Raw genomic sequence first — 72,089 nt, 5'->3', positions numbered from 1 at the left:
AAGCCCACATTTTAGGCTCAAAACTCTTGACTTCCCGGTGTATTCCACTAGCTTCCAAGGCCCATAAATAGTACTTGTAAGTGCCTCATCGCCCACACCCCTCTGCTTGAGTTCAGGCCCCCAGTACCTCTACCTGGGAGTGTTGCAATCACTTCTTAATTCATCTTCTCAAGTCTTCACTCTCGTCCCTCTAATCCATCATACACACTGCTATTACCAGTTTCATCATTTGGTATTGCATCTTCTGACTCACCCAGCCCTCTTAAAACCCGCACACAACTTCAATTTGCTGACAGCCGTGGTTTCCTACGTGGCCCCTCGAATGAAATCTTGTCCAGAAACTCCAGTATGTCAACTAGATAGAAGCAGGCTGTTCTCGTCACACCAGGAGCGTATCCTGGATCATTGCCCATCTGTCTTCACAACACCCAGAAGTCAGCAGAAGAGATTTTGAATAAACGCCAATTTCCTGGGCCGCATATCAGGGACTTCTGAAATTTTCTCCCAACTTACTATTTCTAGTTTAATTCCCATTTGTGCCAATAAGGTCCCCTCCAGCTGAGTCAAAGGGAACTGTTATTTTCATACATTCGCTCTGCTTCCCCACTTTGTGTCCTTTGTTTATTTGACTAGCATTCTCTTCTGTTCAGATGCCCTCCCTTCGTCTGCAGGCATCCACATCCTGTCTTTTAAGACCCACCTTGAAAGCTTCCTCAGTGGAGAGTTCCCTCCTCAATTCATTCTCCCTTATTGCTAAGTAATTTTCTTCTTCCTTATTCCCTCATGGTTCATTAGCTGGGTCTCTTGTAGGCACGTATCCTTTCTGTTTTGTACTAGAATTATTAATTTTTAAATTTATTGATTTTAGAGAGAGAACGAGGAATGTAGAGAGTGAAAGAGCAAGAAAGAGAGAGTTGTTCCATTCATTTATGATCCATTGGTTGGTTTTTGTATGTGCCCTGACTGGGGATTGAACCCACAACCTTGGCATATCTGGATGAGGCTCTAACCAATTGAGCTACCTGGCCAGGGCCTAGACTTATTTAATGTTAGTTTTCTCTCCCTTTGTAAAGTGCAAAGTCCTTGAAATTAGGATAGTGATGGATTTGCCCTTGTATTCTTTCTCAGGGTATGGGACACACCTTGAGCTTGTTGCTCACATTCATTTGTTGGATGAATAACGACTTTGGGGGCATCCAGAAGGAAGGGATGAAGGCTTTCCCATCATGCATCGGGCCTTCCCATCATGCATCGGGCAGGCGACTTTGGGGGCATCCAGAAGGAAGGGATGAAGGCTTCATTATTACTGTGCCTTCCCATCATGCATCGGGCAGCGCTGGGCTTACAGCAGACCTTGTATTGAGTCCATAAAACTGGCAGACATTTCATTTTACATTGTAGCTGTAATATGTATTTTTACATTTTTTGCTGCCTTCTGGAATCCACTGATGGGGGATCCTCTGGAGAGCTATAAAATAACAATTTGCTCATTCGGTGTGGAGGTGAGGGAAATAGTATTAGCACCGCCATTTTGTTCATGGTGTTCACAGGCTAATAGAGGTTAAATGCATTTCAGGCAATTAGAGGCAGAATCTTAAAACGCCTTTCTTTGCTATGGCTCTTCTGTCCTAGGTCATCTTTCCAAAAAGTATTCTGTGGCATGTTCCCTTTGAGGTCATCCACTGCATGTCACTGTCTTTAGGGCAGCACCTCTGAAGGGATCTGGAAAGAATCTAAACTAATGGTTTGGAACTTTTATAGTTATGCATCTCTAGCGAGGTGGATAAATGGTTTGAGTTGAAAGAGCCGTGAGGACTGTGGCAGTGAGCTTCTGGAAAGGGCAGTGGGAAGTCTGAAGGAATAAATTAAAGTACCAGATGCCCTTTATACTGCTCAACTGCTCAGCGTGAGTCAGTCCCAACTTCCCAGCTTGGGTCACAAGTTTATCTTCTCTAAGGGCTGTGAAAGCAGCCACAGGGGCAGGGGATGATGGATGGAGTTGTACTGAGGAAGGGTGTGCGTGGAAGTTCTGTTGGGGTCTTGAAATTCCCCAGGAAGTTTCAAAAATTTCTTGTAGTCTATTCAGTAAGTTAAAAACACACACACACACAAAAAAAACAGGGAGGGGAGGTGTCACATAAATCATTTGGCATAATTGTATATATTTCAGTATCATATAGGAAAAGCTTGAGCATAAGTGTGTAATAACAAGGGGAAAGATTTTTGTGATCATCACTTTGGAAAATTAAAAAGAAAGCATATAATTACTTAATTTGAAAGTTTTATTAAATGCAAGTTACAGTTCCTTGTTTATATACCTTTCACTTACAGGTTGAAATCCCTTAAAGCACACAGGCTTAGAGATATGCCTGTTGTAACCTGTTCCTCATTTCTCTTGCAGTTACAGAGCTGCCTGGAGTTTCTCATTGATAAGAAAATCAGGTATTTTTCAATAATAACTCACTCTTTTATGAGAATGAAAATAATGTGCATATTTCCTGAATCAATGATTGGACATTGAAGTGTCATTTCTTTGGTTAAAATATTCACAGTAGTTACGTATGAAATGCCAACTTACTCATTGATATTACCATCTAAGACTGCAAAAGTAGACCTAGAATATAAAATAACTGAAGCATAATTGGAGGTAGAATTCAAAACTCTCTTAATATTTCACATAAAATCAATTCACAGTGTTTACCTTAAACATTGACTATACAATACAAAGCAGAAATTGAGGACACCCTTTTAGAATTTCATTGCTTGATTTAAATTTCAGCTTCTTCACTAATTTAATTGTGTGATCTTGGTCAAGTCACTTAACTTTCCTATACCTAAATTTCCTCATCTGAAAATGGGAATAATTATAGAACATATCTGTATTAGTCAGCTTTTACTACAATAATGCTGTGTAACAAACAGCCCCCCCTACCCCCCCCCCCCCCCCCCCCGTATCTCAGTGGCTTACAAACATAAAGGTTTTTTCTCCCTTAGGTCAACTGTGGCAGCTCTGTTCAAGGCTGAACATTGGGCTTAGATTTACTCTACAGGTACCAGGCTGAAAGAGAAGTGGTTCTCTGAAGGGAATGAAGCAAACCATTTATCAGTCCCAGTCAGAGCCTCTGCTTGCATACATTCACATTTCAAAGGTCAAATAAGTCATATGGTCAAGCTCAACATTGAGGATAATTATACTTTTCCCATTAAAAGAGGAAGGCAGATGAGCAGTTGCTGAACAATAATATCTACCTCATTATCCTAGGGTTGTGGTGAGTGTTAATTGATATAATATGCATAAACTCTTAGCACATTTGCTTGTCACATTGTAAAATATCAATACGCAGTCATTATTTTTCTTATATAAAACAGTGCCACAAATTGAAGACAGCAAAAAACAAAGAAACTTCTGGAAATTCAGTCAGTTGACCTTACTGAGATTTATGTTCCAACTCATCTTAAGTCTCTCCTTTATTGCCTATGTTTTCCATTCTTGTGGTAGAACCTGAAAGTCTGTCAGCAGTGTGGAAACAGAGAGGAGAAGACTGATTGCTACTTCTGTAATGGTCCAAAAGTGTCCCAAATTCCATTTTCTTGGGGCTATGGCAGTGAGTTATGAATCTTGGGAAGTACATAATTTCTATTAATTTCTTCTTTCCCTCCCTCTCCCTCCCTCCCTCCCTTCCTTCCTTCCTTTTTCTATCTTTTCTTTCATTTCTTCTTTTTAAAAATAAAATAGGACTTTTGTCAGATGAATGGATTGGGTCTCAGTACTTACTATAACCATTGACTCTTACAGTGAATTTGTCTTAGGGTCTTGGAAGTGAAACAGAGTTTGGGATTTAACATATTTATTAAAGATTGAGAAAAAGAAGCCAACTTGTGGTACAGATCTGATGAAGCCTGAGCTCTGGAGCTAGACTAGCTTTCCTGAACTCTCCAGTTTTGGGTCAAGATGACTAATTCTTTAACTTTCTGGCTAGCCTGCCTGGTGTGGATCAGTAGTTGAGCACTGACCCATGAACCAAGAGGTAACCGGTTCGATTTCTGGTTAGGGCACATGCCCAGGTTGTGGGCTCAATCTCTAGTAGAGGGCATACAGAAGGCAGCCAGCAATCAATGTTTCTCTCTCATCAATGTTTCTATATCACTATCCCTCTCGCTTGCCCTTTCTTTAAAATCAATAAAAAAATATTTAAAAATTTCTACCTAGATTAGTCATTTGATGTGGGCTGCCCAAGAAAGGGTATTCTTGGGCTTGGAGACTCTGTGGGTGAGGCAGACCCTGAAGGAGCTGGTGGCTAGAGGCTGTGTGCAGAATGCACACCTTGCAGCTGGACAGCAAGGCCTATCTGAAGAGGGATCTGTGTGGTGCATCTCCATGTCAACCACAAGAACCTAACGCATTGGGCACATTTAGTAAATGTTGATTATTAGTATTGTTGCTCACTACCATTGATGTTTATGTTTATGTATAGTTTTGCTATTTCAGCTCTCTTCTGGCCCCCCTGCCACTCCCAAATGGACTGTTTCCCACCTTTGCTTGGCATAGTCTCTAAGAGAGCTGTTTTCTATTCTGAGAGCCATGATGGTAGCAAAACCCATTAGGTTCCTTTGGCTTTTAGACTTTAAGAACACTCTGGCCCCTGTGTTCACTCATGAGTTTCCAAATCAGCTAGCCTAACTTCAGTCAGGATATAGAGAAGGTTTTCACAGAATCCCGATATGCATTAAAATTGGGCCTGTGTCCAAAGTCTATTAGGAATGATACCATGAAATCTCTAAGATATGCCTCTATCATTCCTGGAAGGAGTCTAGACATTTAGAGAAGTGGACTCACAGTCTTATAGAATAACAGACAGTTGGAATAGGAGAAAAACACAAATTAACAGGTTCCTCTTCCTCCTATTATAGTTGAGGAAACAAAGGCATAGAGAGCCACGAGTTGTTCAAGTTCACACAACTCTTTACTAGCAGAACTGGGGTAGAAGCCAGACTCTCAGGCCAGTCGTTATTGATGCCATTATACAGTGTTAGACAGCATTGAGGTGTAAAAATTTGGGTCAGCATTGGAGTTGGACAACCTGGTTCAAATCCTGTCTCAAACACTTACTAGTACAAGCAGTGCTGAAAATGATCTATACCTACCTGTCCAGTATACTACATAAAACAGGGCTGGTACAGCTGAGAAAGAAATTTTCAATTTTATTTAATTTTAATGAATTAAATGTGGTTAGTGGTAAACGTTTTAGGCAGTGCAGATCTAAAGAACAGGATCATGTCCTATTTAGCTCTGAATTCCTAGGCTATAGCCCAGGACATGGTGTTTCTCAGTACTTGTTCATTGTCATGTTCAAAGGAGCATATTGGTGAGGTAGGGGGCTGAGGGTAGCATAGAAGACAGAGTTCAAGTCTGTTCTACTTGACTTTACCTAAGACCTATATTTTGGTAGTATAGCATAGTGGATAAGACCACAGAGTGTAAAGCTCACACGCCTGGATTTAAATATGGAGTCTGCCATTTATTAACCTTGATCCTCTGTGCCTTGGTTTCCTTATCTGTAAACTGGGAATAAAATAGTGTTTCTTATATAGTATTGTGTGTGTGCTTGCATTGATTTAATATCCGTAAAGTTCTTAGAATAGCTCCTGGAACATACCAAGTTCCCTCATGCACACATGGTTTTACTAAAACGAAATCCCACCTGGATTAAGCCTTTATGTATCTTTGCATTCTTTCCACCTCTCAGAAAAGCTGAGGAACTACTTGAGCTCTAAGTTCGTAGGCAGAAGGGTTTCTTTCATGTTGCTGATGCTACTTGGGACAACGTGACCTTGTTGTGTTGTTGGGTTAAGTCCAGAAACATTTAACCCAAACCCTCATCCCTAAATGGAGCCAATTCACCAACGTGTCTGGTGTGAGGAGGAGAAGTGAACTGCTAAAAACAATGAGGTCAACCTTCTGAACTAAACAGGGTAATGATAGCTGGCCCCTCAGAAGATACGACTGCTAGGAAATTCTGCACCCATGTTTATACAAAACCAAGTAGGAAATGTTTGCCAATGGAATAAATAAAGGATCCTTCTGGTTACATAATGTTTCGTTGTGCCCCAGTTTGAGGCTGTTTTGGAATCGTTGCTTAGTCTAGGTTTGAATTTTGCAGCTCAGGCTGCCATCTCCTCTTTTGTTTGCTTGCTCTTGATACTTGAAGTGTCATTCTTTTCAGTTCCCTAATGGCCCGAGTTAAAGCGGGACCAGAATGTGACTTCATTGCTTTGGCTTAAGACAGCCCTTATGATCTACTTCGCTTCTGAACCTCTGACCCAGGGATAGATTTGGATCGGGGCAGGGTGATGGGCTGGAGGTGATGGGTCTAATTGTCCCATGTACCTGGAGAAAAAGGAAGCGTTATTTTTACTAAAAACACATCTGTTTGTTGAGATCCTACTATGTGCCAAGCATTATGCTGAGCACAGCCTCGGGCTTTCACAATAACCTTGCAATGTACGCAGTTATGATCCACAGATATGAAGTGGTTTTAAGTATCATGTTCCAGCTCAGAAGTTAGGGTGACTTAGCCCCCAAGTCTCTGATTTTTCCCTTCTGTTACATGCCTTTCCTGGAGTAGAAATTAAAGCAGCTGTTTTAATTCAGTTGCTTTAGTTTCCCTGTGTAACCTGGAAAAAAAATCTACTTGTAAAAAAATCAAAGTAAATCCTCACAATTCAACGCATTTTCATTTGTATAGGTGAGCAAATTTATTACATTACATTTTGAACTTGTCACTACCCTGAAAAGGAGCCACCTTCTCCCCACCCAGTACACACTTCATAAAAGCATTTATTGAGCACCTACTGCATGTGATGGCTGCATGTAAGTTCCAGGCGGCAGGGGCTGCAAGTTACAAAGTCCCCAATGCTTCTCAAAGATTATGGGTCTTGGTGAAGTCAATTTTACTATCTTGGGCATCAGTTTGTTTATTTATAAAACATTGGTGTTCAAGAGCCCTCTGAAATTCTAGGGTATGGCAAACTTGAGTGAGGATTTAGACCCTCATAGAGAAAAACTCAACTCTCTGGTCTCTTATCTCCAAGGAGGCTCCTATGGCTCATTTGGAAATTCTAGAAAAATCAAGAAAACATATCCATGACCCTGTTCCCCAAGTGCCCTTTAGAATCCAGTGGGATTGAAAGATAACTAAAGGGAAAGGCAGAAATGAAAGTTGTAGTGGTATTTGACCTTTCCTGGGCATTCCTTACTTCTCCAGCATTGCAGTATATGTTTTACTTGGATTGTATTTAGTCATTTAGTCAAGTAGTCCAATGATTTAGAGCAGTGCATGGGACATTTGAGTGAATCCAGGAAATCGAAAGAATGAACAAGGGTGCAAATGGATGGGGAAAGGTACCTTAAGTCTGGGTGGCTGGCTGCCCAAGTGATGTGAGGTTCACATTGATGGCCCCTGAATTTCTGATTAGGAGGACCAGAACCTGCAATTCAGCTGGAAAAGGGTATATGGAATTTATTTTGAAGCTTTGTTTGTTTGACACACATAGTTTTTGTTTAGTTTGTATGTTTATTTGTTGGGGGGTGTCTGTTGGTAGAGATTGTGATGCCCGACTCCAACATACAAAGCTGTTCCTAGGTGCTGTCACTTGGTCCCCAGCAGATCTTTGTACCAGGGATCCAAGTGTCTGAAATTGCATCATTGAAGACTCATTCATTCCTGCTCTGCCTTTTCCCTGCTGGCTTGCTTTTTATAAATTTTCTAGAGGCCCAGTGCACAAAATTCATGCACAGGTAGGTTCCCTAGGCTTGGCCAGGAATCAGGGCCAATCAGGTTCCCTGCCTCCTGGCCTCCCCGCCTCCTCCTTTCCTCGATCCCTCAGCACTCGGCCACCACCTCCGGTTGCCCGCCATTTTCCACGCCGCCACCTGGTGGTCAGCACACGTCATAGCGAGCAGTCGAACTCCTGGTCTCCTGGTGGAACTCCTGGTTGAACTCCCGGGGGGACAATTTGCATATTAGCTTTTTATTATATAGAATTTTTTCTTGAGGATTAACTAATATTCAGTGAGGTGTGCAGATCCTAAATATACAGTTTGAGCTTTGACAAATATATACTCCCATGGATCCACCACTACTGTCAATCTTTACATTTTGTCTCCCCCAAAAAGTCCCCTTATGGCCCTTTCTAGTCAATCCCTGCCCCTTTGCTCACCCCACATGACAACTATTCTGATTTGTTAGATTAGTTTGACCTGTTCTAGAACTTCACATACATGGAACCCAACAGTATGTACTCTTTTGAGTCTGGCTTCTATAAAAACATTATTACTCACAAAAGCTTCATTTTTTAATTTAACTTTCTGACTCTGTGTTTGCGCCTTCACTACTTTCACAACACTTTTTTGCTCCTCAATAAGGAAAGCACGCTTGATCCTGGACATATGTAGCACACATGGGTCCATGATAGGCCCTACTGACATGTTTTTCATTTTAGACAAACTCAGAACTTTAGGTCTCACAGCACGAACTCTGCAAAGTCGGCCTGGGCTCATGCCACATGCAGATTTTGGTGCTTTCCCCACCTTCTTGGTATAAAGGCAAACAATTCTATCGCCTAGTTTTGTTAGAGGCTGTATTTGTAGGACAGCCTCCAATAGTATGTCAAACACTGGACCATTGTGAATGCCTAAAGTCACAGTGCCTGAAGAGCTACCATAAGTTTTAAAATTCATTCTTGCAGATGGACATTTAAGTTGTATGTAATTTTTGGCATTATAAATAAAGCTGGTATAAAAGTTCATGTACAGGTCTTTTGTTGGCACATGCACTTATTTCTTTTATGTAGATGCACAGAGGAGATATGTTGGGTCAGAGGGCAGGTGTATGTTTAACTTCATAAGAAACCACCAGAAGAAAGAAGTTTTGCAAAGTAGTTGTGCTATTTTTCACTCTTACTCAATATTTTCTCTTAAAAGATCAACAGTGCTGGTAGGGCATCTTTCTTCTATCCCCTCTTCTCCCCCATCTCTCTCTTTCTCTGTCAAAAAGGCCAAGTAACCAAGACAGGACTTAATTAGTAAATATTCCCATCTCTGATTACTTAGGCTTTTTATTCATCAATTCAGTCAGTCAAAAAATCATTTGGTTGAAAGGTACAAAGAAATGAAAAGGTGAAGGACTTGAAAATTCAAGGAGAAAGCACAGCATCCTTCATGGTGACTAGTGATTGCTTTCCCCTTAAGATCACGAAAAAGACAAGAATATTCACTCTTGCGACTTCCATTGACATTGTACTGTAGGTCACACCAGTGCAATAAGGCAAGAAAAAGAAAAATAGGCATAAAGAAGGAAAGGGACAATACAATTCTTTATTCACAGATGACATTTTTATCTATGTGGACAAACCTAAGGAATCTACAGAAAAGCTGTTAGAACTAATCTGTAAGTTTAGCAAAGTTTCAGTATTCAAGGCTGACATACAAAAGCAATTGCATTTGTATATCAAACAGCAATCAAGGGAAAAATAAAATTAAAAATACCTTTTAGAATAATATCAAAGACCATAACATGCTCACATTTATTTCTAACAAAAATGTGTAAGACTTATACACCAAAAAACACAAACATTGCAGGGACAAAATATTCAAATAAATGGAGAATTATATCATATTAATGTATTAAAAAACTCAATTTTATTAAGATATCAATTCTTCTCAAATTGATTTCTAGTAATGTTGGCAAGCCTTTTTGTGTAAAGAGCCAGATAGTATGTATTTTAGGTTTTGCAGGCCATATGATCTTAATTACAACTACTCAACTCTGCCTTTGTAATGTAAAAGGGTACACAATATATAAATGAACATTTGTGGTCATGTTTCAATAAATCTTTATTTACAAAAACACAACCTGTTCTATTCTATTACCCATCAGCTGAAAAACGAGAGGTGAGACCAGGTTCTCTCTAGGGTTCCTTCCAATGTTCTCTTGGTAAAAGGGAAAGGGTTCTTGTCTCTAATCGTGCCAGATGAAGAGAGCTCATGAGTTATAGTACTGTTTATTTGGCTGCTAATTCTCTTGCCAGCCCCATCTTCATTTATAAAAGGATGAAAATAAATTTTGCATGGTAACGAGATCAAGAGAACTGATGTAAAGGTGTGGAGATCTGGAACAATGCCAGGTTCATTCAAACACAAGCCTATCCCCCATGCTCCCTTCCCATTACAATATTTTCCCATTTGTTTTCAGAATTTACCTTCAGAAGTTTAAAATATTGTTTTCTGTTACCCACGGAGGCTTCAGATGACAAGCCTGGCCTCAGGATGTTTACATTTGCGGTGGCCCAGCTGCTAGGCCCCATTTTGCAGTGTGAGCTTCTGAAGTTTGATCTCTAATAATCTCTACCCTCGACCTTCAGGTGCCTGTCTCTGAAGGACTTGGCTTTATTTCAGGGGTCACAGTGAAGAAAGTTCAGGAAGCCCTGGGGTGGCAACCCAGAAACATCAGGCGCCTCGCTCCCATTGTCTTTTTAAGAAGACATGTTTCTTATTGTAAATATTATACTCCACCCTCCCAGTGTAATCCCAAATAATGCTAGCTCTGGGGAAAGTCGATAAGTGGTGAGAACTTAAGGCCTTCCCTGTGTTAGGAATAAAGGCTGGTAACGTACAGGAATTTTCTTCCACCTTATACCTTGGACCCTCCCTTCAATTACTTCCCTTGTGCTTTCTGGTCTTGAGCTGCCTAAAGATGAGGGTTTGTAAGCTGCTTCCTTCGGGCCCTGCCCTGTGTGGCATTTGTCTTGCAACTTTCCCATGCTTGTTTCAACAGGAGAAAAAAAAGCAAATAGATTGACATATGGCTGCCCTGAGGCTAGATTGTCACTGAAATAGATTTCTCCAAATAAAAATAAGGGACATTTTTGCTTGCAAGGCCTTGCAATGAAACAGAGTTAATAAAAACTGCATGGGAAACTCACATTGCAGCTATAAAAAAATTAAAAAATAAAATTCTTAGCTAAAGTCAGCAGTGATTGTTGGCTCAGGGTAGGAATTAGGGAGGAAAACATTCTGAAACTCATTGAAAGTGAAGAGGGAAGATTTATTACCCTTTATCCATTTGTTTAACCCTTCAGAAGTAAAGCTGGGAGTCACACTTGCTTAGAAAGTGATTAAGCCCTGGGTTTTAAGAGAAGGACAGATAATTTTCTCTTGGTGGGTAAGCCATTAAGCAGAATATAGGGCTACTTAATTTAAAAACAAAAATAAACAAAACCCATTGAACTGCTTCAAAATAAAGACTTGATAAAATCATTGATGAAAATGTTCCCAACTTCCTCCTTCCTTCTCCATTAGTCTCCATCTCTGGGTGGGTGTATCCGACATCTTTGAGGTTGGAGATTGAAGGGCAGGGAAACCTCTCATCACTCTCCAATCCTCAAACCCCAGGGCCATCCCCTGGAATATCTCCTGGAGCCCTGGAGAGATGGCTGGTTTCTAGAGCACCTGGCAGGGGTCTTCCCTCCAAGAATGCAGCATCCAGGGTTTTTCTAGCCCCGGAATGAGATGCCACTAGGCCATTAGGAAATGGAGATTGATTATCTGAGAAATTCACCGTCTTTCTACATTTGGGATTCACCAAAGTCACTACTCTAATGGGAACCAGAGGCCTTGATTGATTCCCACTTAGGACTACAAATGGAAAAAAAATCACAGCATCTAAGACAAGTGGGCTTTTAGCCCCTGCTTGCTAAGCGGGGTGGAGGGTTATACGAATATTTAGCAGTGTTTCAGGGTTCTTTCTTTCTCTCCCCTTAAAACCAATAAACTCTGGTCATTTTCACAAGTTTTTGCTAATTAATGCCACCACTGTGGCAATGGGGGCTGTTCTGCCAACAAGCTGCAACAAATGGGGTTTTTATTGCCGGTGGAAAAGTCTGGGGAATAATTAGCAGATCCAGGGAGATCCCTTGACTCTGGGCATCTGCATGGAAATGGCCAGCCCTGGAAATCACTCAGGGAAATGGGGCCGGACTTTCCACCTTAGGGCACATTTATATTGTCAGTTTCAGCCTTCAAGCTGCAGTTGGACAAATGTGGGAAAATATTTTGTGAAATGCTAGACAAATGAACCTGATGTTGACCAATCTCAACTAGGAAAACTGGCTCTGCTTTGCTAAGCGCTGTACAGCAGCCAAGACTTGCAAATGAAATATTTTGATATCTCGTTAAACTTGTGTCCCCAGAGAGAAACACACGCACATACACATGGTTGACTAGTGTCCCCCTCAAGGTGCCTGGCTGGAGAAGATACAGAAATGACAGACTCACTGGGTTGGAAGGGAACCTGGAGGTCGTGCAGTTCAGAAGTTTGAAACCAAGGGACCTTTGGAGGGAATCCAGGGGGTCCGTGAATATGGATGGGAAAAGAATTACATTTTTGTTTTCATTAACCTCTAATTAAAATTTTCTGTTGCTTTCCATTTCAAGTGTGGGCAACAAACTGAGGCCTTTGAAATAGCCTGGTTGTTATTAAACAGCAAAGGAGGAAAGGGAAGACTAGATAGAGGCATGCCATTTATACAGCTTTGCTAAAAAGCTGTATTTACCACTCTCCAAGTCTATTCCCCACTGATTAATGGGGGAAGGGACTGGACAAAGGCAGTTTAGAGGCATGCCCAGTAAAGGTCTGAATGACATGGGAAGGTGCCTGCCTGTCAATTACACCTGAAAACATAATTGGCCATGATGGGCATGGCCACTGCAAATGTGAGAAACAAATGGAATCTATATATATAAAAGCCCAAGTGACCATTTGACCGGTAGCTATGATGCACATGACCACCAGGGGGCAGACGCTCAACCCACAAGCATGGAAACATGGCACAGACTGATGAATCTCATAGGGAAAGGGGCAAGGGGGAGGGTGGGAAGAGATTCCAAAGATCTTATATGCATACTAGAGGCCTGGTGCACAGATTCGTGCACCAGTGGGGTCCCTTGGCCTGGCCTGCACCCTCTCGCAATCCAGGACCCCTCAGGGGAATGTAAGACTGCCAGTTTTGGCCCGATCCCTGCAGGCCAGGTCGAGGGACCCCACCAGTGCATGAATCCGTGCACTGGGCCTCTAGTAGGAATATATAAACAAAGGAGCCACCCTCTCTTGGCTCAACGGCATCTGGCTCCTGTGACTCCTGGGGTAGGGTGATGCACTCCGTGTGTCCACATAGCTCATGACAAGTTGGATTCCACACGTTAGCTAATAAACTTTAATTAGCTGGGATGCTGAACCACACCTGATGGGAACATGGAATGGAAGCTCTGGGCACTGCCCTGTTCTGGCTCTGCTATAACCCCAGCTGTGCCTTTTCCAGGACTGGCTTAAGGGACAGGGAACTTTGGAACCTGAGAAATGTAACTCCATACTAATAAAGCCTTCTTCAACATCCCATCCTCCCCTGGGGGCTTCTGAAAATGCTTATTTCAGTGGCGCCCCAAGAACCTCCACCTTGTTCCCTCAAACCACAGAGAGTTTCATTCTCCTTCATCAAAACCACCGGGACATCACCTGTACCTGTGATTTTCCACACAGTAGAAATAAAAAAATGTCTTCATATCACATAGTGGTTTAGGCTATCTCAAGATATCATTTATGCTCATCACTTCTTCGAAATTCTGGTAGTTATTAGATCTACTGCTGGGTAGTATTATTTAGTGTGTTACTAAAAATATACATATCACACATTTAAAATTATTTTGAGCACTGTATCTTATGTAATGATATGTATTTTTTTTCACTCCATTTAAAAACATTCTGAGAGGAGGTCACAGAATATGAGGTTTAAAAACACTTCCTTGCCCAACTTCTTCTATTCGCAGCTGAGGAAACTGAGGCAATTTGGTGAGTGACAGAGAGAAAGCCAGAAGCCCGTGGTGCTGTCTGCAGTCCATTCCTGCCATTCCAGGAGTACTGTGAGTACCCGTGGCGAAGACAGCACAGAACACTTCCTTAACACAACGTGTTGAAGCATAGGGATCAGTGATGATAAATAATTCCTGAGGCTAATCTTAGCCAGGAGAATTGTTTTCAAATTCAAATACACTTCTCTACCTTCATTGTAGAGTGTGGATATTGCCAAGTTAAGTACAGATTGTTATTTTAAAAGATTAACACAGAGGCCCAATGATGCATTTTACATTTAAATGTGCCCACAGAATAAATTATATGTTATTTTCTGTACCCCAACAGCGAAGTTATCTCCTGAGTACTTGAGGGGGATTGAAATGAAAACTTTAATCTGTGAACATTCCAACTGTGAGAAAGGAGAAGCTGGTGTCAAGACGATCTAAGTTGGAATGACTATGGATAATTTGTATTATCAACTTCATGTATTAATTAGAATGAACTGCATTAATGATGCATATATGTCCATAGTAGTGGAGAAAACAAGAACACATTCGTTTCAAACAAACAGTGCCTCTCATGAAAGTGTTAGCTGACCCTACAGCTCTGGTGTGAACGTAAAGATGTAAGAAATTCAAATAAATTCTCACTTTCTCTCACTGTTCAATAACAGGCAGATCTTTTTTTAAAGCAATTGATCCTGACACATTCTGGTTTGCTAAATTTCACGATTCATGGAGTTATAAAACTTTAGCATGGAAAGAAACCTTATATATTATCTAATTCAGTAGTTTTCCAACCTTTATATTTTTCAACCATTAATTTTTTTTTCTTTAGCAAGCTATTAGATGTGACATACATGTGAATATATTTATTCATCATTTTTGGTTTTATTTTTATTTTATTTTTATTTTTTGGTTTTATTTTTAAAATGATAGGTTAGTAATGCTTATTTTTTTATTTTATTTTTTTATATTTTATTGATTTTTTCAGAGAGGAAGGGAGAGGGATAGAGAGTTAGAAACATCGATGAGAGGGAAACATCGATCAGCTGCCTCCTGCACACTCCCCACTGGGTATGTGCCCGCAACCAAGGTACATGCCCTTGACCGGAATTGAACCTGGGATCCTTGAGTCTGCAGGCCAACGTTCTATCCACTAAGCCAAACCAGCCAGGGCAATAATGCTTATTTTTTATGTTTTCACTTTTCATTTTGAAATAATTTTAGACATAAAAAGATACAAATATAATATAAATAATTTCAGTATGTCCTCATCCAGACTCCCCAAATGTTAATATTTCTCATAACCACAGTACAATTATCAAAATCACTAAATTAACATTTACACTAACCTGTTGTCTAAACTATAGTCCTCATTTAAATTTCATCAATTATCCCACTAATGCCTTTTTTTCTGGTCCAGAACCCAATCTAGGATTACATGTTGCATTTAGTTTTCATTGTCACTTATTCTCCTCTAATAGGAAATATTTTCCCAGACTTTCTTTGGTTTCATGTAACCTTGAACCTTGAAGAGTTTTGAGCAGTTATTTTGTAAAAGGTTTCTCAATTTGAGTTTGATGTTTCCTTGTGATTCTTTTCAGTTTATGCACTTTTATTTTTTTAAATTTATTTTTATTTTATTTTTTATTATTTTTTAAAATATATTTTATTGATTTTTTACAGAGAGGAAGGGAGAGGAATAGAGAGTTAGAAACATCGATGAGAGAGAAACATCAATCAGCTGCCTCCTGCACATCTCCCACTGGGGATGTGTCCGCAACCCAGGTACATGTCCTTGACCGGAATCGAACCTGGGACCTTTCAGTCCACAGGCCGACGCTCTATCCACTGAGCCAAACCGGTTTCAGCTATTTTTATTTTTGAAAGTATTACAGATATCCCTTTTTTTCCTCCCAATTGTCCCCCCTCCTCACTACACCCTTTCCCTCCTCCCCAGGCCTTTATTATTGTCTGTGTCCATGGGCTATGCATATATGCATAAATTCTTTGGTTAATCTCTCCCCAATCCCCACCCCCAGCCTTCCCTCTGAGATTCATTAGTCTCTTCCATGCTTCTGTCTCTATTTTGTTCATCAGTTTATTTTGTTCATTAGATTCCACATATGGGTGCGATCATGTGATTCTTGTCTTTCTCTGATTGGCTTATTTTGTTTAGCATAATGCTCTCCATGTCCCTCCATGCTGTTTCAAAGGGGGAGTGATCCTTCTTTTTTTACTGCTGCATAGTATTCCATGGGGGTAAATGTTCCACAGCTTTTTTATCCACTACAGAAATGATACTGTCTTTCTCAGGAGAGCATATCAGAAGGCACATGATGCTGATATCTCCTTACTGATGTTAATTTTGATCACTTGTTTAAGGTGGTGTCTGCTAGGTTTCTTTATTATAAAGTTATAAATTTTCTTATTCTAATATGTATTCTGTGGGGAGGTACTTTGAGACTAATTGGTAATTCTTGCCTGAAACAACTATTAGGTTTGTATAAGGAAAAACCAAGTTTATTCTAGAGACAATTCAGTATTTAACATGAAATCCAAAATTTCCTTTCCTTGAGATTTAGGTTGTTTTCAACGATTACTCATTTATTGCCTCACTAAATTTCTTTCTCTCACTATTTACCCAAAGTTTTAAATGCCATGAGAATGTGGCAGTTACGAATGTACCTACAATGTAAAAGCACTTGAAAAACAGGTGTGGCGATTCCTGAAGGTTCTTAGTGGATTTCAAGTATTTAAAATCACAGAAAAAGGTGCAAAGTACATTCTTTTGCCCCCGAATGTAATTTGATCACATCCCATGAGTACATCAGAGCATAATAATTTATGCCTCAAAGCCACAGACACCTAATGAGCACCCACAATATTGAAGTAAACTTTTCATGTTATACAAGTGTCAACAACGTAAGCTTCACGCTGCACTCCGACATGCGTCAAGGTGAGCTGGAGACTCAAGGAGACAGAGGGAGGGTTTTTGTATCAGGAATTTCTTGCATTAACCTTTGGCTATCTTCTTCAATTATTTTTGTAGTGCGAATCTAGGTTTATATAAATAAGCAGATAAATAAAACTGCCTCAGAATTTCACTCACTTATTTTGGAATGGGCTATAGACGCAACTCAGATGTATGTGGGCCTCCACCAAAGAAAGGCTGGTCTTGCCTATTTGTTCTTAGAATGTGTGGAGCCAGATGGTGAAAAACCCCCACTATAGGGCAATTCCAAAAATGTGAATGAGAATCAGTTTCCCACAAGACTGTGTCTTCCTCCGAACCCCTACCCCCTACCCCCCTTAGGCTGACTCTTTTGAAAGTATGGATACATAACATAGACATGTTGGTATAGGAGGGATAATTTTCTTTTCTAAGATACCAAACAAAACAATTTCACAAATCCAGGTAAGACCTAAAGAGATTAGTTAATTTCACCTTCAATACCTCAGAAACCACCTTATTTGTAATACTGCCCATTCTTAGAAAACTCAAGTGATGGAAATGTAACACCTCTGTCATCTTCACCAGTTTTTACTGTCAAATCTTCTTCCTGATGCCTATCTGAGGACCTGCATCAAGAAAAACCCAGTCTTTTAAAAATCCAGCCGTAAGTAGTGGGCATCAAAGCTTGTTTCATAAACTGCTTTTGCTAACAGAGCTTTGGATGAAGATTTGAAAGTATGGCTAGCAAGTGAGTTATGGACACAATGCTGAAGGAGAACACAATTTTTAGATAATAGACTTAAGTTGACTTTAAGATTGACTTAAAATCTGAAAGGTCATGATGGTGGAGTTTGGGCCAGATCTAAAAGTTGAAATTAACAAGTCAGATTGTTCACTTGGATCAGAAATGAATAGTGCTGATCAAAGAGGAAGCAAATGGACAAAAACAAAATCAAATCAAAGCAAACCTTGGTTGGGAGTTTTTCCTATAAACAAACCCACGCTAGAAATGTGAAGTGACTAGAAATCTAACTGTTTTCAATCATTTATTGTGGCATCCTTGAGTACAGAATCTAGTGGCTTGGAAGTAAAGTCATTGATGAAAATGTTGGGAGGCCTTGGGCCCAGTAGGTAGTGGTCTGGCGAGGAGGCTGTCAGCTTCTGAATTCTTGAGCAAACCTACTGGGCAGATGTTTTCTGGTCAGTGGAGGTGTGTGACTTTATATTAAGTATAACTTTATACCAAGCTTCAAAACTGGTTGCCTATCTTTTGATGTTGACAATCTTTCAATAGCAAATGGAGTTTAAAATAAAATGACAACAAACACAAGTAGAAAAAGAGAGGGAGAAAAAAACAACTGACCAATTTGGCCTAAAGAGCTAATAGTTTATGCATTTGGAAATTATACTTGAATTATGGAAAAACATCTCAAGGGTTTTGGGGATAGGAAATTTAAATAAATTTTTTAAATATATATCTTATTGATTTTTTACAGAGAGGAAGGGAGAGGAATAGAGAGTTAGAAACATCGATGAGAGAGAAACATCGATCAGCTGCCTCCTGCACATGCCCTACTGGGTATGTGCCCGCAACCAAGGTACATGCCCTTGACCATAATCGAACCTGGGACCCTTGAGTCCACAGGCCGACACTCTATCCATTGAGCCAAACCGGTTAGGGCAAGGATAGGAACTTTAATTGACTGACATTAAAGTAAAGAGGTAGATGTAGTATTTTTCATCAAATTAACACTTGCAAATATTCTTTTGATTTGTAATCCCCTATAGTTAATGTCACGGAAATAATGCTTATTTTGAGGAAAATCTGAATATGAAATAGATTTGTGGGGTTTTCAGGTTTGTTTTTGCATTTTGTCTACCTTTTGGCTCTTGTCCCAGATCCACAAAATATTCAACTATAAAATGAAGAATGAGATTTAGATTAAAGAAAGATAAGTTGAGAGAATATTAGGAAGGTTTTCTGCAAAACATAAAGAGAGTCCATTTCCTGGATCCTGAACCCAATTCTCTCCTTTAATTAAGGCCATCCAAGGAGACCCAGGCAAGCTTGGGAAAGAAGATGAGTTCTGAAGATGGACTGACAATACCATAGACAATAGAGAAGTAACTCTTGAGAAGGAAGCCTTGAAGTGAGTAAGAAAATATAGGAACCTGCAAGTGAGGTTGCACATTTTCTGTTTGTTTTGAAGGCCTTGAAGAGTTAATTTGGTGCCAGGATCCTATCCATGCAAGAACTGAAGCTGCGAAGGCACTTGGAATCAGCATACAAACTGCTTCTAAATCATCAGCAACCTCCCGAGTTTTCCACTTGAGCTCACTGTATGCCTTTAAGCAACAAAGTCCTGAGATTATAGGACCATAAAAATGCACATTTACATGTGGTCACATGCCAGGTTTAAGACTGGGAGTCAACCACAAAAGGAATGCTTTCCACAAGTACCAAAATACAAGTTCAATGAATGACACAGCAGCTCTAAGAGGAACACGAGGGAAACACAGAAAGTGAGTCTCTTATAAGTCCTGGGATGTGTGTTCCGGAGCTGCAAAGATGCATGTTGTCAACCCTGTTCTTTTCCATAAGTGCTGTCTGTAGTCATATAAAATGCAGCTAGTAAAACAGGTTTCTGTGGGAGTGCCCGAATTTCCTTTTTTTTTCTTTTTTTTTTTCTGAACAATTAAGCAACAAAAGCTGTCTGGAAAAATAGAAGACGATTCGGAGCTGGTCATGCATTCTGCACATGCCAAGAAAGGAGATTTTTTGGTAGCCTTTTGACTCCTAATCCTGTATTTACTTGTTGGCTAAGTAGAATTAATTTATTTGGTCTTACAGAGTCTAGGCTCTCTTTCCCCATTTTTTTCCTTCTCCCTCCTTTCCAAAAAAAGAATGGCAAGCTTATCTTAGATGGTTGAAAGCAGCTTAGGGATTTACCGTTGTTTGATTAGAAGAAATGATCTTAGTTTAATAAACATATTTTCAGTTCATTCAAAATAAAAATATATTTTAGTACTCACTGTGGGCCAGGACTTGTGCTAGGGCATGGCTACCTGGTGAACAAAATAGTCAAAGATATAGACACATAAATAGGCAGTTATGACCAGCATGAAAAATGGACATGGGGTTAATGCAGGAGAGGCCATTAAGAGGAGGGGCATCTTAGCCACAGGTGGAGACTTGACAGATGTTCTTGTAGATTTCTAAACTAAGGCCTGGGGAATGAGAGAAAGTTCATCCGGTAACAAGGGCAGGACAGCACTTTCCCAGAAGAGGCAGCACAGGTGAAGGCCTGGGTGTGAGTGAGCACTCGGGAATGTGACTAAGATGTTGCTGTATGACTACCACATAGCCTGGTGAGCGATGAGTCACATGAGGCAGGCAGAAGCCAGACTCCTCAGGTGATTGCTGGTGTGGTTAGGAATTTGGGGTCTAACCCCAAGATGAAGATATGGAAGTGCTTCTCCTATCTTGGTGGAATCCGGGCTGAAGAAGGAACCTCTGCTTCCCCTGATGTTAACCACCAACATGTATCCCCGTAATATTCCAGTGGACCAAGTGGACCCATTATGACTCTGTCAACCATATATTATCAAGACCTTTTCCAATGTCTATTTAAGCTGTACTTACTCTGGAGTTAATACATTGTTGGGTAAATAATTAAACTTAACTTCAAGAATGAAAGGGAGCTCATTTGTCCTATGTTGGGATTGAGGGAATTATTTGGTGTCTACCTTATGCTTATCTTCTGAGCTGGCTTTTGCCTCAGTTGTCTGAGTTGTCTCAAAGGAAATCTACAAACATACCTGTAGATTTAGACATCTGAATGAGCAGGAAAAATCATCCAGCAATTCATGTCCCTGGAAGCCCATTATCAAGGCCCTACCTAGGTTACAAAGGGTCATATTCCTTCTCAGCACGTTTTCCTTAAGGGCTAAATAATGTACTCATTAAACATTAATGCATCAAACAAGTACAACACCCTTTCAACATAGAATTGTGGAATCTTAAGCATCAGGAGGCATGGGTGTGTTATGGAGAGGAGAGAAGAAAGGCACTTGCCAGATCACCTGGCCCAAATGGAAGGAGAGGAAGCAGATCAAAATTCTTTCTAGATTTTATGAATTATTGGTTGTGTGACTCTGGACTTTGTGGGGATTAAGTCAAATCAAAACAAATAATGCATGTAATGTGTTTAGCACACTGCCTGGAAGGTAATGGGCACTCAGTAAGGATTGGTGATTATTATGAGCTTTGGAGTACAGGCCATGTGTTAAAGGACAGACATACAGCAGTAAAACCACAACTGCCTTGGGTTACTGTGGGGTAGGGATGTAAGGCACACAGGAAATGCCGTGGTGGAGCAGAAAGGGAAGTCCATTTTCAGCTTGTCCCCAAGGTCAGAAGGCATGACACAGAATACAGGGAAGAAGAGAGAGAGAGAGAGAGAGAGAGAGAGAGAAGAAGAAGAAGAAGAAGAAGAAGAAGAAGAAGAAGAAGAAGAAGAAGAAAAAGAAGAAGAAAAGAGAAGAGAGGAGATAGAACTTGTAATGGTCCCTATTATTGTCACAAACCCACATTTAGTTAGGGTGGCCCCTACTTGACTACAGCAGAGGGTTCTGGTGTGAAGCCAGCTAAGCAGCAACCCTTAGCTTGTTGCTTTCACAGGACTTGTTCCTTTCCAGGTGCTCCAGAGGTTCCCAGGACATTTTATAAATTGGAAAAGGTGGTACCAATGCAAGGTATTACTATCACCGTGTATCAATGGTGAAGTGGTCCACCTCACATCTTCCCATTCTGAAGCACATATTTATGCTTCCTGACTGTTACTGGATCTGGAGCCCAGTCTTCTCCTATTTCTCCTACTTGTTCTTTGCCAATAACCCAAATTTCATTAAGGCTATCCTGGGAAACCCAAATAGTGGTGGGAAGAAAATGCAATTATGAAGTCAAAATGTGGGATGATGGAAAAACAGAATTATATTTCAGAAATTTAATTTAGATGCACCATGGAGGAGGGGGCTGAGTCATTGTGTGCTGAAGTGTGTTCCATGTACAATCGATGATGCTGTCCACTAACTAAGTTTATGTCCGTCTGTGACCTTCACGTTTTCATGGCGTCTTTGTGATGCTCCCTCAACTCACTCTTCTTATTTCACTTCTGGTCTGTTACTCTTGTAGTTGAATGACTTTTGTATGTGGGAAAGAACTAAAGATGCGAGGAAGAGTCACCAGAATGGAGAAAATGTAAAAGTTGGAAGAGTCTAACTGTTGGCAGGGCTGTGGGGCTGCTGGTGGGAGTATACATTGATATAACCCCTTGGAAAATGACTTGGTCATACCTACTAATGCTGAATGTAAGCTATCCCAGGGCTCAGCAAGTCTACTTTTAGTTATGCACTCAACAGAAATGCATAAAGTAGTCACCAAAAGACATGTAGTAGAATGCTCAAATACTCTCAAAATAGAATTACCTAAATGTCCATCAGCCATAGAATGAATAAATAAATTATGGCATGTTCACAAAATGGGGTGCTGTAGCCCTAGACAGCTTGGCTCAGTGGATAGAGCATTGGCCTGCAGACTGAAAGGTCCTGGGTTTGATTCTGGTCAAGGGCACATGCCCAGGTTGCGGGCTCGATCCTCAGTGTGGGGCATGCAGGAGGCAGCTGATCAATGAGTCTCTCTCATCATTGATGTTTCTATCTCTCTCTCCTTCTCCCTTCCTTTCTGAAATCAATAAAGATATATTTTTTAAAAATGGGATGCTCTACAAGTATTGAGAGTGAATGATCTAATCTTAATTGCATTAATCAATATAGGCACATCTTATAAAAATAAATGTTGTGCAAAAGAAGCCAGACACAAAGAGAAAAGACTGTATGATTTTAGTTACATAAGATACAAAAACAGGCGTCTCTAATCTGTGCTGTTAGAAGTGAGGAGAGTGGTGACCCTTGGGAAATTAGTGACCAGCAGGAAGCAGGACCAGGGGCTTCTTGGGTGCAGGTCCTGTTCTGTTTCTTAGTCTGAGTGCTGGTTACAAGGGTGAGTTTAGTTTGTGAACATTCATTGAACTGTATGTGTTAACATATTTTCAGTACACTTCATAAAACGTTGTTAAAGGTCGTCAAGGTTAAGTTTATGATTTCTACCACCTTCACCGTCCTGGATACCATTAGTAATCTTTGTGTAACAAAGCTGGCCAACCGAGCCAACCAGCCGCAGACCATTCCCCACAGACAGAATCGAGCACTTTACATCATTATTTCAGGATGGCATAGTCAATATCTTCATCTAAAAGCTGAAGCTAGAAATATCACTGACAAGGGCTATTGCCAATAGTAACTGAGATCTTACATATGTAGCCACTGGCACTGCTGAGTGCTCAGAACTGTGGCAGCCCTGCACCCCTGATTCAAGTTGGAATTTGGAGGGAGGGAAGAGCAAACAACAGCTGAATAACTGTTACATGCCAGACACTGCCTGTCAGTTCATAAACTGGTCTGTAAGTCATGTTATTTAATCCCATATCAATCCAAGGGGTAAAAATGATTTCTCCCATTGTCCAGGTAAGGTGGCTGAGGCTCAGACAGCCAGGCAGGCAATGCCACAGAGCAGTAGAAGACACACTGACATTTGAAGCCAGGCCCGATTATTTCCAAAGTTCATCCCTCAAGAGCACACTGCCTCCCAATCAGGTAAAAAAACTACTCAAGTTGTACTTTAATTTCTTTAAATCTAGCAATTTCCTTCTCAGGTAGGAATCATCTGCTCATTGGGTTTCAGAGTTCCATGTTCCTTGTTGAGTTGACTTAGCGGTAAAATAATTTTTGAATGAAGTGGGCAGAGTGATCTGGAGAACAGCAGGGAACTCTCAAAGGACTGTGGGATTTGGGCTCTCACTCTGGGAGTTGTTATGCTTTGCAGTAATTGAATATTGAATAAATAACTCCAATTTCCTTGCAGTGGGCTGTCTGGACCCTCCAAACTTTAATACTTATTGACTTATTGTATATGGTTTATCGGTTTAACAACTAAAACACACTTTCCTTTTGGTCAAGAGTTTCCCAAGAGTATAATAGAAAAAGTGGTAGATGCAAATGTGTTAATATCCACTTTCACCTCTGCTGAAAGAAAAATAATAAAAAGTCCAGGTACTGGCCAAAAATAACTTTTACTAAAATAGGCCCAGAAGCCCAGCTCTGGTCCTTGCAACCAAGATATGATGTGGTCTGCCTTCTTTGTAAATTACAACTTTGCCAACATCTGTTGGCTTGATGCCTCCAACAGTTACACAGAGAAAGGCATGGGAAAGAGAGGTGGCAAAAAACAACCTACGTTGTTCCAAGCATCATCCTAGACACCTGCAGGTTATATATATCATCACTCTTGAGTAAGAAAGAAAAAATTGAGATCATAGAGGTCAAGTAACTTGCTTAATGACAGAGATATTAAGCGGCGGAGTCCAAGTGTGGGACTATCTCATGGGTTGGCAAACTTTTCCTGTAAAGGGCAGATAGTGAATATTTTGCTTTGTGGGCCATAGGGTCTTTGTTGCAGCTGCCCTGCTCTTCTGTTGTAGTGTGAAGCAGTCCTAGACAATATAAAAGCATGTCGTAGGTATATTCCAATACAATTTTACTTATAGACATTGAAATCAGAATTTCATAAAATTTTCATGTGTCTCAAACTATTACTTTTTTGAAAGATTTTCAACTACTTAAAAATGTAAAGACCAGTTTTAGCTTGCAGGTGTACACAAAGAGGTAATGAGCCAGATTTGGCCCATTGGCCACAGTTAACTGACCTCTGTTTTATCTGATTCCAAAGATCAGACAAGCCATTTTGACTTAGCGGGTTGTTTTATCTAAAGTTCCATGGAATCAAAACCTCCTTGCTAAGCAAGACTTGGCTTTATGCTCAACGTGCTTTGACTGTTGAAACCTTTTGGCACATAGTGAAGGGGTGGTGAATGTGTGCATGTGAGTGAGAGAAAGAGAGAGAGAGAGAGAGAGGAGAGAAGAGAGAGGAGGCAAAATTAACAGATAACAAAAAAACATTAACTCCGTTTCCTCTTATACCAACTGACAGATTATTGACCTTTCCATTTTCAAAACCTAGGATGTCGTGTTACTTGCTTTCTAAAATGGAAGGAAATTAAAGTAATGTCAACATTTGAATTTATTGTTTTGTGTGCAAAGAGAGAATTTGCCAACTGTTTGGCCTCTGGTAGATGCACCTCAATGGTTGTCTAACCTGGAATATTGTGAATCCTGACATTGGTTAAGGAGTGGTCACAGAGCGATTTGCAGATGTGGTCTGCTGAGGTTTGTAGATAGTATCTGCTGATGTCCTGCATGCTATCTGCTGCGTCATTAGGTTCTGGGGATGTCAACTCATGGTCCAGGAGGCACAGCTGTGTTTATAGCTAAATCAGGAGGAATCTTGGCACAGATTCATCCGGGGCAGGAAGGTTCCATTGGAGAGGCATGCATGAAGACAGGAGAAGATGATTGACACCATAGCATTTTAAACTGCAAGGAATCCTTAGGCAAACCCAACTCATGAGAAAATAGACACCCAGATGTTAGCCAGTTAGTGCCGAAGATAAGGCTGGTATCTGTACAAATATTAATTTTTCCCTCTATCTAGTATCAAGGCCTGTTTAAGATTGTTAGAAACCTGTAAACTTGTTTTTTCATATAGAATTCAAAAGAACAGTATCAAACCATGAAATGACCGGAGGAAGTCCAAAAGAGTTCTAATTTCCCCCACTATGACTATTTCTGGTACTTTACAAAATAAAAGTCAAATTTAAAGAATGAGTTTTTTGCTCTTACTTTGTGAGTGCTTTGAGCAAGTGGATGATTTTCCCAGGCCTTCCCAAAAACCTCTAGGTTAATTTTTGGTGACATTGCTAGGGAACTCCCATGAAATCTTGTGGGTCCATGGAAACGATGTGTAAGTCTCTAACGTATTATGTAGATCACGGAAGTCCTATCATGTGAAAATGTTCTGTTCCAAAAGTTCCTTGGAACTTTGGATGCATTTTTCTTACAGAACAATGTTCCAAGGGATGGTTATCTTCCCAAGCCATCATAAAAGCCTATTGGATTCCCCAAGTGGCTGAGCTGGAATGAAAGTGCTCAGAGGCCCAAGCTTTCAATCCTTTGCGAGACAGCTCGATGGATTGGGAAACTGGTAGAGGCTCTGCCATATCCTGTCCTCCTCCTTTTGGGAGAACTTGGCGGCCCTTGAGTGGTGAGAGGGAGGAGGGCCTGTGGGAGTGGGGCCTTGGTGGGGAAGCTAAGGTCCCCTTTGGAAACAGCGGAGGAAGGCTCCATGTTAAAGGGGAAAGGAGGAGACAGGAAACCTCCATTAAGTTGTTTATAAGTTGAATTGTTTCTAAGGCCGGAACTGACAACTGTGTTTTTACAAAGTAAAAAAGGATGCAATGAGTTCCACAGCCTCCACTCAGGCATATACAATGCTTAAGTAGATCAGAGTGAATTTTTCTTTGGATAGGTAGTTTAAAAAAATTGAGTGTTGGGATAGTGTATAAATCCTTTCAATTTGAAGATTCTTGAAGGCTATTGCTGATGCCATTGGAAGAGGATTGTCATATTCATGGACTGTGAAACTATTCAAATCACTGCCTAAGCAAGAAATTATTTTGTTTTTGCTTCTCCACTTAGACAAGGGAAAATGTTTTTTTTTTTTTTTTGCATTCTATCAGCTGGGCTTTTATTGTTTTTCATGTGAGGACAAATGTTCTTTGAGAGGTGGGGTCTTGTTTGAGGAAATGTCAAGCTGTCTCGTGTAGATTTATTGGTGGTTGTGGCAGGTGCCAAATGTTTCAAGAAGTTGGTGTATGCAGTTTTTCCTCTGTCCCCTGGAAGATTTTTCTGGAACCAGGATATGTTCTCTGCAGGAAGAAAGCAAATGTGCTACACTCAAAATAGTGAATGACAGAAAAACCTAGAGAAGGCTTGTAGTGGGTGGATTTACATCATCTGAAAGGTATTTTATGCACCAAGTTCCAAAGTTAGAGAAGTCCGCTAAACAAGGAACTTTCATTTAAGGCCCAGGCTTGTGGTATATGGTGTCTGGGTGGGCTGAAGAGGCATGATTTATGGAGTATCATAGGTCTTGCTGGCTCTCAAATACTTGCGTCCAATGTCTAGAAATTCCCATCTTTGACACAGCCCTGAGTGAGCACCGACAGCTTTACTTTCCCACTACATACCCGCATGAGCAGGTCAAATTCAGTGTGAACCTCTTGGCGGGGAATGTTTCGGAGGCTTATGTTTTATCTTAAAAATTGCTGGACATGTCGCATCCTTTCCATGACACATTCATTTTTTTTTTAAATTTTAAAAATGTCACCCATCCTCTAATCTTTGAGTGAAACTGATGTTCCAGGAAGATGCACATGTTTGTCCTGCAGCCCCGAGCACTCCCCCAGGCACTGTCTGTCTCTTCAGGAGGGGGAGAATCCTGCTCTGAGAACTAGGACTGAAGTCCTTGTCCAAGTGGTGATCCAGCCGTTGTCCTTTGAAATGTACAGACCCTCCCTTGGAACAGTGACATGTGAGTTCATTTTTATGTTAGGAGGAAGTTATTTGTCAGAGGAGTTCATTGTCATTTTGGAAAAGAATACTGAGGTTACTGAGGGATTAGGAACTAGAAATCTTTAGAGATGGATAAAAGGAAAGATTGAAAATATTATCCTGGGCGGGTAACCTCTGTTGGGGAACCGATGTTGAAGGGGGAAGAGGGCCGTGAAGCTGAGGAAGAAGAAGACAAAGAAAATGATGAAAGTGTAAGTGGCAAATTTGGCCTGATATTTTTTAATGGTTTTCAATTCTTCCAAATATAGTTCCAACCTTAATTTCATTGCTTAGCTCCAACTTCAACGCATCTATTCCAATGACAACACCTCTACCTGGAGACTCAAGTCAACACACCCACAATGCTAACTGCCGTGAGTGACTCCGCCCACTCCCTCCTCCTGCTGCATTTCCGCCTGCTTCTTTACCATTACACTCTTTGGCTCAGCCCTGACACCACCAACTATTGGCCTCGCTGCCCCAGCCAGAGCCTTCCCCAACCTCTCATGCACACATCCAGTTGATCATAAAATCTAACCAAATAGCCTTGGAAACAATCTTTATTCTCTGAATAAATTATCTTTCCTGCAAGAAAAATTCAAAGGGCTGAATGGCAGACAGTTTAATAAAGAGCCACTTACAGAGTAGGGATGAGGAAACTAAGAAAAAATAATGGAAGACTCAGGGACAACTGTGGGATGCTGTTAACACCCTAGGACAGTGATGGCGAACCTTTTGAGCTCGGCGTGCCAGCATTTTGAAAAACCCTAACTTAACTCTGGTGCCGTGTCACATATAGAAATTTTTTGATATTTGCAACCATAGTAAAACAAAGACTTATATTTTTGATATTTATTTTATATATTTAAATGCCATTTAACAAAGAAAAATCAACCAAAAATATGAGTTCGTGTGTCACCTCTGACACGCGTGTCATAGGTTCGCCATCACTGCTCTAGGAAATAAGGGAAGGTGGTTGTGGAATTCCCAAAAGTACCTTATGTGTGAGCTTGGAACTGTGGACTAAGAGCCACCCAGATGGGAGCTGAAATAGTGCAATGCAGGCAGGAGGGGAGGCAGGAGGGGAACAGGGGAAATAATCACCCTCCCTGCTCTCCCTCCTCCCACCCTCTGACCTTCTACCAAACATCAGAGGATGGAGGAATTTAGTGCCATAGGCCACAGGGTCAGGCTCCTGGGCACAGAAAAGTCAGAGACTGGAGCAAAAGGGACCTGGTGGGATAAGCAGCAAGGGGACAATCACCACCCCAGATTCATCTCCTCTAGTTAATACTTGAGAATTCAGCCTCAGTTCAAGACCATTATCTTTTTCCTGGATGGTAGAAAAAAAAACCCTTCCCAATTGTCCTAATTTTCCCCACGTTGCAATTTCACTTTATTTTAAAAACCAACATTTAAAAAACAATGTTAATGCTGACAGATGTTGCCCAGGTGTAAGATACATCCTAGGGGCGGGGTGGTTACCCACGGCCAGCATAACACCTGGCGGCTGTGACTCCTTTCCTATGCGCTCCCCCTCAAGAGTACACATGGGACTGAATATAGAACTGATATTACATGATGTTTAAGGCATTATCTACATTTCAATAAGAAAATTCACTTGCCAGCTCTGTATTTAAAAAAGTATTAAAAGCATCATCCTGGGGCACAGTACATATCCACAGCGGGTGCTCAACAGATATTTGTTGAAAGGATCAGTGATACTTAGGACACACACAATGGTGGGTCTTTGCACATAATTGTTTACAGGCTGGCAGCTTCCCATTGTCAAAATGTTCTTAACATGGTGGAAAAGGTCTGTTCACTGACCCAATTTCCTATCCCCATCCTGACCTTCGAGATCTCTTCTTTTGCCTCTTCCAACACCACCTGTGCCTCAGCTCCTTATCAGTCCTTGGAGAACACTCTTAAAGCAATAATCTCTGTGCTCTTTGTACATTCCCTTGACATTTAACATTTTTATGCATGCTGGCCCAAATTCCAACTGCCAGCACCTGACATACTTTGCCCAAGGGCCTCTCTGACCACCGGAGCTCACTCTGCCCAGGCATGAGGAAGACTTGAAGTACCTGGGAGTTAATGGCCCCTGGAAGCATCTCTCACCAATGACTTTCAAGAATGGGTGTGTAGATACCTTCCTGCAATCCATCATGACACCTACTTCTAAGAACAGATCATTAATTATTTGCCATGTGAATGAATAAATGAATGAGTGAATGGCTGACTGAGAAGATGAGTGAATGAATGGATGAGTTACTAGGTTTGTTTGTCCTATGTTAGCACTAGGACCTGAGAGAGAGTAAAATACCCCCTTTCCAAGGTATATTTTCTAAAAGTTTCTGGAAGTTTTCTTGTAAAGTTTCTCAGTAAGCTTTTCTGTAATCTGTGAGAATGTGTGGATCAAGTTAAAAGGTGCATTTCGTTCTGCATGACTTTTCAGAAGGTTCTCTCATGCTCTCACACTCACTTATCCTGTTGATAAGAGCAAATGGCCTACTGCGTATGGTTCGGACGCACACTCACATCCAGTCCCTTCGAAGCGTCAGTCCTGGAGCTCGCTGAGGCCCGCGTCTGCCGCGGGAGTCAGCTAGGACATTGCCCAGTTAAACATTCATCCAGGATTTCATGGGGACTTGAGAATCATTGTTTTTGGCTGGGCTCCTGGGTTTGAGGTTTCTTCATGTAGGACTCCGAAATAGGATTTGGAAATGTCGTTTCTAATCCCAAAGTATGTATTTGGGAGGCTGCCTTCGCCATTACCCACCTAATAATTCAGGCTCCTGGGTTGTTTCACCCAAGTGCATTCATACCTTAGTTAGAGTCACAAGGGACTGATCCAGGAGACAGAGTACCGGGTTCCAATGCTAGTTTCATTAGACAAGTTATCCACTGCTTGCCGCCCCATTTTCCTTATCCTAAAATGCAATGGTTGGAATTGACAATCTCTACATCCCTGTCCAAATCTAAAATTCTGGGTGGGATTCTGAAATCTACTCTGCCACCAACAGTGTGTCCTCAGAGCTTTGCCCATTACTCATGAGAATGTCAATGTCTGGGTAAATAGATCTTTTGGGGTCAGCTCTAAAAAACCCAGAAGTACATATTGTATGTTGATTTTGGCACATGGACAAGTCTGAACAGGGCCACGTCAAGCATTTCACCATGATAGCTGCTGGAAGGAAGGGCCAAGGGAGGCGGTGTGGGCGAGCTGATTGGAATGAAGAGGACCAGCCCAAGTCCTGTGGCACAGATGACCCTGCAGAAGTGTGGGGAGGGAGTGGGGGCACTTGGGAGTGGATTTAGGAGTCATAAAAAAACCATTAGAGTCCATATTGGAAATGGCTTATGACACTGTCTCAAAGCCACATTCTCAGACAATAGGGAAAGCTGTAAATAGATCTGCACAGTTGTCCAAGCAAAGCAGAATAAAACCAAGGAAAGCCAAATTAAACAGGCTTACCCGAAGTTGTGGGTGAAATCGCTGAATGTTGCTCATGCCTTCAGAATGGGAAGCTCTCTTCAGAATACTCACAACAGCAGGTCTTTGGAGGCAGCTATGGGCTGATTGGCTGGCTCCCCCTCCCACCAGGCCAGTTCAGCATAGAAGAACGAGAGAAAAAGACCCTTTCAAAGGGGTGGCCTCACACCTTGGAGGACTTGTTTGTAGCATCTCTCTATTGTTACTCAAGTGATAAAATTTTGAAGATCATGTTAGACTCCCAAGCCCATGACTGAGAATTATACCACAGGACAGAATTATAATGACATGTTGGAATCTCAAAAAAATTTTTTATTTTAACATAATTTCAGACTTACTGAAGAGTTGCAACATTGTACAAAAAATTACTATACTCTCCACATTCACATTCAGTGTTCTACCAACCCTCTCTCCATCCCTTTCCCCTCTCTCTCCCTCCTCCTCTTTCTCTCCATACTTTTCTTCTTCCCTTCCTTCTATCCTTCTTCCCTTCCTTTCTTCATATACAGGGTGCCCCCCAAATATATATATATATATATAATAAAGGCAGTGTTTATTAAAATGTATTTCATTTCAAAATTGAGCTATCGGCTGTTAAAGGGTATATACATTCTTTTGGGACACCCTGTATATATATACATATATTTATTTCCCCAGAACTATTTGAGGATAAGTTGCAAACATGACTTCTCTTTATCCTTAAATATTTCAGTGTATATTTCATAAAAACAAGGACACTCTTATATACTCGTAGTACCATTATCAAAAAATCAAGAATCAGATTTTCGATGGTGCAGTCGCAGAGTGGCCAACGGAGTGCCAACAGCCTGCAGAACAACATGCCAAAGTTTTATTGTGACTACTGTGACACATACCTCACCCATGACTCTCCATCTGTGAGAAAGACACACTGCAGAGAATGTGAAAGACTACTATCAGCAATGGATGAAAGAGCAGGCTCAGAGCCCGATTGACAAAACAACGGCAGCATTTCAGCAAGGAAAGATACCTCCTACTCCATTCTCTACTCCTCCTCCTGCCGGGGCGATAATCCCACCTTCCCCAGTCTTCTGGGTCCACCTCCCCCTGGTATGATGCCAGCACCCCCTATGAGGGTCCCTCCCATGATGCCAACGATGGGTCCTCTTCCTCTTGGGATGATGCCAGTGGGACCTGCTCTTGGAATGAGTCTGCCTATGGGAGGGCACATGCTAATGTGCCTGGGCCCCCAATGATGAGACCTCCTGCCCATCCCATGATGGTGCCCACTTGACCAGACAGATAAGGAGAAAGGGGAGCCTCTTTCTAACAGGCTTTCTGTTACTTGTTCTACTTCACCAGGAGATTGAGGTGCTGTGATTCTGGGTGTTTTCTAACAGCACGACAAGGAAGACTCCCTCCCTCTTCCTATCTAAGAAAGAAGAGTTTTGAGGGGAGTAGTGGGACAAAAAAAAAAAAAGAAAGAAATTTTCATTTGTATTGTGAAATGTGAAAATAAAATGGTCAACTCTTTAAAAAAAAACCAAAACAAAAAATATCAAGAATCAACACTGACATTACCTAGTTTCTAGACTTCATTCACTTTCTCAATTGTCCCGATCATCTTTATAGCAAAAGAAAATTCTGGATCACATGTTGCATTCATTTAACATAGCTTTCGTCTTTTTGAATATGGAAGAGTTCCTCAGTCTTTCTTTGTCTTTTATGATATTTTTGATGAATGCAGGCCAGTTATCTTGTGGAATGTCCCTCAATTTGTGTCTGTCTGATGCTGTGGAATTTCCTTTCAGCTCTGTGCGCTGCCTCCTGAAGCACAAATGCCCAGCTGGGATTGACAGGCTGCAGGAAAGAGCTTCTCCAGCCCAGCAGTCTAGAGCTCACGCACACCCCCCTTCGCCCTGGCTTGGGGGTTTCCTCCCCTCCTCCTCAAACACGGTTTCTCCTTCTGCAAGGGTTGTGGGAAAATCAGATACTTAGCCTCTAACAATGCTATTAAAGGACTCTGGGCAACTCCACTTGCTCCCTGAGTTGCAATCTCTAATTTCCCTCTGGTTCTAAAAGAGTTGTGATTCTGGTGCCCACCAAATTCAGAGAAGTATGCCAGCAAACATGCACCTGACAGTGAAAAAAATGAAGGAACATACCTGAGGGCTGGAACTGAGTCCATGTGCATAAAGAATTCGTGGACAGTGCGTGTGATTTAAGAAGCAAAGTAGCCAGGCAGAAAAAGATAAGTATCACATGATTTCACTCATATGTGGACTCTAATGAACAAAATAAACTGATGAACAAAATAGATCCAGAGACACAGAAGCATGAAACAGACTGTGGAATCTCAGAGGGAAGGTGGGGGAGAGTGGGTGGGTGGGAAGAGATCAACTAAAGAACTTGTATGCATATATGCATAACCCATGGACACAAAAAGGTGTTGAAAGCCTGGGAAAGGGGGGTTGAGGGGGTTAGAAGAAGTCAATGGAGGAAAAAGTGGACATGTATAATACTTCCAACTATAAAGATTAAAAAAAGGAGTAAATTTTGAGAAGTATTACTCTACAGAAAACATCAGAGTTTGATATATTTTTCTGAGGATTTTGTTCACAAAAGTTCAAGGTCTCTGTACTAGTATTTTAGGAAACATGGCCCTTGAATCTTCATTCTATCCAACTGATTTCACCTGAGGGCACTGCCTTCTTTTGTAGGCCCGTCCGAAAGTCCTCTGGGACTTTGAATTTTTGCCTTACTGAGTCTACATCTCCTTTCTTCTCTTTATAAAAGCCAGCAGTTTCCATAGGAAAATCCTGCGACAGATTATGAAAGGGGGAGGGGACTTGATAAAACTGGAGTGGATGGTGTGTTTGTCAATAGTGTCCAGCATGAACCCTGGCAGGTGGGGTCTTCCATTGTGGCAGAGAGGAGGCCTGAGATTTCTTCCATGTCATTACCTTCCCATTTTGATTCTACTTCATGCTGCACGGAATAATGTCCCGAATCAATTTCAAAGCCTCTCAGGAAGAATGAGTCACATTTAGGTGGTTTCCTCTAAAACCTATCCTGAATCAGCTGGCAACATTACCAGTTTCTTATAATTCCTTCCAGAGACATTCTGGAAACATTCTATATCCATCATATATACATATACATATACATATACATATACATATACATATACATATACAAGTATACACACATATATACTTTTATTCCACCCTAATGGTGCCACATTGTATATAAAATTCTATATTTTCCTCTTTTTCTTCTAATGGGGCATTTCTGCGATCTGATCCATATCAGTACAGGTAGGTTGCCTCATTCTTCTTTTGTGGTGTGTGTGTGTGTGTGTGTGTGTGTGTGTCCAGATTCTTTTTATTTATTTGTATTTGTTCTTTTTTTTTTTTTAAAGAATGGGGGCTCAAGTATAAGATGCAGATTTTTTAAAGCGTTTTTGCTATCAGTACAGGTAGGTTGCCTCATTCTTCTTTTGTGGGGTGTGTGTGTGTGTGTCCAGATTCTTTTATTTATTTGTTTTTGTTCTTTTTTTTTTTTTTTTAAAGAATGGGGGCTTAAGTATAAGATGCAGATTTTTAAAAGCGTTTTTGTTTGTTTTTACAAAAGAAACAAAAATAAAACAAAAAACTCCTTATACATTCCATAAAAATTGATAGAAAAGCACTTGGCCAGAACAGAATGGTCAGCAGCCCCCACACCCAGCACCCCACACCCTCACAATGTGGTCTCCAGGGGGAGAGGCCAGTCTGCGAAGGACAATGCTGAGGGCACTTCTCCTTTCTCCCAGAGCTGTCCCCTGTCTGTCCCCCAACCCCAAGCCCCTCCTAAAGACATGTGGAATTAGATCTCCAGTTTTTCTCTATCTTTCACACACCACTGTTATTTCATAAATTTTTATATTACATTTTTTACACCAATGTTACAAAAAGGTGGGAGGGAAGGAGAGGCAGACAGTGTATTTTATACCTATAAATTGGTGTTGGGGAGATAGGGGATTGGGCAAACAAAACTCACATGGTCACTATGGAAACATAGAGTTTCATAGCAAAACGTGGTGGGAAGCAGGCCTTGGAGACAAAGAAGGGTGTTTAGTGGCTTTATTCTCAGGGAGAGATGGCAATGTGCAGGTCACTGACACAAGTTATGTGACCTGTCAGGGAGGGAAAGGACAAGGGAAAGGAACAGAAATGCAGTTTTCTTCCCTCTGGTGTGGCGCTCAGTTGGTTGGGCATTGTCCTGTGCACCTAGGGTTGTGGTTTTTTTTTTTTTTTTAAAGAATGGGGGCTTAAGTATAAGATGCAGATTTTTAAAAGCGTTTTTGTTTGTTTTTACAAAAGAAACAAAAATAAAACAAAAAACTCCTTATACATTCCATAAAAATTGATAGAAAAGCACTTGGCCAGAACAGAATGGTCAGCAGCCCCCACACCCAGCACCCCACACCCTCACAATGTGGTCTCCAGGGGGAGAGGCCAGTCTGCGAAGGACAATGCTGAGGGCACTTCTCCTTTCTCCCAGAGCTGTCCCCTGTCTGTCCCCCAACCCCAAGCCCCTCCTAAAGACATGTGGAATTAGATCTCCAGTTTTTCTCTATCTTTCACACACCACTGTTATTTCATAAATTTTTATATTACATTTTTTACACCAATGTTACAAAAAGGTGGGAGGGAAGGAGAGGCAGACAGTGTATTTTATACCTATAAATTGGTGTTGGGGAGATAGGGGATTGGGCAAACAAAACTCACATGGTCACTATGGAAACATAGAGTTTCATAGCAAAACGTGGTGGGAAGCAGGCCTTGGAGACAAAGAAGGGTGTTTAGTGGCTTTATTCTCAGGGAGAGATGGCAATGTGCAGGTCACTGACACAAGTTATGTGACCTGTCAGGGAGGGAAAGGACAAGGGAAAGGAACAGAAATGCAGTTTTCTTCCCTGGCTGGTGTGGCTCAGTTGGTTGGGCATTGTCCTGTGCACCTAGGGTTGTGGGTTCAATTCTCAGTGTGGGGGGGGGGCATGCAGGAGACAGCTGATCCATGTTCTGCTCTCACATTGATGTTTCTCTTTCTCCCTTCCTCAATCTCTAAAAAAACCAAAAAAACAAACCCCTATATATATAAAAGCCTAAGCGACGGTTATGACTGAATGACTGGAACAACCGGTTGACCAGTCGCTATGACACGCACTGACCACCAGGGGGCATATGCAGTGGTGAGGGAAGGAGGAGGGGGGGGAGGTGGGGAACCACATGGTGATGGGGTGCCGGCATCCAGCGTCTGTTCCTTCAGCGCCCGGCCCGGTGACCGTCGCCTCCTCTCCTGACCCCCCTGGGGCCTTCGGGCCCCAGGCTGGAATGGGGAACTGGAGGTGGGTGGCGGCAGACATGGCCCCTTTCCCAGGGAGGCCGAGGGCTGGCTCCCTCCTCAGGGCCAGTGGCCAACCTCCGGCACCCCTTCCCTCCCTGCCAGCAAGCCAACCACCTGTGGTCCCTCCCTCCATTCCTCCTCCTCGGCCAGCAGGCCCCAATAGGCCCGGCCGCGATTGGCCTGGCCCCGATGGCCCTGATCCCAGGCCAGGCCTAGGGACTCCACCTGTACACTAATTGGTGCACCGGGCGTCTAATAATAATAATAATAATAATAATAATAATATACTAGTAATAAATAAATCAATAAAATATTAAAAAAAAGAAATCAAGTGATGGCCCTGATCCCAGGCCAGGCCTAGGGACTCCACCCGTACACTAATTGGTGCACCGGGCATCTAGTAATAATAATAATAATAATAGTAATAAATAAATCAATAAAATATTAAAAAAAAAGAAATCAAGCGTGTGGCTCAGTTGGTTGGGCATTGTCCTGTGCACCTAGGGTTGTGGGTTCAATTCTCAGTGTGGGGGGGGGGCATGCAGGAGACAGCTGATCCATGTTCTGCTCTCACATTGATGTTTCTCTTTCTCCCTTCCTCAATCTCTAAAAAAAAAAAACAAAAAAACAAACCCCTATATATATAAAAGCCTAAGCGACGGTTATGACTGAATGACTGGAACAACCGGTTGACCAGTCGCTATGACACGCACTGACCACCAGGGGGCATATGCAGTGGTGAGGGAAGGAGGAGGGGGGGGAGGTGGGGAACCACATGGTGATGGGGTGCCGGCATCCAGCGTCTGTTCCTTCAGCGCCCGGCCCGGTGACCGTCGCCTCCTCTCCTGACCCCCCTGGGGCCTTCGGGCCCCAGGCTGGAATGGGGAACTGGAGGTGGGTGGCGGCAGACATGGCCCCTTTCCCAGGGAGGCCGAGGGCTGGCTCCCTCCTCAGGGCCAGTGGCCAACCTCCGGCACCCCTTCCCTCCCTGCCAGCAAGCCAACCACCTGTGGTCCCTCCCTCCATTCCTCCTCCTCGGCCAGCAGGCCCCAATAGGCCCGGCCGCGATTGGCCTGGCCCCGATGGCCCTGATCCCAGGCCAGGCCTAGGGACTCCACCCGTACACTAATTGGTGCACCGGGCATCTAGTAATAATAATAATAATAATAGTAATAAATAAATCAATAAAATATTAAAAAAAAAGAAATCAAGCTTTCTAAGGAAGGAATCTAATGAGTGTAGGCATGTCCTGTTAGCGTGAAGCAGGGGTTAAACATTGCTGCTTTCTCTTCAAAGCCTCTGGTCACTCTTAAGAGCTTCTTGTTTTGATTTGTCTACAAGAGTCGGCACAGACCTCAGACCATTGACAATGTCCTTGTTTTCCAAAGTAGATCTCATTCAGCACACTTCTGATTTTGTTTTCCATGTCCTCTACCAGGCTCCCAATATTGGCTATGTGTGGGAGCAGTCGCTGGCAGTTTCATCTTTCTCTGTCTGTCTGATCAAGCTGCCTCCAGGGTTCATGGTGCCAGAGCTGGATTTGCTGGTTTGCAGCCACAGCATCACCGTGAAGGCCAGCTTGCAATGGGCGATGGGACCACTGGATTTCTCCTGCACTGCTGCCACGTGGGTGGAATCCCAGCAGCCTTTGATATTCTCTGATCGTCTCCAGCCCTCTTTATGAGGATCATGCCAGCAAAGCCATGATCCAGATCCCAGAGGTAGGCAGATGAGATGCCATCTTGAAAATACAGGTCTCGATCCTGGTCAAAGACATTGTTGGCTGCCACCTCCAGCTTTCTCAGCCGAGCAGAAAGCATGGCCTCATTTTCCAACGGAGGGTCCTATCTGTTACTCCATGGTGACCTGTAGGAGTTCCCATCTCTGTTGTGTCACACAAAAGTTAGCCCTTTCCCACCACCTTGTTTCTGGCAATTTTCAGTGGCTGGTCAACAGAAGACAGGAGATCTTCATATAGACCGGGACCAGGTCATTCAGCCTGCGGAGGTTTATCTCCATTTGCCTCATTAAGTCCAAGGCACAGTTCAGTTGTTGATCACTTGTGGGGGCATCTGTGGCTGTCTTGGTCCCAGCTTCTGTCGCCTCATTCTTCTTAACAATTGCACGTTATTCCATTGTAGGGATTCCCTGTACATTATTTAGTTGGTTTCTTACTGATGAATTAGATTGTTTCCAATATTTTGCTATTACAGGCAATTCTGCTATACCTCATTCTGCACATGTGCAAGTATATCTGTAGAATAAATACCTAAAAACATTATTGCTAGGTCAAAAGATATATGCAATTTGAATGTGGAAATATTTAAATAGGTTTGAACATGATCAGTATAAAGGGCAATTGGTTTGGGCCAAATGCATCACTTGGGAAAATAGGATATATTTCACTAAAAGCAGACATGTGGCCACACATCTGTGTGCTTTAGTTCAGTAAAGCACAGGGGTGAGTTAGGACAGAAGTACATTACAACATCACTCTTCTGGAGCTAGTGACTCCAAGGTGATTGGTGAGTGTGTGGTCAGTGTTTCTGAAGATCTGTCTCTAGCCACTGATATGGTCCATAAGTTGTATCTGAGCTTTGTATGACAGATACCAGGCTCCTGGGAAAAGCTCAGCATCTTCCCATTGAGAAGGGAGGCTTCATCAGCTCTTACCCCAGAAGCTTGTAGTCCCAAGGCAAGTAGTCTCTGGAAGCCAGGATTAAGCTATAAACTTGATGGTGAAGGAGTAATCTATGAGACTAGTAGTAAATTAAAGCCAGAGCAGTAACAATGAAAACAATTCTCCATTCAGATAAGAGCCTGGTATCTCTGGAGCTCCATTCTCCCACCTCCTGCCCCATGACATCAAAGAGTTGGGATGGACAACGCAAGAATTGGGCGTCATAAAATTAAGAAGCTTTTCTGTTGAAGGTGTCCCACCCCTTGCAATCAACTTCCGTTGGAGCCTCAAACCATAATATTTCCAGGGCAGAGTTCTCAAACACCAGGTGATGTGCCCAGAAGGAACAAGATGTTTGTTTCAACAGGGAAGATCCATAAATCTAAGATACCACCTCTGGTAGCTGGCACCCCTTTTCTAATCTCCTGTACTTTAACACATGAAGCATTTCCTCGTGTGTTAGCATGGGAAAGGTCGAGGAGGAAATGAGGCTGGAGGGGAATGGTTGCATTATCCAGAGTAGACACAAGAAAATAGAATGAAGAAAGAGCTGTGGCCTCCCATTTATCTATATTTATTCCTTTATCAAACAAGACAGAAAGTGGACCTCTCTTTTCCTGAGTTAGTGTTTCTAGAGTTCAGGAAGTACAGTGCACAGCAGTTAAGTCAGAGTCATGGATTCTATACCCAGCTCCCTCATTCTCCCAGTGACCATGGACTTAGCCCAAGGAGGCTCAGAGTCTACATTTATAAAACAGGGGTAATAACAGTACACTTATCTCAAAGATAATGTGGGTAGAGACAACATACTGCCTGGCACATACAAACTAGTCAATAACTGTCGGCTGTTCTCATTAATATGAATCTTACAGAGTCAGCTGTGTTGCAACTTGGTTTGCACCAAAGCCAATCCCTTATTGTCACAGTCCCTTGGGGAGCATCATTGCTTTGGCTTATCCTCCTTGGATCATGTGTGGCTTCCATATATACAGACTCGGTGCAGGTAATAGCATTGGATGGCAGGAATATGCAATGCAGTTGTACATAACTGGACATTAGGCTAGTGGTTTTTAAAGTGTCTCCTTGAACCATTAGCAACTTCTTGCTGCAGAACTCATCAATCAAAATCTCTGGGGTACGGCTGCCTCCCTGCCCCGCAAGGCTCCAGGTGATATGGATGCATGCTAACATGTGAAAAACACTGATCTAGACTCTGGGATGCATTGAAGTCTCCTACTTCACACAGGAAGAGCTGGAGTGAAGAAAAAAATCCAAGAGGTCATGCTTATAGCTCATGGCCTAATTTGGGTGAGTGGTTTAACAATCTTGCCTGTTCTCGAATAGTCTCCTCTTTGGCTGGGAACAACTTGTCAAGCTGCAGATATCTCCTTTCCTCTTTCTCTCCCTGCTTCTCTCCCACAAGACACAAGATAGTTCCTGCCCAGGCATCTCAGATTTCCATTTCTTCCTTAAAGCCAATTAAAGGTCTCTAATCCCTCCTGTGTTTACCTAAAGGATCAATTTGATCGGAAAGGATGAATGGGAAGGGCAAAATCCTAGAAGGGCTTGGGAAAGGAAATTTCTGCTCCAGTGGTGGGAACACACCCCTTCTCACTAAGCTTATTATGAACTGGTGCATTTTTTGAATTAGAATTCTCCATCCAGCCGGCCTCTTTTATCTAAAGCCTTGGGTTATGCTTTCAAAGGCAGCGTCTGACTTTATTTACCCTTAGTATTAATACTTTTGAGATTTCCCCCCCGCCCAAGTCATCTCAGCCTCTTCCCGAGTAATAGTTTGAATCATATGAAATATCCATGTTTGTAGGTGGAAAGCAGGTGAATATCAGCAATGTCTTATGATTCAACTTAACATATGCACTCAGGTCATTTACTGGGATCCATCATTCTGCCTTCCTCACAATTGAAGGCAGATTGTTTTTAAGGACTTCTAGGCACAGCAGATCATCTCCCTTGTGAGACCACTTAGAGTTTGCACTTACTTGCTAGGGTTTTTGTAAAAATAAGTTAACCTCCAAGTCTTATTTCCCTCCTCTGTAGAATGGGGATGTGTCAACCTCCTTATAGGTTCATATAGGATTAAATGAGAAATCTGCCTACAGTGTCTGGCGTGGTGCCTGACTTCTAACTGGTATCAGATACATTAGTGTCCTATTTCAGTGAGGCTGGAGGTAATATTCTTTTTTTTTTTTGGAGGTAATATTCTTAAAACTCATGTCTCTGCCTCTTCTCCGTTCTACATATCTACTGATGGTCAGTCTCCAAGTTATAATTGTTACTCAATTATAGTAAGTGAGGGGTATGGACATGTTTTTGAAGGCCTTTACACATTATGCATGGTTATGAGATGGCAAGAGAGTGAAATATTTTTCTGTCTCAAGTAACCATTATTCTTCTTCATTTCAGAGAAATGTCAGATTAATTTATTTATGTGTTTTGGAATCTTAATAGAAGAGAAAGCAGCTCGATAAATGAATGCAGAGAGTTCCGGTCTCATCACTAACCAGATTGTGCAACCTCAGAGGATCCGCTTAATCTCTGAGTGTCTTTGTTTTCCTGGCCTGGACACGAGGCTTGTACATATGCCTCAATCTCCCTCAGTGAGGATGAAAGAGATGGAACTAGTGCTTCATGAACTTGCTTTGAGCTTTAGGAAGGCAGAGATGTTACATAGATACAAGGTGTTATTACATTACATAAAAACCATCATTTTTCTTTGGCAAAGTCATGACACCAGGAAAACCTATCTTCCATTAAAGTTCAAAGGCAGAATGAGGCAAGAAAAAAACAATTTTTTTTATTTGTTTTACAGTAGAACCATCATCACCCCAGAGATGTTTTGGAGGGTGTAACAGGAGTATTCTCAATGGTCTTTAAGAGCAAGGTTAAGAGCTACCTGCACTTGGTGCTTCCTTTACTACACAGGGGTGAGAGTCCTGACGGATTGTCTTTCTGGTTAATTACTAGATGTTCAAAAAGGTGAGTGGAAACCTGATACTCTGCAAGTTGGACTGTTGACAAGTGACCCTGTGAATTTTCAAAGGCAGGTGTTGATTGGAAATATGCATGTGTTCCCAGCCAGTTTTGCTTATGGAGTCATTCTATGCTTGGAAGTAAACAAAGGAAAGTAATCCAACATTCCGATCAATAAAACGGCTTGCCCTGTGCTTGTAAAATGTTCTGTGTCTTATTTGTAAATTGAGAGTTGAATAATGACAGGTGTATGGTACCATGCATGAGCAATGAGTTGGGAAGCCTCACTTTCCTGACTGTGAAGCTGTTTGTATTTGTAGAAAAATGGGAGAGTGATGTGTGAATGGGAGAACTGGACTCTGGAGGCCTCTATTTTTTTTTCTTGTTAAGTAAAAGGGCTTGTAGCTTTTTATTTATATCAAACTGTGCAGTATAAATGCATCCTATATAATAAAAGCCTAATATGCTAAGTGTCTGGTCGACTGGTCAGCCATTCAACCAATCAAAGCATAATATGCTAATGATATGCTAAGACCACTCAACCACTCGCTATGATGTGCACTGACCACCAGGGGGCAGACACTCTGACTGGGTTAGCTTGCTCTGTGTCTTATTTGTAAATTGAGAGTTGAATAATGACAGGTGTATGGTACCATGCATGAGCAATGAGTTGGGAAGCCTCACTTTCCTGACTGTGAAGCTGTTTGTATTTGTAGAAAAATGGGAGAGTGATGTGTGAATGGGAGAACTGGACTCTGGAGGCCTCTATTTTTTTTTCTTGTTAAGTAAAAGGGCTTGTAGCTTTTTATTTATATCAAACTGTGCAGTATAAATGCATCCTATATAATAAAAGCCTAATATGCTAAGTGTCTGGTCGACTGGTCAGCCATTCAACCAATCAAAGCATAATATGCTAATGATATGCTAAGACCACTCAACCACTCGCTATGATGTGCACTGACCACCAGGGGGCAGACACTCTGACTGGTAGGTTAGCTTGCTGCTGGGGTCCGGCCAATTGTGACTGAGTGAGACAGGCTGGACATGCCCTGGAGCCCTCCTGCAGTCCCTCCCCGGCTGGCCAACCTCTTGCATTCCTCCCTGGCTCCAATTGTGCACCGGTGGGGTCGCTCAGCCTGGACTGCACCCTCTTGCATCCAGGACCTCTTGGGGGATGTTGGAGAGCCCGTTTCAGCCTAATCCCACTGAGGGACCCCACTGGTGCACGAATTTGTGCACTTTGCCTCTAGTATTTAATAAAGATCCTTACCCAAGGATATGCTGAGAGATAGATAGATAGATAGAGAATGAGTGAGAGAGATCTGTTGCCTTCTGTATGCTCCCCAATTTGGATCAAACCTGCATGTGTCCTGAGTGGGAATGAAACCAGCAACCCTTCGGTGCATGGGACGATACTCAACCAACTGAGTTACTCTGATTGGGCTGAATGGGTAGTTTGCATACCTTCCTTCCTTAAAAACTTTTCAGCTATCACCACTGATGCCTTACTCATCACCTATCCAGTCACTCTGTGGACATTCTTTCTTCTTCCTTAAAGAGGAAGTATAGTCTAGTCTTTCTCCATTCTCCTTCTCCTCCTCTTTTTACAGGTCATGGTTACAAATTTATGCCCATTCTGGCTACTTTCTTTGGTCTCTTTTGGGGAAGGCAGGTAATCAGGATTACTAACAGCTGCCTTAGAATTGATTAGGTAAGTAAATGAAAAGTGAATTAATACCATTAGTAGCCAACCCCAAAATAGGTCAAGATGAAAAAATTCTGTAGTTACATCATCTGATGCCAGCAAAATGATAATTCAGGATTTTTTCTGACATTTTTTCATTTGGCAAATGCCAGCTTTCTTGCATGAGTCTAAATCAAGGGTGGCTTCCATAGAGGCAATTTGGCATAAAATACCATCAGAGGTTGGAAAAAGTAGGTTTATAGTTGTTTGTATGGAAAATACAATAATCCTATATAATAAAACCCTAATATGCAAATCAACCGAGTGGCAGAACAACCAGTTGCTATGAAGTGCACTGACAACCAGGGGGCAGATGCTCAACCCAGGAGCTGCCTCCTGGTGGTCAGTGCGCTTCTACATGGGGAGCACTGCTCAGCCAGAAGCCAGGCTCACAACTGACGAGCACAGTGGTGGTGGCAGGAGCCTCTCCTGCCTCCGTTGCAGGTGGGCGGTAAGGAACAAGAGGTCCCGGACTGCAAGAGCCCTGGACTGTGAGAGGGATGTCTGACTGTCAGCTTAGTGCACGAATGTCATGCACCAGGCCTCTAGTTAATAAATAATAATAATACAAGAATAAACTCTGTGCTTTGTGTACTCACAACTATCCATCTACTTTTGCACATCCCTGTATATGTTTTAAAAATACGACTTGGCACTGTTGCTTGATTAGAGACATACCAACTAAATATTGAGGTGGACTCTGCTCTGTCTCTGCCTCTCTTTGCAGCTCTTCCAAACACCCCAGAGCTAGGTGATCAGATTAAAAAGCTTGAGTTAGCACAAGCATTTCAGATGTCATTGGAGGAACTGGAGCTGGGAACTAACCATGCCCTTGTCACCCAGGTTGTGATGTCATTGCTGATATTCTCCAGGTTTTCTACATGCACTTAAGACAGAAGAATAGTTATGCAGCCTTCGGAATTGCAGTAATTTGCAGGTGGAAGCTCAGTCCAAACTAGTTTTTCTTCTCTCCATGCTGGTTTATTTTAATTCAGTCTTAAGGCTGAAGGTACTAGAGAAGTTACCAAAACTTTATCATGTGGACACTTTTTCTCACTAAATGTGAGATAATTAACTTTCTTCTATTTTCCGAGACATAGAATTCAGCCTAAATTCAGTTAAAAGGGATTGCCAGATAAGCATTTTATTCAATACCAAGTATTTGCATATCATTAAGTTACTAGGGAAAAACATGGACCAGAAAAATCTACTGAGATCAGAAAATCTACTTGTTTCTAGAAAATTTTGGACTTACATTGATTGCAACACTAAGTAGCAGGAACTTTATCTTTTTAAAAAATATATATATTTTATTGATTTTTTTTACAGAGAGGAAGGGAGAGGTATAGAGAGTTAGAAACATCGATGAGAGAGAAACATCAATCAGCTGCCTCCTGCACACTCCCCACTGGGCATGTGCCCGCAACCAAGGCACATGTCCTTGACTGGAATCGAACCTGGAACCCTTGAGTCCGCAGGCTGACGCTCTATCCACTGAGCCAAACTGGTTAGGGCAGGAACTTCATCTTTGTTCCCTAATGTAATCCTAGCACTTAGCATAGTTTCTGGCACTTAATAAATGCTCAATAAATAATTCTTGACTAAACAATTAAAACATGAAAGTTTTTTTTTTTTTTTTTTTTGGTGGCTGTGAGAGAATGTAGACCTTTGTATCAAAGTCTACATTGTCAATTTTCATCTTACTGAAACACAAATATTGTTCTAGGGCCTTAAAGATGATGAGGTCTAGACCCCTCTATCATGATATGTATACATGCCACCTTATCCTCACCCTACACACACACACACACACACACACACACACAGGCTTATGTGCACACTTAGGCATGTTTAGACCATCTGGGCATGTTCCTTATCTGATCATTTGGATAGGGTCCCTGCTTGCTGGATAAAGTAGAGCCATTTGGACTTCTCCAGATGGGTATCTTGGTAGGACACCAGTGTTGATGGCCAACAAGTATTTATTGAACACTTAAGTGAATGATGAAAGTTTCAATTTTTATTTCCAGAGCTCAACATGAACTAAAAGTTTTATATGACGTGATTTATAAGAGACGCAAGAAACTGTACAAAGCCATCTTTGGCAAACATCTTGATCCTGTGAAATGTATGTGCCCACATTATATTTAACTTAGAGGCTATTAAAAGACTTAGATCTTTATTGCTTCTTAATATTCTGAATAGAGTCCAAAATGGTTTTGAAATGTCCTTTGAGTAGCCTATAAATACCTCCCACTTCATATCAACACAGTATTATTACCTTCTGGATATTTTAGCTACAGATATAATTTCATTAATTTTATCAGGATTCTGGTCTATTTATTATTGGGCTGATGATTTCCACAGCAAACTCTTCATAAAGTGTATAGCTTAATAGAGGGTTAAGCCATATTTAATTCACTTTGTTAATTTTTAAAAAAATTAGGACACAATAGAGTTTATTAGAATTTACAAACCCTATTGAACATTATCTGCTCTTTTCTGAATGGTGCAGAGGAGACCCCAGCACCTTGTTGCGCCTCCTGATCATCATTAATGTGAAAACCATTACTGCATTGCAGAAGTATGGCTTTGCCAGCTCATTACACACCACACACGTCAGTTTCCTCTTGTTGAATATCCAGCGTGCCCAGGCTGTAGTTCTAATCAGAAGAACCGTTTCCTATTCCTATCTAATTATCTTAATTGCCACTGCTTCCTATTATGCCACATAAGTAGATAAGAAATACATCAATTAAAAATTGTCAGCCTCACTACGTAACCCATAGATTACAGGTGTTTTATAATCTGGTTTGCTAAAGTAGGACGGATTTCTTTTTTTTTTTTTAATATTTTTATTGCTTAAATTATTACAAAGAGTATTACTTGTTTCTCCTTTTTTCCCCCCGCCCTTGACAATCCCCTGGCCTCCCTTATAGGGGGGATTTCTTTACTAGATCTTTTGTGTTTTGAATCCAAAGACATTTCAGGGAATGAGTTGCCGAATTCCAGCAGCTTGAGTTGTGGGGTGCCTGTGTCTTTTTATTGTGCAATTATTCCATCATGAATGGCACAGTTTAGGCATGGGATGCTGTTTTATTTGACTTTTATGTGATTACTTTGGGCCTGAATCCAGTGGATGCTCCCCTTTTTGGCCTTAATCTACTGAAGAGGGAGTGACTTCTTTCTGTGAGTAACCTTAAGAACCAGTGGTTGCACTTCAACAGATCACCCACATTTAGCAGCTGCAGAACAGAATTCAGACACTTCTGTAGTCAGCTTATATCAGCCCCAAAGTTGGTAGATTCATTACAAGCTTGTCTCTTGATTTTAGTCAAAATAATCTGATTTCTTTTCTGAAAAAAAAAAAGAAAGAAATCTTTCTTAGACCATTTCCTTTCTTTTTTTTTTCCTTCTCCAATCAGCAGATCAAAACTTTGGGCCCTTCTGAACCTTAATTCAAACATCACTTCAGAAGTTAACACATTTGAGTTCCAAAAGCAATGCTTTTAACTTCTGTCCCATGGTCAATAAGGGGCTAAATCGATCTATAAACAGTGTCAGATGGTGTCTCACACATGGCACTTAAGAAACCTTACTCCTGATAGTGCCTTGACCTCAGGGCCCCCTGATCAGGCTGTCTGGGTGACACTGAGCAGGGAGGCATCAAAGCAAAGGCCTGTGCGGTCCTGTGAGCCTGACAGCCGCCCAGCCCCCGGGAGAGGGTGTTGAAGACAGGACAGGCATGGAACTGATGTGGACACAGCATTTTAGTTTGGCTTGTTGCATGACTCGGGGAGGCAGATTTCTGGCTCCTTTTTCTTCGACTGGTTCCATTTCCCATGCCACCTGCGTTGCAGTTTACCTAGACGCTTTGCACTGGGCACTGATGGAGTTCAGGGATGCCTTTCAAGGAAGCCAAAACAAGGTCCGCTCAGAGCTAGGGAGGCACAATGTAGTCTTAGAGGATGGCAGGATGGTCATCTGCTGAGCAGAGCAGCGTTTCGATGTCCTGCAGACTGTTCATGGCAGACACTGTTAGTTTCGTGGAGGTCCCTTGCAGGCAGTTCTGCCAGACACTGAGAACATCTAGTATAACTATCTGAGGGTGTTCTGTGACCCCAAGGTGTGCTTGGTCTGCTTGCAGGGCATGCTGGGAAACTCGGGAGCTAGTGCCCCCAGAGAGGTATTAGTGAATGAATACCCCTTCTTGCTCCTCAGTGCACAATTCTGAGATATGTTCCATACAGCCTCTCAGGGTGGTCCCAGTGGGGTTGGGCCCACAGTCTACCACAGCAACTAACTCATGGATACACTTTATATTGGCTTTCTTTCCCTTCCTTTCTCCCAGCTCCAGTCTCTCCCTCTTACTTCCTGGGACATTTCTCAAATAAATGCCCGGCACCCAAGTTCTTTTCTCAGGACCTGCTTTGGGAGAAACCCAAACTACCACAAGGGACAGACAACAATGCAGTTGTCTTATCAAAAAGAATTCAAGTGACCCCCTCAAAAGCTCTATTTTCTACAAGTTGGCACCCCCATGCCTTGGTTTGGGTTCCCCAGAAGCAAATCCTAACACAAGGATTTCACTGCAAATTGTTTATTTGGGAAGTAATTCCAGAAAATGCTGTTAGAGTAGGGAAGAGAGACAGGGAAGGGCTGGAAGACATAAAGGGCGTATTATCAAACCTGTTACTACTGTGGGCAGCTGGAGCCCAGTCCTGAGGAGGCATCTGGAACACTGTGGAACAGGCCTCAGAGATGTCCTGCCCAAGGGGCGAGGCAGCCTGAGTATTGAGCCAGCAATTCTACATCTGGCATGGACTGAGGGAGGCTGTGGGGATACTTCCCAGCACTTCTAGGATGACTGCGCTCAGGCTGACCATGACCGTGTGGCCAGAAAAGAAGTCCTCTGGAGGAGCATCTCAGTTTGCAGCGAGCAGCCTTTGGAGACAGAGATAAGTGCTGAGGAAATTTGGGAGGGCATCCAAAGAGCCCCTGCTACACACGCTGAGACTAAAAACCTACAAATATATCTCTGAAATAAATGGGAAATGCAAAGGAATAGTTCTCTCATTCAACAACTGTTTATAAAGCCCTGCTGACGTTCCAGTGCTGCAGACAAAGGTGGGAAAGATTGTGCTTGTGTTGCTTTCGTGTGGACACTTCCCTCCTGTAAGAGCTCCATGGTGGCCAGTATAGAGAGACAACTGTGAATCCTAATGTGACTCACAGAGCCTTCCCTCCTGTAAGAGCTCCATGGTGGCCAGTATAGACAACTGTGAATCCTAATGTGACTCACAGAGTCTGGCTTTCGGAGTTCATGGTTTCATGCAGACCATTGGACTGAGAGTTAGAAGACTTGTGTTCTAGTTTTGGCTCTGCCCTTCACTAGCCATGTGACCATGTTATCTTGCCTTCCAGGACCTTGATTTCCTCTCGTGCTAATTGAAGGAGCTGGCATAAGATACTCTGGGGGCCTTCCTGCCTGAAACGCGGTGGCCAAGGATCCTTGTGCTGAAGTGGGCGTGGGGCAGGGCTGTTTGTGCTGTGTGGGTCACTTGCTGTGGGCAGCCTCTGGTCTGGAGGCATTTCAGGTCAAGTGATGTCTGAGCTGGGAGAAGTTAGAACTGAAAACGGATTTTTATGATTAAAAGCTACGAGGCTTAGGGAAGCAACATGTCTTATGCAAGCTCACCCAGATAATTAGGGGGCAGAATTGGAGGCAGAACCTAGGTTTCTATTGCTCAATTGATGGATCTTTCTATTAATCCATGAATCACACTTTTTGTAGCAAGCTATAAGAAATATGGCTTTTGAGATGGTAGACTAACGGCTGAAGGACCCACTTGATCCAGAGTAATCATGAAATTCAAAGGCATTCACATTTAAGGGCTTAAACCAAATCTCAGAGGCTATATAGTTCATTAAAAATGTTCTCCTGCTGAATTGGTTTTATGTATTTCCCAATAGAATCCCCAGTCCATACATAGGGATTGGATTCAAGTGGAAAAGGTGAACCAAACAACTGAATACAAAACATCCAATTTCTTTTTATACCTTACCATGAGTGCTTGCGTCAGTAGTTACCACCTGTGTTATTTAGCCTTGGTTGAAATAGATTCAAGATGGCAGGTTGGTGACAGGAGAGGCAAAAAAAGGAAAGAGAATTTCAGAAAAAAGTAGGGGAGCCCAGCCTCTTTAGAATGTGAAAGTAATTTAGATGTGAATTTAGAATGTGAAGATGTCCCAGAACTGCTCTTCCTGTGTCAACACAAATAAGTATGTTGATTTCATTAAGTAAACGACCAGCTAGGTGATGATATGTTTGGCCTTACACAGGACTGAGTTCAGGCAGGTGATCACAGGGTGAATTATAGGTATTATGCAAACCACTGCCTATTATCTGGCCCTGATCTTCATGTGCTGTATCATGTTCCATCTGAGTAAAATTTTAAGTGTTTGGAAATCCTGCTAAGTAAAAGTCCGCTATAGACTCTTGTGTGGTCCATGGACCAGCACCATCAATGTCACTTGGCAGCTTGTTAGAAATGCAGAATATCAATCCTGACCCCAGACCTACTGCATTAGAATCTGTGCTTAAACAAGATCGCCTAGGGATATGTATGCATGTTAAAGTTTAAGAAGCACTGTTGCTGGCAAGTGCTACTCAAAACAAGTGGGTACTTCCTTGAGTGGAATCACTGAAAAAACTTTCAGCCAAAAATAGACTGCTCAAGGAGACCTTGCAAACAAATGGAAAAACTGAATGTAATGCAAATAATTAATACAATGATGTCATGCTTAGTGCTGTTGTGAGCTAATATTGAAACACTGTTAAATCAAACACATAACTTTTAAGAAAAACCTGCTCCACTTTTTTTCAGGTGTGAACATATGGGAAGATGTTATTTATAGTTATACCTTAGTTCTTTCCACAAAGGATAGAGATATGTGGCTATTAGGCACAACAGCTATGGTTGCACAGAAAACCACCAGACACTGTTCAAGGGCTGTTGTAATTTCCACTCAGTGTCTTCAGACTGTACATGAACTAGATCTCAAAACCTTCCCATTCCTTCCTTGTCTTCGAATCCACAGAGATAATTCTCAGTCTTAGTTCTATAAGATCATCAGCATTTATTCCAAAGGATATAAGATATTTGAAAAGTATGGGAGTTAAAGTTGGCTTTTTCTTTTTCAAAGACCATTGAAAGGATCATTTACAAGACACATCTTGACTAAATACATTTTGTTGGGAGAAGCGTTTAAATTTTTAAAGAGAACTAAAGGTTTGAGAAACATCTTTTCACTGGCAAAGTTCAACAGAATAATTACGAGCTATTTTTTAATATCCATACAATGCATGCAATGCTTCTTGAGAGCTAGGCTTGGAAATGGCACTTCTGCTATGTTTCATTTGCCAAGGAAAGTCCCATGGCCAATCCTGGATTCAAGGGATGAAAGTAGACTACAACATTTAATGGGAAAATCTACTAAATCACATTGCAGGGGAGGGAAATAATTGGGAGAAATGTTGTAATCCATTTACCACATCAGAGTAGGCTGATTGCTATAGTAAAACAAACCCTGTGTCTCAGGATTTTAACACAATAATATTTTATTTCTTGACTTTATTACAGTCCAATAAGGGTGGTCAGGGGAGTGGGGAGGGGTTCTGCTGCACACAGTCATTCAGGAATGCTAGGCTCCTTCCTTCTAGTTACTGTGACCTCCAAGGCCATGAAGTCTTCTATCGTGTCCTCTGTTTCCAGCCAGTAGATAAGGAAAGAGCAATATGTAGCAGGAGCATCTATTCCTAATCGTCCCCAACTGGAGGCATTGTACTTATTGCTCTGCCTTCTTTCTGATGGCAAGAACATGGGACGTGGCCCAGTTGAACAACAAGGGAAGTTGGAAAACCTGGTCTAGCTGTGTTAGGAGCACAGAGGGAAAATGGTGTGCTGAATACCTACCTGGGCTTTAGTTATAGTTATTCCAGAAGAAGGTGCACCCGAGGTATTTTAAAATGTTAATGACCTGAATCTTGACCTCACCTTCCTCCTTAATCAACCTGAGCTTTAGCACCACTCATTTGTCCATAAACTACCAGATCCCAGTCTCTGTGAAGTCGCTCAGCCACTGGCCCTGCAAGTCAGCAGCATGGCAAGTGTCTGTGCAAGTGGCAGGAGCTCTAGCTCCCAGATCTCCATGTCCCACTCCACCAGCATGCAGGGTGTCTGGGTGTCTGGGGGCCTGGCTGCAGTGATGGCTGGGGCTCTGAAGGGCCTGGGGGGCATCCAAAGTGAGAAGGAGACTATGCAATGCCTGAATGACCACCTGGCCTCCTACCTAGAGAGGGTGAGAAGCCTGGAGGCTGATAATTAGAGACTGGACAACAAAATCTGTGAACACCTCGAGAAGAAGGGACCCCAGGTAAGAGATTGGGGGCATTATCTCAAGACCATCGAGGACCTGAGGACTCAGATCTTTGTAAGTTTTGTGGACAATGCCCACATGGTTCTGCAGATTGACAATGCCGGTCTTGCTTCTGATGACTTCAGAGTCAAGTATGAGATGGAGTTGGCCATGCACTGGTCTGTGGAGGGTGACATCAATGGGCTCTGAAAGGTCACTGATGACACTAATATTACTCAGTTGCAGCTGGAGACAGAGATCAAGGTTCTCAAGGAGGAGCTGCTCTCCATTAAGAAGAACCATGAGGAGGAAGTACATGGTCGACAAAACCAGATTGCCAACTCTGGGTTGACTGTGGAGTTGGATGCCTCCAAATCTCAGGACTTTAGCAAGATGGTGGCGGACATCCAGGCCCAGTATGGTGAGCTGGCTCAGAAGAACTGAGAGGAGCTAGATAAGTACTGGTCCCAGAAGAGCACCCAGTGGTCACCTTGCAGACCTCTGAGATAGGAGCAGTTGAGATGGCACTCTTGGAGCTGAGATGTACAATCCAGTCCTTGGAAATTGACCTGGATTCCATGAGAAATTTGAAGGCCATTCTGGGGAACATCCTGAGAGAGGTGTAGATGCGCTAAGCCATGCAGATGGAACAGCTCAATGGGATCCCGCTGCACCTGGTGTCAGAGCTAGCCAGACCCAGAGAGAGGGACAGCACCAGGCCCAGGAGTAAGATGCCCTGGTGAACATCAAGGTCAAGCTGGAGATTGAGATCACCACCTACCGCCACCTGCTGGAAGAAGGGGAGAATTTGGATCTTGGCGATGCCCTGAACAACAGCAACTCCATGCAATTCATCCAAAAGACCACCACCTGCAGCAAAGTGGTGTCTGAGGTCAATGACATTAAAGTTCTGAGGCATTAAGGCAGCAGTAGTGGGGCGCCCCTGGCTGGGAAAGTGGCCAATAAAAAGTTCAGAGGTCATTGAACGTGAAAAAATGTTGCATGAAACTGTGGGGTAGACAAAATTTTGAAACACAAGATCATAATTAGGAAGGCAAGACAGAGCCAGATACCTAAGTAAATACCTGGTATCTGGTATGAAAGTGGAGCCTGGGGAGGGTTTGGAGAAGTTTTTGGATGCAGTGGCTGCTTTGGAGGCAGTGGAACTTTAATCGGAGGAGAGGGGAGTGAAGGGCAAAGGGAAAGCTTTGAGCCGCAGGGGAAACTGGATTTGTTTGCTTGTTTAACATTGTTGTCTCTAGTGGGGCCTAAAGTTGACGCCTTAATGTAGGAGGCCTATGTTAGTGCTGATCAGAAAAATGTACCCCTTAGGGCTACATTAAAAAACACTGCTCGGTGTCTCATTTGCACCTTCAAAATATGCACATACATGTGTGGGCCAGAAAAGGCTGTGCTCAGAACATGCATTCTTATGTGAACTGTAGGTAATTGCACAAGCAAGCAGGAAGTTGCGTAGGTATGCAGGCAGCCACCTGTTGGAGAGGCGTGTGCCTTGCCCTTTGAGTGCAATTTTAAAGGTTTCTGCGGAGGGCAGGGAGGGGAAGCAGGCCTCTGGGCATCTGCTTCTCTAACTGCAGCTGTCGTTTGTCCTTCTCAAGGTTTCCTTTCTGGGCAGGGCCAAGTTCAGAGTGTGCTGTTTGTGGCTGTAAGAAAATGCCTTTTCAAGGTCTTTGTGGAAGCACTGATGCAGGGGGCTCTTCTCTGAAAGTTTGTGTCCCCCGAAATTCACAAGTTGGGTTCCTAAGGCCCAATGTGATGGTGTTAGGAGGTGGGACTTTTGGGAGGTGCTTAGGTCAGTCATGATAGTAAAGCCCTCATGAATGGGATCAGTGCTCTTATAGAAGAGGCCCCAGAGAGGTCTCTAGCCCCTTCTACCATATGAGGACACAAGAAGTCTGTGACCCCTAAGAGGGCCCTCACCTGACCACGCCAGAGGGTTTAGAGGCAGTTGGTTTAGTTGGACATGTGTTAGTTCTGTGCTGGGAATTTGTTGTTGTTACTTTTGCGAACTGCTGATCTGGTGAATAAACTCTTCCTTTGAAATCCCCTTTGCTGGGACCTCTGTCTCCTGGTCCTCCTCCTGGTTCTACAGGCACTTTCCCCATCTTATTCACTGTCCTCTTCCTCCATTTGTCCCTCTGATGCAGGGGTCCTCAAACTTTTTAAACAGGGGGCCAGTTCACTGTCCCTCAGACCGTAGGAGGGCCGGACTATAGTTTAAAAAAAAAACTATGAACAATTTCCTATGCACACTGCACATATCTTATTTTGAAGTAAAAAAAACAAAACGGGAACAAATACAATATTTGTATTTTCATGTGGCCCCTGGGCCGTAGTTTGAGGACCCCTGCTCTGATGTTTCCCTGGGGGGTCTGTCCTTCACCACCTCCTGCCTGTCTGGACCAGCACCGTCCAATGGAACTTTCTGCAATGGTGGAAATGTTCTATGTCTGAGCTGCCCAATACTGCACACACTTGCCCAAGGAACTGAATTTTACATTTAATTAAATGTAAATAGCCACATGTGGCTGGAGGCTGCCCTAGAGGACAGATAGCATAGTTCTAGAGCATAGTTCCTCTTTGGTCAGAGTTTCTTCCTTAGTGTCACCATCTACCTCATTGCTCCTGGTCTGCATCTTGCCCTGCCTGCTCTCCTGACCCACATTTATAAATATCTACGACACATCCACCTGGCTGGTCTGTGGTCCCCTCAGATCAATGCGGTTAATGTTTAACTCTTTATCTTTACCCACAAAACACATTTTCTCCTGGCCTTCCTCCTATCACTTTATCCTTGGTCACCCTTGATCATGTTTTAGAACACAGTTCTGATCATACCATGCCATGCATACATTACCATTGAGGTGGATCCTAAATTTACACAGATTTTTTTTCTCCTTAATAAAAAAAATAATAAAGTGTAAATGCAAAATTACATTTGGAGCTTTGGACGGGCCTGAATAAACGAGGGAGGGAGTGTCTGAAGGTTAAGCTTTATTCCCTTTAGTGTAAATTGGCCTCAGTTTATTTTAGAATGTCTTCCAGTTTCAGGGTTGGAATTTCAGTTTGGTCACTTTTTTTGCTGTACAAACATGCTGAGAGTCAATGGTTATTAAAAATAAAGAAAATAATGTCTATTAAACTGAGTTGCTACAAAATTAAATGTGTCCATTGATAGATGAACGGATAAAAAAGTTATGATATGTATAAAATGGAATATTATGCAGCAGTAAAAAGAATGAAATCCTGCCATTTTTGACAATATGGATGGATCTAGATGGTATTATACTAAATGAAATAAGTCAGGCAGAGAAAGACAAATACTATATGGTTTCACTTATATGTGAAATCGAAAAACAAAACAAACAAAAAATCAGACAGAAACAGACTCATAGGAACAGAGATGAAAAGTATGTTTACCAGAAGGGAGGGGGTGAGGGGAAGGGGGAATATAGTCAATAATATTGTGATAAGTTTGCACAGTGGCAGATGCTATAGAATTAGTGGGGTGATCACATTGTAAGGTATACAAATGTCAAATCACTATATTGTACACATAAAACTAATATAACCAATATAAGATTGTATGCCAACTATACTTAAAAAAAAAGATAATACTATATGAAAAGCTCAGTACATCTAGAGCAGTGGTTCTCAACCTTGGCTGCACATTAGAATCACCTGGGAATCTTTTTAAAATCCTGATTTCTGGGCCTCATCCTCCGGAAATTCTGTTTCTTTGTTACTAATGTTGTGGCCCCACCCCATAACAAAGAAACAGAATTCCCGGAGGATGAGGCCCAGAAATCAGGATTTTAAAAAGATTCCCAGGTGATTCTAATGTGCAGCCAAGGTTGAGAACCACTGATTTAGAGGGTATTTCTTGAAAAATTTATTCCCTTGTTCTCATTATGTAGAGAGTATTGTTAGCAATAATAATGACAATTATAATAATAGCTACTATATCCGATGCTATGTTCAACACTTTACATAGAATGTCTCATTTATTCCTATAAGGTAGGTACTCTTCTTGCTCCCATTTACAAGTGGGGAAGTTGAGGCCCAAAGAAGGTAGGCAACCTGCCTGAGTTCTCACATGTTATAAATAGTGAAGCTGGGATTCAAACCTAGGCTCTTAACCTCATGTCTTGAGCAGGGCTTTCAGGATTCCCTCCACATGCTGACTTCCCTCCACATGTGTCTATGTTCTTGCCAACCTCTAAACATTTCATGACTTGCTGTGTTTCTTTTTCTCTCCTCATACTGTTTCTTTTCCCTGGAGCTCTCTCCCTTCCTCCTCAGTCTCCTGTGTGTTCCTTGGGCTTCATTCATGTTTTCATATATCACTCTCACTGCTTTTACTCTAAAGGGGTTGCTGAGCGTGACTTCCCCCCCATACAGCACAATGTCCTTCCTCTGAGCCTCATGAATGATTATCTCCTGAGCAACTGCTCTGTTTTTATCTCACAGGGGAGCCTTAAATATACAGCTGCCTGAGCCCTCACCCCTAGGCCACATTCATCAGAATGTTTGGGGTTGGGTTGAGATTTGCTGATTGAAAATATTATGTTTCTCTCTTTGAGCTAGTTACTAGAAAGCCAAGAACCAAGTCCTAGCTCAGCTCTGCAAGGAGTTGGGGCCTTGGGCTTTATTTTGTCTCTTACTCTTATTTTCCCTTCATTTCTTATTTTACATTGTACATCACCCCCATTTTGGCATGCATTTTTGTAGGTCACCTAAAATAATTTTGCAATAATCTCAAAACAGGCATGGGTAGAAAACAAAAGGTGAAATCAATTGGAAGCCCTGAAGACAACTTTCTCTTCTAATTCAGGGACTCCAATCGCTTAGAACAATTCCATAGCCATGGGCATCTAAATGCAGCTCACACATGGCCATACATCTGATGGCTTCATCGTATTGGACCCTTCTTGGATTCTAGCTTTATTGAGGAGATTTAAAAAGTCTGACTACTAACAAAGGTGTATTTAATAAAATCTTCTAAAACAAATAAATTCCTTATACATTCGGAGCTATTGACATATTTAAATGCCCAGTGTCTAAGTCTACCCCTCAATTCTTGTTATTTTGGTGACTTCCTGCTCAGGTGTCCTGATCTAGTCGGGTAATGACCCCTGAGTGCATTGAGCACATATGTCTGTTACAGCTGCAGGATCTTCAGTTTTCCCATTTGCCGGCCTTCATCCCCAGGATCTGAAAGCAGGCACAGGGGCTGTGGCTGTGAAATGGCTTTTTGTCCTCATCACATGTTAGGTACTTTGGGTCCTAAAATGGCAAAATGGAGAGCGGTGGCTGGAGAAAGGGGGTCTGGGGAGATTCCCTTGGTTTCCAGCCGGCCTCTTGCCAATGCCCCCAGATGGTGGGGGCTGAGGGCAGGCCGCTCCGGTAGGGGCCCATATGCCTGGGATGTCCGCTCAGTCCCTGGCAGCCTGGTGTGCCCAGCACCTCCTTAAAAACTGATTATCCGGCTTGTCTGCTTTGTGAGCCGGCTCATTACCATTTCATTGTGGTGTGGTAATTCTTACCCTGCGCAATGAATATTGACTTCGTGCTTGCTTTTCTAACTGAATTACAGGCAGGCAGTCTGAGGCCCGCACGACTTGCCCAGCTCCAGCCGCCCTGGCAGCCACTTGAATAGTCTCAAAGAAAAGCTGTTTGCTTGAGCATTTAGGGATAACAGAGAGCTGTCACAGGCCGCTACAGTGATTTATTAAAAGACAGGGAAGTGGGAGAAAAGGCCCTTACTTATTTCTCGCACCAGCTGCCTGCTCGCTTTCTTTCATTCTCTGTCTATCCCTCTCTCTCTCTCTCTCTGCTTCCTGCCTCCCCTTTTCTTCCTTCCTCTCTTTCTTCTTTCTCTCTCTTCCTCTCTGTCTATCCCTCCCTCCTTCCTCCTTGCCTTTCCCTCTCTCTTTCTCTGCCTTCTCTTTGTTCTTATTTTTAAAATGAGAGAGGAAAAAAGAAGGCCGTGTTTTAGGCGACACTTTACACCTAAATGCAACACCCTAATAAAGGGAGAGGGTCCCTAGGTTTATCATTTGAAGGCTATGAGAGGAGATTGAACACTTGCAGGCAGACACACACACACACACACACACACACACACACACACACACGGTGCTCAGCTGTCCTGAAAAGAGGAAACCCTGTGGGGAAAGTAGGGCAGGTTGTCCGTTGTCCTCTCCTCATCACCACCCCTCCCTTCCAGACTCGCTCCAGTGGCCCCGACCTCCTGAGACCTGCCCTGATGCAGTGCCTGTCTTCTGCAGAGGCCCCATTCCGGCCTGGGCTCCTCTCAAGAACGTGATGCCTGGAGAGTCTCCCCTCCTTGTTGTGGTTCTTCTCGGGCCTGGATTCAGCCCCATTGAGTCTCTGACACAAACATGGCTGGTGTGAGGGCAGACCTCCCAAGTGATGGCACATCTTGGGTGATCACAAACTAACCTATTGGACCACTGAGCAAGCTGTTTCACAGGCTCACTGAGATAGGAAGGAAAGGGAGGGTGTGCTGGACACCCCTGGGCATGCTGGCCACTTGTAGGCAACCGTGGGGGCTGGGGAGCTGCTCAAAATCCAGCCACAAGGACTTTGTTTTCAGATCTTGTCTGAGGTTCAGGAACAGGGGCCTTTTCTTTGTGGCTTCTAGGCAGTTTCTAGACATGCAATTTTCTTGGGGCTAAAAAAATATTAATACTTTTCCTTCCATTGCTGGACACCCCTGGGCATGCTGGCCACTTGTAGGCAACCGTGGGGGCTGGGGAGCTGCTCAAAATCCAGCCACAAGGACTTTGTTTTCAGATCTTGTCTGAGGTTCAGGAACAGGGGCCTTTTCTTTGTGGCTTCTAGGCAGTTTCTAGACATGCAATTTTCTTGGGGCTAAAAAAATATTAATACTTTTCCTCCCATCTTCTAAGTTCTTCTGGTTGGGCTAATAACCAAATTAACACCGACAGATTATCAGGAGAAAATATTTACTATTATCAGGGGGATTTCGCATAGAAATGATAAATCCATGACAATCCCAAAGACAGTGAGGCAACATTGGGTATATAAGACATTTGGACAAAGGAGAGAAGGGGAATGAGGCATTAGATTTCAGAAGAGAGCATAAGTGATTTATAGGTAGTTGAGGAACACACAAGGCAGGAAAATCCTTACTAGGTGACTCAGGGACAATGTGAAACGGGTGTATCTAGCTAACAGGCACCTGCCTGAAGCCCCCTACTTTACCATATCGAATTCAAGTTAGGCTAAGGCAGCATCCTAAGATCTCTTTCCTGAAGCAGGTTTCTCTGTCTGAATTTCTTGAGCAGGAGAAGGGGGAGGGTCAAAGGTTCTTTCTGAGACTTTTGTTTCTTAATAAACAGCTTAAAGTCAGTGTCCCCCACAGCAGCTTCAGGGTGGCAGACGTTGGGTCCCTTCCTGCCTACAGTCTCTCTGCTTTGCTGCTGGAGCTTATTTCTGCCGTCCCCTCCCCTCTCCAGCTCATTGTTTGCTCTCTGTCCTCTGCTGTGCCCTCACCTTTCACTTTGCTGTTCCCAAATGCCTTTGGTCCCTCTTATCTCCCACCATGAGGCTCTAATTAGCCTCCTCACAACCCCATAAATCAGCTGCCCCCACTCCTCCGGTTGGCTTCCTCTCGGAGGCTGCAGGCTCACCTTTCCCTTCCCAGATGACAAATCAGCCATTAATCTTGGTTTGAAAAACATTTATTGGCTGACTTCCTTCAGTAGCTTCTGAACTGTTTGCAAATAAAGAGGAGGGCTTTTGGGTGACCTCAACAGAGATAGGAACTCACAGGTGGATTTATTCTCAGGTTTGATTTTTTTCTTTTTCTTTTTTTCACGAAAAGGGTAAATATACTACTCTGCCTCTTCTTGCTTGTGATTTCTAATTTTTAAAAAGTTTTAGGATCTTCTGTTGGGCTGCAGTGCCTTTGTTTGTATGGGTCAGGCTGGTTTGTTGCTAGGTATGCATCCAGACAGGGTGACCTGCAGCGATAATGAAGGGGGTGGCTTGACTGGGTGCTCAGTGACTCTGAACAGTTCAAACAGGGCACCGCCATAATGTGTTTATGGTCAACAGACAATGGCTGCAGAAGAGTAATCTAAATGTTTAGGAACTGGAGTTTATTTAGGCCTCTGGTCAGCCTGTTGGTTTCTCCTGCCTGATCTCCAGCTGGGAGTGCGCTCCAGTCTCCCGTCTTAGGCTCTGGGAGTTTGGGTCCTCTCACAGTCTAGATTCAGTCTCTGGGAAGAGGGATGAATTTATCAGCTGCGGTGTGTTTTTAAGGATGTAGGACATACAACTGGAAAGCTAAGGGGAGGATCGGAAGGGTGTCTCTTGAGGGAAAGTCTTTTGTGGTTCTCAACCTTCCTAATGCCACGACCCTTTAATACAGTTCCTCATGTTGTGGTGACCCCCAACCATAAAATTATTTTTGTTGCTACTTCATAACTGTAATTTTGCTACTGTTATGAATCGTAACGTAGATATCTGATATGCAGGATGTATTTTCATTGTTTGTGACCCACAGGTTGAGAACCGCTGCTTCAAAGCGAAGACCATGTTTTCAAATAGGATGGGTTAGAGACAGAATGTGGGTAAGATGTGGAGTGTTGAATCCTTTAGTCCCCACTCTGCTTTAACGCAAAAGGAATTTGTGATGTGAGCATTTTGGTATAGGACCAGGGCAGTGGGGGAGGTGTTTTCAAGTCCTCAGGCTCCATTCTGATTGTACCTCACGGAAAAGATGAATGGGGCTTCGTGACCTCAGTACAATGGATAATCTTAAAACTGGAAGCCCTTGGGACATGATGTATGAAGTAGTCTACACCAAAGTAGTGATGTTGAAGTTTGTAATCTTGGTGTTCATTGTCTGGTGAACATCCCAACAGTTCATTTAGATTAAGGATTACCCATTCAAATAATTTTTAGAAAAATATTTTTTAGTCACCAGGGTTTAAAGAAAGATCACATGTATGCTATAAAATGTGTTCAGCAACTCTGTCTTGTCTTCCCCACGCTCTTTGACCTTCTCAGATAGTGTCTCCCCATCATTGGAAGGTCATTGAGGATTAGAGTATTGTCATTTCCATCTTTGTGTCATCATCTCCCTCCCCAGGCTTATGTATTTAATTTTTTCCATGTATTTCTATTGATGCATAAATTACTTACAGTAAAATGCGCAAATCTTTAGTGTGAGTTTAATCATTTTTGACAAATTCATACACATATGTAACCCACAGAACATTTCCATTACTCCAAAAAGTTCCTTTGGGCTCCTTATCAGATAGTCCTCTTCCCTTTGCCAAAACCAACTACTTTGATTTCCATCACTGTAGATTCATCTCGCCTGTTTCAAAACTTCATACAATTGGAATCATGCAATACGTATTATTTTGTGTCTGTCTTTCTTTTCTCTCTCTCTCTCTCTCTCTCTCTCTCTCTCTCTCTATATATATATATATATATTTTTTATATACCCCTTGATCAATGACTACCATGGTTGGGCAGATGACCTTGACCAATCCACATAATTTTTATTCCCATGGAAAGGGTCATTGCCACTAAGGTATATCTGAGATATCTGGGATAGCTAAACAATTAGTGCCCATTTAAAAAATGTGCCTGAGAATAAAAGAAACTACCTACCTAGTGTGTATGTGGCAGGTAGGGTAGGGTAGTGGGTGCAATGCTTTCTTTCTAGTACTTTGAAGGTAATTTTCTTTGAAAGTATTTTCACATATACTCTGTGGCCTCATTGACAGAATTTTATAACTACTGTACTTCAGAGGGTTGTTCTTTGTTGAGGAGGCTTCTGTGGGCTGGCCAAGGCTCCAATCCTTTGTGCAGAATATACCTCTTGTATGACTTGCAAATGAACCCAGTCTGTTGAAAATGAAGAGATGCCTTGATTGTGGTCTTATCACGGTGCCTGGTGTGCAGGTCCTGGCTTTGGAGAATTTTCTAGACATGCTGTGTCTGTGTGCTCTCTCCCATCCCTAATCCCAGGCAGTTTAGGTTTGACTGGCCTTGGTCACACATTCAGTTAATTTATAGGGTGGGCGTTGTACCAGTCTAGCTGCTCCAGGCTGCACCTTAGGCACAGGCCAGAAAGTCACCGTAGTACTTACTTAATTTATCTCTTTCCCAGTGGTGCATTGTTAATGATTAACGTCCAGTCCTTCAAAATTGAAGATAATCATGCTACCCCAGAGGTTTTATTTTATTTTAAGTTTATTCTGTCCTCTAGCAATGCTTATTGACTTGTACAGTTAGATTCTCTCATTTGGTTCTTAGACATCACTGAATTTTAGAGCATTGAGTGCTTTTATCTCATTTGGTTCTTAGACATCACTGAATTTTAGAGCATTTGAGTCACTTTTTAAAATTAAAGAAATGAGAAGGTATGTCAGAGAATTTCACTGATGCATGAAACTTATCCCACTATTTAGTGTAACTGGCTGGATGGCCGAGGTAGAAGCTTCCTGTCTGTTATAGCAACATTTATATATAATAATTTACATATAATAATCTCTGTGCAAAATGAAAGCCAGGAGAGCCATGTATTACAGTAATTGGTATAAGTTCCACTGATAATAGGTGGCCACTACATTCTTTAGAAATGGATGATGTTTAAAGCAGAGGATTTTGTATGTCAGTTGGGTGACTTGGAGAGAAGATAATATAACATGTCAAAACAATTATCTATGTTAATATATATATATATATATAGTAACAATTAGTTATATTATTTGGCATCAATAAAATTTCTCTGGTCAAGGCATTTGGGAATCACCTGTAGCTCAGTTTGAATGGATCATTTCTTGCTTTTGGCCTTCAGTATTTGATAGCCCCAAACTCTGACTTCTCAGCATTTAATCTTCAGGTAAAAGAGGAGAGAGGGAGGTAACCCTCATCCTGCCGCAGGGTCCCAGGAGACCCTCCTGTTGATGCCTGTGAGAGCTGAACATGTGGACCTGAGGGGAGGATATGGATCTGCTGGCTATAGAAGTCGACCTTGACTGTAAACTACAGAGTTTAAAAAGCAGCTTTACCCAAAGGCCCGAGGCTAATGATTCCAAAGTGTTGACTATGATATCAGAGTAAACAATAGCAGGCTTTCGTAGTGTTTGCTTAGCTCTGCAACTTACAAAGGGATTGCCTGGGCTCCATCCATACGGCATTGCTGGCTTATGTCACAGCGGTCCGTTTTGAAGCAACTTAAGTGATTTTGACCTTTTGTTTAGGTTGTGGGTCAGCACCGAAAGGAAGTTTTCTACAAACCACCATGATTTTTTTTTTTGTCTCCAATTGGAATGGGCATGTATTTGATTAGAATTCCTTTTATATCCAGGAATGATGTCAACACACTGGATTGAAGTGTCAAACAGGACGGGCGTGTGCCGAAAACTCATCAGATGTTCACACCCCTTATTTTGTTTAATCAAAACCATGGAAGATGATGTGAGATGTTTAATTATGGTTTAAATCACACCAGCAAAGCATATTCTATTCAAATGTACCCATACTATTGTACTTTTATAAGTAGCATTAGATGTACTGGTTTTACACCCAAGGGCTGTTGTGAAATTGCTCAAATAGAGAAAATTTTTTGAATTTCCTCAAACAAAATAATTTTGAACTCCTAATTGTATATGGTACCATTTTCAAAGAGGCTGGTACTATGTTGAAATAAAATTAGTGGCATGGACTCTGCCCAGAGCTAATAAATGAAAACTGATAGAAAATTAGTATACTGGGTATGCTGGATATTAGTAGTATTATTCATTTCTCCAAATTCTTCTTGAGATGTGAGGGGGAAAGATGTACATACATTTGATCAACTGTATTTTACTAGAGTCTGAAGTTCAACAGACTCAAGCAGTGTAGGTAAACTCACCCAGTAATAGAACGGGACTGATTGTAAGCTCCGGTTCCTGTTTCTGGCCTTTGGTCAATTGGCCGCAGTATTGAGGGCATTGAGCCAGCCACAAGGGAATGGTGAGAGCTTTTTGCACATTGCAGCTCTCCTCTGCCTTTGAATCTTGTCACCAACCATTTAGGTTTATTTCCACCCCCACCTCATCCTGTCACCACCCATAAGCCCAGTAGATGCCAACCTATTGCCATATTTTACACTTTTCTTGGCCCCTTCTCCCGACAAGGTTTACCCAGCCTGTGTCCTGTTTCCCCAGAGCCAGCCTTATGGCTTGATAACCGAACAGGAGATAATAGCAGGGGTTGTCAGGGCGTCATGCACATCTGAGCATTTCCTGGAGAGCAGAGGCTCCTTTCGTGCTTGGGTCAAAGCAAGCCCCGAGGCTTCCTCCTAAAAAGTCAACACTACCTGGGATGGATAGTTGGTTCTGAATAAATAGTGAATGAATGAGTGAACAGGTGAATAATTTGAGTACAGTGTACCTATTTTAAAGGGGGAAATTAAGGTCCAGAAACCTGGGGCAGTCTGCAGTCCCAGGAGCAGAGACCAACGCCAGATCTTCTAGGGGCCACTCTTGTTACTAGTCCATGTTGACTGTTTTTCGGGGTCAGTTCAGGTCCTGTTTTAGAAAACCTTCCAGAGAAATGTCACTCTCTTTTTTTCAACCCCCTGCCTCCCCTTGAGCCATGGCTCCCTCTATACATCTTAGCACTTGATTCCACCGGATGCAGCGCTTTCTAACATTCCATTTTGCATTATTCCCATTTGAACCCAATGCCTGCTATATAAAAAGCACTCTCAACTGTTTGTTGAGAAGTGAAGTGCAAATGTCCTGAAGAAGAAGGTAGACAGACACCTGCCTTCTATTTTTGTTGTGTTTATGCAATTCACAAATGCCCAATAGGCACATAGTAGGGTTTCAACAAAGATTTATTGAATATAATTGAATTTCCTGGTAGCTGAGCAAGTAGACAGACTGGTGGATAGATATAAATTAGCAAAGCAGATTTAAACCATGTGTTGATCATTGAAAAGTCGTTTCATTTTTAGCCAAGATAAATGCTTTCTTAATGTGTAAAGAAATCTATAATTTTCTGAGCTTTGAATTAAAGCTCCTACTTCCCAGGTTTCCTGCCTGCTTCTGGCTGCTCTTAATGAGCTCATTTACCCCACCGAGGTGAGAGATTTCCTCTTGGGAGAGGGTTTAGATGTGCCTCTCTCACATCTAGGGCCCCAGAGCGTTTCCTTACAGGGCTTTAAACACGCAGAACGCATTTAAGAGAGAAGCCAAGAAACAAATCTGTTATTTTAGCTTTATTCCCCCTTTGATCACATTTGTTGGAGTGGCAGGCCTGGAGACTGTTCGGAGCAGGGCTGGGTCTCTTTAGGAAGCCCAGTTCAGGGGGACCCACCCAGCTCCACACAATGAAAATAAAGTTGTCAAGCCTTTGAGGTGGCTGTGAAGATTTATTCTTCCTGGGCAAATTGGTGAAACATTTATATTTTAAAAAAAATGCTTTGATGAACTTGATAAGGAAGCCCCTGGTTTGAATGTGGAAAAACATTCTAGAGCTTTTTCCACTGTTGAACTGGGTTCTCAACATTCATTGCGAAGATTGACTTGTGGAAATGAACTTTCCCTTAAAGTAATGAAGAGTCCATGAAGGGACCATTTGGGTTTACAGAACACATGCTTACACTGTCTTAGAATGTAAGTCTCCATGAGGCAAGGCTGTCTTAGAAACCTGCAGATCTTGGCATCTTCTCCACAGAATTTTCACTCCTTTGCTGCCCACAAGTCTTCTTCTTTAAAAACAAAACAAAACACATTTTTATTGATTTCAGAGAAGGGAGAGGGAGAGAGAGATAGAAATATCAATGATGAGAGAGAATCATTGACCAGCTGCCTCCTATAGGCCCCACACTGGAGATCAAGCCCACAACCCGGGCATGCCTTGACCAGGAATTGAACAATGACCTTCTGGTTCATAGGTCGACGCTCAACCACTGAGCCACACCGGCCGGGCTGCCCACCAGTCTTCTGATGGCTTTGTTATGGTTGTATTATTTCTACCAGCTGAAGCAATGAAAGATGCACCTTGCTTTTATTATGCGTAGCATGGAAATAGTTTCTGTCCTTCCTAAGTTAAAATGTTGCTTGTTATGGAACAAGTGCCACATTGTTCTGTGTGATGATCACATTCAGATCTTGAGGGACCTAGGGGAGAAAATTGAAACTGGTCTGAAATATTTTTTTCTTATATTCCAGAAAGCCTTTTTAGCCAGGAACATCTGCCAACAACCCCGAGATGGTGCTCTTAACATCCTTGAGTTTTGCAGATCATTATGAATGGCTCTTAAAAGACTGTGAGCTCCAGACCAAAAAAAAAAAAAAATCATGGACATTTATCAATTGGAAGTGGCAAAATAATCTACAATCATTTAGGGATTTTCTTGGGAAAATTAGAAAACTGCCATCTTTTAATTCTGTTATTGAGACAGCTCTGTCTCGGGTTGCAACTGGCAATGTGGCTCCATGGAGAGCCCATGGGCTTGTGACAGATAGAACCAGATTTGCATTCCTTTGCAGATACTTATTTTCTATGTCACTTCAGGTATATTCTTAATTCTTTTTGCTCAATTAGCTCAACTGTAAAATCAGGGTAATTGCATTTTGCTGGTTGGAGCCATTCAGGTTGTAAGGATCAAAGGCAAGCTCAGGTTACACTGGTGATCAGGGATTAGTATGAGAGACACAGGCACTTAGGGAAGTGTGGCAAATAATCACCATGCAGAATACAGCAGCACCTTCCTAAGACGCCCTGCCATATTTGCTGCGTTGTTTCTTTTTGTCTCCTCATCTCTCTGTGCGCCAGTCTCCACTCTGCCTTCATGGCTTTTTCTCCTCTTCTACCCTTTTATCTCTCTCCCTGTCCTTGTCTTGCATTCAAACCTCACCAACAGAGAGGATTCCATTGAATCACAAGGTTACCATACAACAGGGAGCCCCCTGTTGGTTAGAGTTCCCATGCCAGGCTTCCTCAGAGCTGGCTCCAATCCAGGATCCAATTCCTGAAACCATCTTTAATAGCCAGGCCAACAGGGTCACATGACATCACACAAGGTTACTTTGTTCAATAGGGGACTGTGCTTGATAATCTCCATTTAGCCCTCCAGATTCATTCTTTTTTATTTTTTTTTTTAATATATTTTGATTGATTTCAGAGAGGAAGGGAGAGGGAGATAGAAACATCAATGATGAGAATCATCGATCATCTGCCTCCTCCACGCCCCCTACTGGGGACCCACAACCCGGGCATGTACCCTGACTGAGAATTGAACCGTGACCTCCTGGGTCATAGGTCAATGCTCAACTACTGAGCCACACTGGCTGGCTTCATTCTCCATTCTTCTTTGCCCTGCTTTGTGTCCTGGGGGCTGACTTCTATAAACTATATTGCCTGTGTTCCATTGCTGTTTTATTTCCTGTTGGGTTTAGCTAATAGTAAGCATTGGAAGGAGATAAGATGGTGGAAGAGAGAGAAACTGGGAAATTTATTCATCATCTCTCCCCCGCTTCTCATCACCTAGTGATGGTTTTGACAATGCTCAGCCTCTGTCCATCAGCCCCTCTACCATAGCTACAACTCTCTCTAGCATTTTAGTAACAATGCTCTTCTTCAGCCTGCAGGGCAATGGCACTTTTGTCGTTACTATCCCTGTGGACTTCACCTTCTCTAATTGATTCCCTGAGCTCTGACCTTAGGTTGGCAAATAGTCCCTTCATCCAACTCCCATCAATGAACTCTTTGAGTGGGCCAGGTCTTACTTGTTGGAACCTTGACTGATACGGGGCTTATCACATGCTGTCCAGGACAAACCCTTGACTTAATGGGTTTATGTTCCTAAGGGCCTACTGCCTCATGAGACCCAATAACTTGAAGCTCCTATCATTATTATTTTTGTTATGTTTGTGGGGAAGAAGTTAATCAACATTGTGTGGCTATGAAGTCTCCTCACTTTTAAAAAAAATGCTTTGATGAACTTGATAAGGAAGCCCCTGGTTTGAATGTGGAAAAACATTCTAGAGCTTTTTCCACTGTTGAACTGGGTTCTCAACATTCATTGCGAAGATTGACTTGTGGAAATGAACTTTCCCTTAAAGTAATGAAGAGTCCATGAAGGGACCATTTGGGTTTACAGAACACATGCTTACACTGTCTTAGAATGTAAGTCTCCATGAGGCAAGGCTGTCTTAGAAACCTGCAGATCTTGGCATCTTCTCCACGGATTTTTCACTCCTTTGCTGCCCACAAGTCTTCTTCTTTAAAAACAAAACATGTCCCATTTAGTTTCTTCAATAACCTAGAAGTGGTGGTCACTTCCCAGATAACAAGAATGATGGTATTAGACTCACTGGTGGCATAATGTTAATTTTTTTGTAGCAGCTTTAGAGAGATATGAATGTGACAGGCCCCACACTGGAGATCAAGCCCACAACCCGGGCATGCCTTGACCAGGAATTGAACAATGACCTTCTGGTTCATAGGTCGACGCTCAACCACTGAGCCACACCGGCTGGGCTGCCCACCAGTCTTCTGATGGCTTTGTTATGGTTGTATTATTTCTACCAGCTGAAGCAATGAAAGATGCACCTTGCTTTTATTATGCGTAGCATGGAAATAGTTTCTGTCCTTCCTAAGTTAAAATGTTGCTTGTTATGGAACAAGTGCCACATTGTTCTGCGTGATGATCACATTCAGATCTTGAGGGACCTAGGGGAGAAAATTGAAACTGGTCTGAAATATTTTTTTCTTATATTCCAGAAAGCCTTTTTAGCCAGGAACATCTGCCAACAACCCCGAGATGGTGCTCTTAACATCCTTGAGTTTTGCAGATCATTATGAATGGCTCTTAAAAGACTGTGAGCTCCAGACCAAAAAAAAAAAAAAATCATGGACATTTATCAATTGGAAGTGGCAAAATAATCTACAATCATTTAGGGATTTTCTTGGGAAAATTAGAAAACTGCCATCTTTTAATTCTGTTATTGAGACAGATCTGTCTTGGGTTGCAACTGGCAATGTGGCTCCATGGAGAGCCCATGGGCTTGTGACAGATAGAACCAGATTTGCATTCCTTTGCAGATACTTATTTTCTATGTCACTTCAGGTATATTCTTAATTCTTTTTGCTCAATTAGCTCAACTGTAAAATCAGGGTAATTGCATTTTGCTGGTTGGAGCCATTCAGGTTGTAAGGATCGAAGGCAAGCTCAGGTTACACTGGTGATCAGGGATTAGTATGAGAGACACAGGCACTTAGGGAAGTGTGGCAAATAATCACCATGCAGAATACAGCAGCACCTTCCTAAGACGCCCTGCCATATTTGCTGCGTTGTTTCTTTTTGTCATCTCTTCTCTCTGTGCGCCAGTCTCCACTCTGCCTTCATGGCTTTTTCTCCTCTTCTACCCTTTTATCTCTCTCCCTGTCCTTGTCTTGCATTCAAACCTCACCAACAGAGAGGATTCCATTGAATCACAAGGTTACCATACAACAGGGAGCCCCCTGTTGGTTAGAGTTCCCATGCCAGGCTTCCTCAGAGCTGGCTCCAATCCAGGATCCAATTCCTGAAACCATCTTTAATAGCCAGGCCAACAGGGTCACATGACATCACACAAGGTTACTTTGTTCAATAGGGGACTGTGCTTGATAATCTCCATTTAGCCCTCCAGATTCATTCTTTTTTATTTTTTTTTTTAATATATTTTGATTGATTTCAGAGAGGAAGGGAGAGGGAGATAGAAACATCAATGATGAGAATCATCGATCATCTGCCTCCTGCACGCCCCCTACTGGGGATAGAGCCCACAACCCTGGCATGTACCCTGACTGGGAATTGAATGGAGACCTCCTGGTTCATAGGTCAATGCTCAACTACTGAGCCACACTGGCTGGCTTCATTCTCCATTCTTCTTTGCCCTGCTTTGTGTCCTGGGGGCTGACTTCTATAAACTATATTGCCTGTGTTCCATTGCTGTTTTATTTCCTGTTGGGTTTAGCTAATAGTAAGCATTGGAAGGAGATAAGATGGTGGAAGAGAGAGAAACTGGGAAATTTATTCATCATCTCTCCCCCGCTTCTCATCACCTAGTGATGGTTTTGACAATGCTCAGCCTCTGTCCATCAGCCCCTCTACCATAGCTACAACTCTCTCTAGCATTTTAGTAACAATGCTCTTCTTCAGCCTGCAGGGCAATGGCACTTTTGTCGTTACTATCCCTGTGGACTTCACCTTCTCTAATTGATTCCCTGAGCTCTGACCTTAGGTTGGCAAATAGTCCCTTCATCCAACTCCCATCAATGAACTCTTTGAGTGGGCCAGGTCTTACTTGTTGGAACCTTGACTGATACGGGGCTTATCACATGCTGTCCAGGACAAACCCTTGACTTAATGGGTTTATGTTCCTAAGGGCCTACTGCCTCATGAGACCCAATAACTTGAAGCTCCTATCATTATTATTTTTGTTATGTTTGTGGGGAAGAAGTTAATCAACATTGTGTGGCTATGAAGTCTCCTCACATGTCCCATTTAGTTTCTTCAATAACCTAGAAGTGGTGGTCACTTCCCAGATAACAAGAATGATGGTATTAGACTCACTGGTGGCATAATGTTAATTTTTTTGTAGCAGCTTTAGAGAGATATGAATGTGACAAGGGTCTCTGGGATATTATTGAAGGGCATGATATGGGACACCTGTTGTTATTACATTATTAAAGCAACATAACAAAGTTGATAACTCAAATTGTGAAGAAATAAGAAATGGGGAACTTATTATTGGGTTGCTTCTGCTTTTCCTTTGCAATGAAAAGTTTGGAGTAACCAAGAGTCTGTGACAGAATATCAAAAAAGAAATCACATTTATAGATAATTGGAAAAAAATCCCAAAGTGTTAGATATGGAGGGATTCTTATATGTAGCATATTTCAAGTGTCTTCTTGTACAGATAAGTAAACTGAGGTCTAGAAGGCTCAAAGCCCAGGTCATGGATGACAAATGTGTGGAACATGTATGACCACTAGTTGTTCTCACATGTTCTTGATTGACATAAACAATCAGTCATGGTGCTAGTTCATATGCTGGCCAAACAAGACCTCAGATTTCTCCACATAGGAATCCACTTGCCATCACCTGGAAGAGAAGTGGTCTGTCACTCTGAACCTTAAGGTTTAGAGATTATAACTCTTGCTAGTGACAGAGCAGAACAGTTGGGATTTTGCCTTTGAATTCTTGGGTTTTTAAGTTTCATAATTACACAGATTATCTGAAATATAGCTTGTTAATGATACATGTAATCCATTGTGAGTTGTGGTAGTTGACACGAGAGAAAAGGGGGTTGGGTGCCTACCAATACATTCAACATTTGTCATCTAGTCTGAAAGTTACCCAGGCTTATGGTTTCTTTCTTTTTCTTCTTTGCCACCTTCCTTTGGTCTATTTACCCACCATTAAGACCACCCCCATAAGGCCAATTTGAGGAAACTCAAATCCATCTCCTCTTCTCCTTGTTTAGCTAAAATGTTTGGGTGGCCTCAAGTTTCTAGACTATTTGCTTCTAGTTTTATTCATTGTCATTTATCCACCACTTTGGTGAAAGACGGCATTGGTTTTAACAAACAACTGTGCCCATTTACTCATGTTGCACATCATTCAACCATTTGAAAATACCATGAAGATTTACAAATAAAACTAAAGAAGTGTTTTTTTTTAAATTTCTTTTCCATTCAGAGATCTATGAGGTTGAACCATGTGAACTTGCTGATATTCAACTGTTTTTAAACTATCAAAAATGGCAATTTCATATGGCACCTTGGAAAACTTATCCCTTATACCTTTGTGCTCTTGTATAG

The 72,089-nt window shown here is 42.2% G+C and overlaps 3 pseudogenes; 2 read left to right on the top strand and 1 right to left on the bottom strand.

Moving 5' to 3' along the window:
* Positions 1–31,802: 31,802 nt before the first annotated feature.
* Positions 31,803–32,263, top strand: LOC106727574 (annotated as a pseudogene).
* A 5,349-nt stretch (positions 32,264–37,612) lies between these two features.
* LOC102264153 lies at positions 37,613–39,488 on the bottom strand (annotated as a pseudogene).
* Positions 39,489–51,938: 12,450 nt separating this feature from the next.
* Positions 51,939–53,115, top strand: LOC102263839 (annotated as a pseudogene).
* Positions 53,116–72,089: the final 18,974 nt, after the last annotated feature.

This window comes from Myotis brandtii, unplaced genomic scaffold (assembly GCF_000412655.1).
Source record: "Myotis brandtii unplaced genomic scaffold, ASM41265v1 scaffold45, whole genome shotgun sequence".
Lineage (NCBI taxonomy): Eukaryota > Metazoa > Chordata > Mammalia > Chiroptera > Vespertilionidae > Myotis > Myotis brandtii.
This window is presented reverse-complemented; position numbering and strand designations above follow the sequence as displayed.